Here is a 70,925-nt window from a genome sequence, read left to right as displayed (position 1 = left end):
TTCAACAATGCATTAGGCATTGACGCTATTTATAATCTCAAACTTAGAAAAACATAACCTAATTCAACAACTACCAAATTAAATGCAAAATTTTCATTGCCCTCCATTATGTCAAAACAACGTATGTAAATGCATTTTATTTTCAGTCTTTTCTGATTCTCTTCTTTTTTCCAATACTTACACTGTACAATCTGTTCCTTAGATACATTGACAGATAGTTAGTTCATTGGTAGAATCTTTTTTTGAATTTATAAAAAGGAAAACCAAAAAATCATTTGAAAAATTCAAATGAGAGCGCAATGAGAAATGATCCAAAAAAATGTGTAGTGTAAAGACAGATTCAGAAATTGATTGATTTAAAGTGACAAGAGAAAATTGCACGAAATGTTGAAAGTATGAAGAAGAAGATTATGTGTAAAGCAAGAATCGGTATGGGAAAAAGAGAAAAACGAGTTAAAAGCAATACAGCGAGAATTACCTAAGGATGACGTTTTAAATAAATAAAGACGTTTTAGAAAAATAGAGAAAAAGGCTAATATGCTCTAAAGGAAAGAAAATTCAGAAAATTTAAAAACATAATTAGTGATTGGATTACCTAAAGAAGAAAGTTGGAAAGAATATAGAAAACGTGGAGGGAGAAAAGGCAAAATATAATATGAATTAAACTGGGCAAGAGACGAAAAATATATAAAATGAAAGCAAGGCTGGAGGATGAAGATTAAATGAAGATGAAAATGAAAATGATAAATCTGAACTAAAGGACATGATGAAAACGGTAAAAAAGATAAATAGGTATGTATTAAAGAAAGGACGATTAGAGTAAAAACAAATATAAAAACAAAAATATGAAAGAAGAGACATAAAACAAAACAAAACATAATATTTAAGGACGTAGATTGAGGGAGGCATATGACAGAAATCTGTAATAAGGAACGCAGAATAATGCAATATGTGATAAGAAAATGTGAAAAACTGAAAATGAAATAAAAGTGTAGATGCGAAAAGTGCAAAACAAGTGAGAACTTGGAAAGGAATTGACAGAGATGAAATGCTACAGAAATAATTTTGTAAACTGTTTGGTGTAAAAGAAAAATGAAATATTGATAAAGAAAAAATGTTACTTTGTGTAAAATGCATTTATGTTGTTTTGGCATAATAGGAGGCCATGGAAATTTTGCATTTAATATGGTAGTAAAGCTGTCTGTTGAATTTGGTTATGTTTTTTTAAGTTTGAGGTTATAAATAGCATCAATGTCTAGTGCATTGTTGTCAGTTTTACTATTGTGTAATAGAAGAATACTCAGATATCGCGGGAAATTCAGACATGTTACGTTCATTTTGATAGGTCCGCATGTCAAGCGGAAATCAGACAGTGTGTCCAACGTTAAAAAATAAATCATGGCCTCCCATTATGCCGAAACAACGTGAACGGTGTTTACACTCCAGAATGTTTTTATCCAATATTTTATCAGTTTCCTGTTTTCTCCATGAGCGACATAATATTCTGTTTTATAAAAGACCACAACTAGAACACATTTACCTTAGAAATATTATTGATGACTTTGTTTATGTTATTGGGATGAAGAGACTGTAGGACTGTTGAGAAAATGAATCGTAAAATAATCCTGGGTGGTTGCGGTTTTACGAAAGCAATTTTATTTAATTTGTTTTGTGATTGTTTACAAACAGCGAACCAGTAGCGAGGCAATATTATAACAAACTACATTAGATATAGTGTGCAGTACGCCGTGATCTACATGCTACAGACAAAGCGACATGGTCGCGAGCTTACGAAGAAATAATAATCTAAAAAAAAAATATCGTTAAGACAGCAGATCCAACATTTACTAATAATAAGCAAAATTTGTGAATTTCAGATTTCTTTCATCTTTTTTTTGTCTTATCCTAAGGTAATTTTGGTAAAATAGTTATTTTCTGGTAGCTATCAGCCCGAGTTTGAAGCACGAGGCGTTAGCCGAGTGATGCAAAACAGGCCGAATACCTGAAAACTGACAACGCACGAATATTGAATAACGTTTTTCGTATTCTTTTGGGCAAAGTCTTAAAAATAATTATTTATCGCTTTGTAGATTTTGGCAAGTGCTTTTCTTTCTAATTTGTCTGTTAGTTATTTATTACGCGTGCTGGGCGCAATTATGATTTATTTCTTTTATAGTGTTTGGACGTAATTATGTAGAAAATAACATGTTTTCCTGCTCCAGACGCTCTGAAAATTGCCACGTAACGAGTGCAAATTTCTAAATACGACATAAATAATCGATGTCCGACAATTTGTGGTCTCGGCCGGTATACATAATAAATTTCACGCGTAACAACTGTCTGCCAACACGAAGATACCCATCTAACTCCTGATAAATTCGTATTTATGCCATGCATCAACGTCGCGTTCTGTTCGCGCTTGATCCGCGAAAGCTCGCTTTTCATATTTAATCCATCCATCAGTTTTCCACCACTGTGGTCTGGTCTGTCCACCTGTTCGGGCATTTTTCCCGGGGACCACCCCGGACCCGACCCGACCTCTCCGAACCCGAAAACACAAATCCTCCATGGAATTAGAAACTTAATGACGCGTATTATTACCCGTGGCCCTATCAATCCGTGTTCTAACGGTCGCCCTGCAAAATTCCAATTTTGGACGGTGGCCATAAAATGTTTCCACAAGCACCGCCAGACTCGACGACATCGAAGCGGCGTGGAGCGCCCATCCACTTAGCGGGACGTGCCAGAACGGGGAACAGATGTCGGGGTGGGCCCTACGAGGGGATGCGATTAGATAAATCGTGGGTTACAAATGTTGGACGTGTTAACAAGTACGTGCGTGTGTGGTTGCGATAGCGAGGACCGAGGTCATGATGCGCAACAACCATTCAATTTTTTAACTCATTAAAGCTAATTATCGAGATAAGGAGTGAGTTATGGGGTCAAAGCGGCGCATCCGCCGGTAATTGCAACCAAACATGCACCCCGACCTCAGGCCTTATCGGAGGCCTGATTTCGGTTCGGGTTACGGGTCGATAAGGCCGATAAGAGAGATTTCAGTCGGGTTTTATCGAAGAAATGTGTCGTCCGAGTCGCGTTCGCCACAAAAATCCGATCGCGTAATTCCAATAATCGTAAAATTACCGTGGTGGCGCCAATTTATCGTTTGGAAACAATACCAGCAGAAATGAGCTGCAACGACACTTTATTGCGTTATCAAATGTTCCCGTGACTCTAACATTTCTGCAACACAATAGACAGATAATTCATTCCTCGTCAAAAATTCTACACCGAACAGGGGTCGCACAAGAAATCATTAAAGTGCAAACGAGAAATTTCCGATTATCTCGAGGTATTACCGGCCGACAATTCGTACCGGTTAATTTGGAACGACGGTTAATTGGATTCGAATAATTGGAATTTTACTGTGGGCTATTAATTGAAATTTCTTAATGCAACACTTAATTTATGACGCATTTGCCCCAAGAAGAACTAAAGTGTTCGCGTGTAATTCGCTATTTTCAAAATTACAGGTTTTACAACAAAGCAAAGATTGGGTCGGGTCGGATACGCAACGGTTGAAAATGCAGCGGAGGAAGCAAATTGGAAAAGTGAAAAGAATTCTTATCGGGATGTGGTTAATGGTAATGATAATAATGTATAGCAACAGTAGGTATGCTAAAAGTAAGATTTTTGGTGTTCATCAACTGATTACTGATTAGCTGCGATAAAACGAATACCTATAAAGAACGAAAATTCGACTGAAAAGTGCGAACAAAACGTCAATGTCAGATGTGACAGTTATTAACGAATTAAAATTAGGCATCAGTCACAAAAAAGCGGTACAATAATGTTTTTTTCCAAAGCTGGTTTGAGCCGACAAACATTTATAGATACCCTGTAGTAGTAATACAGGGTTATTATAAATGATTGTAGTCCAAGAGTAGGCGGAAAAACTGAATGTAAAATTTATGGTTGCCGCTCCATCAAAATGATGTGAATAAGTAAATTAGGAGTAAATTAGATGCAAAACAACTCAATATTTTTGGATTCAATCGTTAATTTAAAAAAAAAAATCCTCATCACCGCACTTTTCACCTAAAAGTGACAGTGACAGCGACAAAAATTGACAGTTCACATGAAAGCGGCAGAAATGTTTGCCGCTTTCATGTGAACTGTCAATTTTTGTCGCTGTCACTGTCGTTTTTAGGTGAAAAGTGCGGTGATGAAGATTTTATTTCAATTTCATAACATGGGCATGGCCTGCTTCGACTACAATCATTGTATATTCTGATGTTTGAATTTTAAAATATCTAAAAGCATTATATCTGGAAATTTTGCAGATTTAAATAGAAATGACATAATTGTTTCTGTAAACACATTCTTATGGTTTGGAAAAAATTAATTGTGCAAAGGTCCAGTTTGATAAGTTAATTGTTAAATGAAGATTAGATGTAGATCTTACATAACAAATTATTATTTTCATTTTGAAAATTTTTAAAATGAAAATTACATTGATTTAAATTTAAAAATGTATTTTTCGAAGACAGGTGTAAGATGAGAAATTTTATATAATATAAGGTACAAATGCAATTGGCAGGTAAGTGATAATTTTTTGTCGGTTATTTATTACTTTTTCACTATAAAAAATGTTTTTAGAATTTGCGTCTCTAATACGTCTATTATTGTATTCAATTTGGAGTCGTTTATGGCTGTCTATTAAAGCACTGGTAGTTTAATAGATCTATAAGAAAATTTTTATCAATATTTCAGTGTATTATTGTCATTTACACCAAAAAACTTCCAATATTAAACTCGACTTTTTATCATCTGTTGCAGATGTAGTTGCATCCGTTACCTTGAATTACCAATTACATAATACAAAATTCCCTAGAATTTGAAAATATAATTTTTTTATTTATAAATTAAAAAAACGGTGCAAATTCGAAAAAATAACATAAAAAACTTGTTTTATAAGAGCATTGGCGCACTCGTCCCATAGAAAACTCCCCTACGGCTCGCTTTCTACACTTGGGACCAAATCCACCCTTATAAAACTCGTTCTTTAATATACTATAAACTATGTACAAATAATAATTTCAAATTTTTTTAACCAATTCTGATGGAAATGAAGTGCGCAGATCTGATGAACATATTTTTCCAAATGCGGAATATCGAATTTTATTTGCCACCACAGTACTCAACAGTACACAGTTGTAATTTAATTTATGAAGGTCGTTACTTAAAAAATTAATTGTTCAAATGTCCAGTGTGTCCAAGATAAAGTTAAAGCTTTAATGGAGATTAAATGTGTACATAGATGTGATAAACATCTTTGATAAATTTTTCTAATTATAATTTCCGCCTCTTTAGAATGATAACTAAGTTTTATGGCAAGTTTGTTGCATGCTCGTGAAGATTTCCACTTCTAATTAAATTTTTGAATAAACATTTACAAAATATTTAGATTCTAAAAGATTTTTTTAATGTGCTTCTGAACAGCTGAATAAAATATAAAATTTTATTTTTAGCAATAATAGAATATACATATATTTTTAGCAAAGTATGTTTTGAATGGGTTTTGTAAATTGTATGAAAACAGATTCTTATGATTTGGAAAAAATTAATAATTGTGCAAAGGTCCAGTTTGTTAAAAGGAGATTAGGTATAGGTATAGATCTTATGAACATCTTTAATAACTTTTTGTTATTTCAATTTCCTCCTATTTGGATGACACAACTATTTTATTGTTCTTTTTCTATTTTTAAGCAAAATGTCAAAATATGACAATTCATTAGAAACCGAAAAACTTATCTTTATTTTCATTTTGAAAATGAAAATTACCTTGATTCAAAAATGAGTTTTTCGAAATTACTCTTTTCGTAAACAGACGTAAGATAAGGAAATTTATTTAGGTACCAATTATTTAATATTTAAAATTTTAAAAATGAAAAAAAAAATTTTTATAAAATTTGAAATTATTATTGTTTCAGACTGAAACAAATTTTAAATAATTTTGAAAATATTAATTAGGTAAGCGATAATTTTGTCGGTCACTGCTTTTTCACGATAAAAACTGTTAAGTTTTTTCGGCCTTTACGGAAATGAAGTTAAGCAACTGTTTTTCAGTTTCTAACAAAATCAAATACAATGAAAAATGTAAAGAAAAATAACTTTGTCACGGGAGTAAATACAGAAATAGGACGACGAAGCAGTTGTTTACAAAAATGTACAAAATTAGAAATTTTAGGGATATTATACAGGGAATTTTGAGACACCCTGTATGTATGAGAAAGTTTATGGATTTCTAGTATTTGGGTGAGAAACCAAAAGATATTTGTCTAACTAGTTCTTTACATCAACTTGCACCGCAAAATCTGACACAGTGTTAATGAAACTAAAATTCTAATTTTGTTTCTGCAAAAGATTGGAAAAGAAATTAAACTCTCTTGAAATATTCGAGTTCAATTTTTCATATGCCTAGAAAGAAGATTATCAATATCATTTTGAACAATCTGTAGATTTCATCATCATCAATGTGTCTCAGTATCTCACATTGAAAAAAAAGGTAGAAGACTAGTGGTCCAATGACGGAGCCTTGAGGAACACCAGAGCTCGCACGGTAGCTAACAAATGAAAAACAATTATGTGCAACGTACTGAGAACGATTCTTAAGATAAAGAAGAAAGAAAGAAATTGAGCAAATTATTACCGAAACCGAAGCGTTCAAGCTTGTTTAAGATGATGGAGTGGTCAAAGCGGTCAAATGCCTCAGTAGAATCGGTGCAGATTACATCTACTTGGGATAGTCTTTCGTGCACAACAAAATGCAAAAAATGCAGCAAATTGGTAACAGTAGATTATCTACGATCAAGGAGAGATAGAATTTCTAAAAGTAGCACAGAGATAATTATGCAGCAAGTATCGCACAGTTGCATCAAATAGTAACTCTTTTTATAACAACAGTAGGAAGTTTAGATGATTTTTTTTTTCGTTTTTGCGTTGAGATTTTGTATAGGTATTATATGAGCGTGTTTTTTGTGGAATTGTAGGAATGGCACGTTGTAAAAATGGCGTTCATTACGATGGAGGGGGGAAGCGAATAATATTCAATTATCCGGATCATTAGGCGGGTTAATCGACATCCCGTCGTATTTCGGAATTATTATTATATTTAGGATTTAGAGTCTCGGCTGCGGAACGGTCGCGTTTATCTAATAATCGATTCTAAAATTAGTTTAGGCCGCCATAAATCCCGCCATTCAACAGTTTATAAAATACAAAGTGTGTTTTGTCATATTTACAAATATCGTAATCAAAGCTCGCGTGCTCTGCACTCGAATCCGTGCTGTATAAAGTGTAAAAAGCTCTCGTTCCATCGTCGACGCATCTCGCCCTCTCTCTCCTTTCGTTCAGGAATAAGAAGTCGGATCCCGACGGCTCACCCACTGTTTATGAAGGGAAATTGAAGCACTTTGTGCTAAGTGGAAAACGCTCTATAATAATCCCACTAAATTTATCTTTAGCACAGCATTCGATGAGGAGTTAATTTAAATTTTGTTTAGAAAAGTCCTCATGAATTTTAATCGACTTGTGTTTATTCCACCATTTATTTTAATTAATTCGCCCCGCTCGACCCCCAAAACGCGCACACACTATTTGCTCGTTACGGGGGGGCAGGTGGCGCCCCAAAAACGCAAATTAAACGGCCCTCACTTGCAATTTAAGCGCCAAATTAAAACGGCCAACATAAATCATCTGGAAAAAATAAAACGATCCATTTGACTTAAATCAAACTTAATGGTTGACTTAATCAGAGGGCGAGAAAAAAATCGTCGCAATTAATTAAACGATTGTTTTTGCGGGACTAATTAAAACCATTTGCATAAATCAATGGAGATTTATTGGATTGCATAAATCAGCGACTCGCAATAAGCTTAACTGGGGCTCCGGGGCTCCGGGAATTGCTCAAGAGGGCTCGCGGGTCAAGGCTCGCTCGTGGTTTCCGGTCGTGCTCAGGTTGTTTTTGATTTTTTCCGAAAAGCGCCAATCTTGGAAATTTTTCTCGCGCTGTGGTGGATCGGATTCTTTTGAGTTTTTTCCGGAGGAGGAGCTTTAAGTTATGAGCCATCGGCTTAGAGAGATTAAGGTCATCACTCCGTTTGACCATCGAATAAAAATAGAAAAATGTTGCATAATGAAGAGTGTGAAAGCTCTAAGAATCGTCAATTGATATTAATGAGAGGGATCCACAAATTGAAAAGGATAAATCGACACGGTTAACACGTCATCGGTGGCTCTTAATCTTGCTGGTTCTTATTTAATTATTTTCCCGAAGCTCATAATGCCGATGATGAGGGAATTAATCAAAATTTTTGGTGGTCGGGGTTCTAGGAAAAAAAAACAAAGTAATGACGATATTAATATTTTCTCAACAAATTTTCCTAAGCGTAAAAAATGGTCCAAATTAAAATTAATCAATGCTTAAAACAAATATTGTGAGAAAAATGGAAGGACCCAAAACAGAGCTCTGAGGCACGCTTGTGTTTGCATTTTAGAAATAAATTAACGGTGTGACTGTTTTTCTTGGCCGAAGAAACAAGAAACAAATATTGTTTCCCAGTGACAATATGATTTGGAAAATGTTAAATAGAAGAGGTCCAAGAAAGGATCCTTGCGGAACACCGAAGGTTACCAGAAAATCAAAAGACTTAATAGAAGTAAAAACTCAACATCTTCTTTTGGAGCTTCTTGGAACAAAGGGCGAAAGATTCCTATCACCTGTTAAAGCTCGATGGTGCTTTTTATTATTACAATTCGTTACATCATATTTAAAGCGGGCAAAACAAATTGTAGACAGTTTTTGTTAAAGGTCAGTAAAATTCCTTGACCTTAAATAAATGAGTAAAAAGTTGTGCGGAAAAAATTGTCAGGAACCTTTACTAGATAAATTAGAACTTTTAAAATCGAAGACAAATAAATGTAATTGCTTGAGAGGTGAAGTGGGTGGAAAATACGTGGGGAGAAAAAAAAAAGTAACATCTTAATGGAAGCAAGATTATTAAGTAAAGCTTTCGAATTAATTTATTCAAGAGAATATTTTTAAATGCAAATAAAACGCCACCACCTTTTAAGACACTTAAAGCTGTAAATATACGATCACATCTGCAGATGTTGTAATTGCTGGTTAGAATAAATTCAGATTTACTACCGATATTAGTCCCAGTATCACAAATTATATCACAACAATTCTGCGGTGACGTGAAAAATTATTGCTTTTGTTTTTCTGAGGATGCAGACAGAAAGTTGTTATTGGTGGTTATTTATGGATTTTTTTTGATAATTAAGGAGTACATTAGAGACGGGAACAAATAAAATCAAAATGGATAAAAAAATATTGGAATTAGTCCCAAATTAGGAAACAATTACGCATCGATAAATCGACTGGTCCTTATCTCGTTAACAACCGAAAGGTCCGTCATTAAACTGCCTGACTGCCGTGATAAGTTGATTTATCTGTCTCTGACAGGATCTCAAAGCCCAATTTATTAGTCCCGCAGAAATAACGACTCAAGTGTCGCAACCGGACATTTCGCGTCTGGTCGCTTATCACGAAATTAAAAGAATTCCATGGGAGATCCATCACACCCCAGATTTCGGCGCGTTTCCCCAAAAAACGTCGACAACATCTGGCCCTCCGCCCACTCGCTCCGGCGATAAATAACTCGGAACGCGTTAAAACCGAAAAAATCAACAGCCCCGATAATGAGATAATTTTTGGCGGTCGAAAATTTAATCCGTCGTCGGCATCTTAAGTGCTCTATTTCGGGCAGACGAGGGGGCTCGCAAAAACCCAGCCGGTCTGAAAGCTATGATTTTATTGGCAGTCCTGGGAGGACAATACTGCGAACAGTTCAACACCGCAAAGTACGCTTTCAGCTTTTTAAAATGGCCCCCTTAGCCCCAAATGACGATCGATCTAGTGCTAAATCTGCGAAATTGCGATGGGCTTTGGAGACCGAAGGTTTACGACCGGGCGAGACCTGAATAATATCGCCCTGACAGGGAGGGGTTTCGGGGGCGATTTTTTCTTCTATGGGAGGGAGTTGACCTTTCGGGCGCTATCGATTGATTTCTGTATGATGCAACGAAAATAATGTGTTACGTTTGAGTGTAATTTATTAATTACCCCAATTAAGATAGTGGTGTTTTGTAAACAAAAAGTTGGGAAACAAGTCAAAGTCAATTTGTTTCTATTCTAAACGCGATAACGAGACGAAGACCAACATTTATTTGTTATAATTAATTTTGTCACTCAGATTAACTGGGTTAAATATTTAGAAGAGCGTGACCCGGAACCGGTCGGCAAAGTTTTTCGTCTGAGAGCTTTTGCAACAACACTGTTGTTTGGGACTATTAAAAAGAAATTAATCATAATTAGATTTGTCGTTATTATTACAAGATAAATATAGTGCGAAGTGAATAATTAAATTTCAAGTTTTCAAAATAACTCGTCGGTGTTTCGAAATCACTTAATAATTTGATCTTTCTAGTGTTTAGAGTTGACCACTTGACAAGAATTAGTGCTGAGGTCAAGTTCTTGCAAAAGTATGGACAGATGACACGGGAAGATAATATAATCTTCGTTTTTTCACGTGATGACAGTGTATAAAAAATTGTTATACCTACTGTAAAAATAGTGTATTATGTTGTCAGGAGCAAAAATGAAGTTTTATAGCTAAACTCAAGAGCATAACTATAACACCACCCCCGATTTTCCAGATTTTTTCCCTAAACCTTTAGTTAAGATAATATGGCTCTAGAGACTCATAAAAGAATCAAAAAGAATAATAATCAGCAAGTGTAGTGCCAGTTGTAAACAATTTGTGTGATTTATTGCCGAAAAACTGAAAATTCAAATGTGCATAACTATAGCACCACGCAATTTTAAATAACATGTCAATTTTTTTTACAAAACGTTCTTTTAAGTCAGTAATGGTGGGTTGCCCCCCCCCCCATTTTTCCTAATTAGCTCAAAGATTCTAGAGTTCACGCTGTCTACCAAATTGTTATGTGTTTCAGGCTCTAAATTGGTCCAACCATTTAGAGCAATTTTGAGTTCATTTATGGTTTCGTAGTGTTTGTTATCCTGATACAGTCGACGAACCAAGGTGCCCCAAAGGTTTTTAATTGGGTTCATGTCCGGGGAACAGGAGGACTACTCTAATAAATCGATATTTTGAACTTCGAACGACCTGATCGACCTTCTGCTGACGTGTTTCTGGCCGTTATCTTGTTGGAATAGCAATTGTTGATTGTTGTTGATGTTTAAAAAGGTATCAAATCTTCTTCGAGAACGTCAGGATATTCCCTGCTATTCATTTGTGTTGACAGGTAAGCTAGCGTTAGAACCTCTGTTTTGGTGAACGCTCCCCACACCTTTAGAGTGCCACTACCAAAGTTTCGTTTGGAAAAGTATTGCGGTTCTTTTCTCAAATCTCTCCAATAGCAATTAAATCCGTCTGGCCCATCTAATTTAAACATTTTTTCATCAGGAAAAATTATCTGAAAAGAATATGCTTCAAAAAAACTTAAATTTTTTGAAAATTCTTAGGTTGAATTCTCCTAGTGGCAGTTCATGTTCTGATGGACAAATTCCAACCTAGCGGTTTTGTGTCTAAAAAGGAGTTTTGGAAATTATTTAATTTTTGACGTACGATATGTTCATTTTTACTCAAAATCCTTCTTATTGTCCATCGTGAGACATTCGCTCCACATTCTTGGGCAACTTTTCAAACTGTTGCTTGCTGTGACAATTATTCTTCTCACAGTCCTAGGCGAAACCGCTTTTCCTTGGGCTGCCCTTTTTGTTTGTGCCATATTTAGCAGAGTTGCTTAAATAATTTGACACAACTTTGCGGAATCGTTCAATTAATTCTTAGAGAGATTTCGCCGTTCATTTTGAAAAACCAAAATTTTACCGTTTTCCAACTCAGAAAAATAACAACCACGAGGCATTTTGAACTTGACTCTAACGAATTAATGACTATTGTTGATAACAATTTATCGATTGTTTATGTTAGATAGTCGTGGCATGGCCCGGGCCACAGTCATCTTTCATTTTATTTACTTTTGTTATTTAAAATTGCGTGGTGCTATAGTTATGCACATTTGAATTTTCAGTTTTTCTGCAATAAATCACACAATTTGTTCACTACTGGCACTACACTTGCTGATTATTATTCTTTTTGATTGTTTTATGATTCCCTAAAGCCATATTATCTTAACTAAAGGTTTAGGGAAAAAATCTGGAAAATCGGGGGTGGTGCTATAGTTATGCTCTTGAGTGTAGTTTACTTTATCTGCCGCTCGTCACCGGAGATAATAACTTTATCTGCTCGTCAGATGCAATGGCAGTGAAGTAACACTATAGCATTATTAATTGAATAAAATAATTATTTATGCAAATCAAGTCTGATGGAAATGAAGTGCGCAGATCTGATGAACGTATTTTTTACAAATGCAGAATATCAAATTTTATTTGCCACCACAGTACTCAACATTATACAGTTGTAATTTAATTTATGAAGGTCGTTACTTAAAAAATTAATTGTTCAAATGTCCACTGTGTCCAAGATAAGTTAAAGCTTTAATGGAGATTAAATGTGTACATAGATGTGATAAACATCTTTGATAAATTTTTCTAATTATAATTTCCGCCTCTTTAGAATGATAACTAAGTTTTATGGTAATTTTGTTGCATGCTCGTGAAGATTTCCACTTCTAATTAAATTTTTGAATAAACATTCACAAAATATTTAGATTCTAAAAGATTCTTTCAATAATGGGCTTGTGAACAGCTGCATAAAATATAAAATTTTATTTTCAATGATAATAAAAAATATATTTTTAGCAAAGTATGTTTTCAACTGGTCTTTTAAATTGTACAGAAATGTCCAAAAAATAAAAATCCCCAAATCAAATAAGTGAAATATGGTTTGTTGTGTCGGTTGTGAACGCACCACGGATTACAGATCATAGATTAGCTGTTACAAGCTAACCTCACTTTGTGCGTTGTTTATGTTTTTTCAGTGCACACTGACGAGTGGTGCGTTCACAATCGACTCTTCAGGACCAACTTGGAGGTGAAGTTTAAAAAACACTCGATATTTGGTAGAAGTGAAGTGGGCAGATCTCATGAACACTGTAAATATTTTTCAAAATTTTCTACAATCACAATTTACTTTTATCTGTGCAATAACAATTATATTTTATTGCTTGTGGGCATTTATTTTATTGTTTTTTATTACGTGATAATTTTTTAATGTTACAATTAATTTATTCGTTTATTTTTATTTTCACTCGATACATTTTTTAAGTAACTTTTTTAACTGTAATTTCTGAAGCAACCAGCAAGTTGCAAGTTTCCTTGACATTTTTTTAAATGTTTCCTTACAACACAGAGCCATAGTGTGATAGGTCAGAATGTCTTCGACAAAGAGGAAATAAATGGTGATTAGAAAGTGAAATTTGCATAAGGAAAGAAAATGTTGTCTAAATTATGATCTTAAGAGTGCGACTTCACAGCCGAATGGTCATAGAGCACAGAGCATTTTGTTCTCGATAAGAAGTAAATAAAGAGTAGATTTTAAAATTCCAGTGACATGAATATGTAAATATGAAAATAAAATTTGATGCAGGGGCCAGATTGTCGACGTTTCTTCCGTGCCAACAGATTTTTACATACGAAAATAATTTAATCAATTTTATACAACACGAAGCGATTCTCCGAGGCGCGTTTTCTCCTCCCGCCGCTGACAGACCCGAAAATAATCCAATTCACCGTCGAAGTCACCGCTTTACGAGCAGACCTGAACCAACAGAATTTCCATGGACGGTTTTATGAATTGGCGTAAATTACGGCGTCGTCTCTCACATTATGTCCAATATTCGGTCGGGAAATAAAATTGTCTCTTAAATTTCCGCTCCGGCCGGGCGGACATAACCATCCCGTTTTATGGCGTCCACTAAAACATCAAGTAATTAGATGAGGAGGAAATTACCATAAAGCCACGCATTTACATGCATTATAATTCATAACGAGTTTATCAAGGCGATCGTTTGACACCAGATTTTCGTGAAAAAATCGTAAATCGACGGGCGTCTTTGTGAGGCAACGCCGTACAAATTACGACCCAAATCAAACGAAACGCCATTAACTACCAGATAAATTTATATTTCACAAGCGATTAATTTCGGAGCGTACAATGCTCGCTATAATGGCAGCGCATTATCCACTCTATTATATGGTAAGGGCTGCATTGTGTCACTAAGTTGCCTATAATTGTTAACAACAGATGACTCTTCACGCACCGTTGGACACGTCCGTCCGTCTGCCCCTGCCTTCCACGATCCGATTTCAGCCCGTCGAGGGCGAGAACGCCACCGCCGGCCAGCTCCGCCGCCTCTCGCCCCGCTGAAACCCGACGTGGTACGGTGCGAGGTATCCGTTTCGAGGCGCTTTTTCATCCCTTACCTCGGAGAGCTTTCACGATGCTTTTACAGCGCTTTCCGGGCTGAGGCGACGGTTCTCACGGCGGCCGGCCCTGGAATCTCATCGTGGGGCTATTAAAGCGAGCTTTCTGGTTTGTATTTTAAAATTAAGTGCGTTTAAATTATGTTTTCGCTGTATTCCCTAACAAATGTCTTTATTTGGGGTTATAATACCTGAAAACGATCGTTATCTGTACGGGTTTCGGGCGGTTCGGACACGTCCGATGTCAGGTATGTCGTTGCGGGGGACAATGAGCAGCTAATTTTCAAAAGGTGCCCTAGACGTGTCGATATTGTGCTAATTTACGCTCGGATTAATCCGTAAACATGCACAGTTTGCCTTGTTCGGTGGTGGAATTTAAAAAGCAATTTGGGTAAGTGGCCTCGGCCACGAACTCGATCCTTTTCTAGTTTTGCCTCTCGTCAATTCTTCCTTGTTTTTGGAAGAAATCACCAACACTTCCAGTTTCCAGTAAACATTTTCACTGCCAAGTACGTGATATCATGATAGAGATTAATTAATTAGACATTAACTGGTGGCAGAGATTAATTAATTTACGATTATGTAATTACTTACTGATTCATTAATCTCCACTAATAATGTTACTCGTTGTGTAATTTAATAGATAAGGAGAAAAATGAAAGTAATTAAATTTAATTTTCTTTTTATTTGTTGTACCACCTGATAAACTGGAACACCAACGGACATCGGATTTTTTTATCTCGTTTTGATCATCCTGAATCACTTAGATTGCTTTTGATATGATTCTATCGGGTGTTCGTTTAAATTTCTCTTCAAAGTTGGCGTTGAAGAGTCGATTGTGAACGCACCATTCGTCAGTGTACAGAGTAAAAACACAAACAACGCAAAAAGTGAGGTTAGATACAATTTTGATGTTTCTTCTGTTCCAGATGGTATTTGGCATTTGCAGCCACGAGAAGAGCGGATGAATCGAGAATCAAAGCTGAGGAATTCCGTGGCCTGTGACGAAACCCCAAAAGCCCAAATTATCAACAATTTATTTATAACATCGGAACAAAGCGCCCAACTCCGTCCATATATCCATAACGTATAATTAGAGAATCCGCTCGAAAATTACACGGTGCCAGTGGTCCAGTGATAAATGATATTTAGTTTGGACCCATTAAGTAAAATTCGTTGCGATCCACGCGTTATCCCACCACCGAATTGTGTACAAAGCACAATTACATTTCCATTCAACCGAACATTAACCACAAAGCCATCGTCGTGATACACAAACATCACGGTACTGCACGTCGTCCATTACATATGAACACCCCAAGGACCTCGCCGGGGGCGAAAATCGCCCAAAAGCTCTGCCGCCATAGGGGCGCGTATGGGGCGACGAGCGACACGACAAAAGAACGCTCGCCAACAATACCCCCGACGATTGACAGCCCTAAACTCATTACTGTAACAAAAGACTGTCATTGCCTGCATAAAAACCTCATTAAATTCGGGCACCCTCGTTATGACTTAATAACACGCCACGGCAGGACGGACGTCCACCGGGAAATCCGAAATTAAACGGTCGACTTTCGAAATTTCGGCGGGGAAAACGCGCGCGGACCGCGGACAGAACTGGCGGCCGTCGGGATTTTCGCACCGAGCGAGATTAATCTCCGGTGAGTAATGAGGCTCATAAATTATGGTATTATACGAAAAATGTTGCCACGAAATGCACAGTTAGCGTAATTAAATGACTAGATGTTGTTTGTAAAGTATCTATCGGGATTTAATTAACAGGCGTGTAATAAAGATGTTCGAACGAGTAAAACAAGTCGGTAATTTGCATCAGAATTTTACATTCGGAACTGGAATGCGCTCTTCCTGTTGATTGAAGAAAACTGCAACTTTGCCGATTACGGCCGTAAATTATGGAAATGTGGTCGGGTCTGACAGATCTCGCCATAATATTTATTATTTATTGTACACCGATAAATTTTCGTCCATTTTGCCCACTGGCCGGCTCGCTGCCGCTTTCCCCGGACTTAGAAAACGCTAATTCCTTAATTTATAAGTGTTACATATTTATAACGACCTGAGAGCATTAAAACGTCACCTGTCTTTACTAATCTTCACGCTTTTTTCATTTTTGTCGGTGCGACCAAAACTTCACAAATTTCATCCTTGCAGACTCTCCTAAACAAATGATAAACAAAAACTTATTGCAAAACAATACGCAACGCTTGAAAAATGAAACTCAAAACGTGTTTTTTTCACAACATGTATTGTCCTGAATTTAAATTTATATTTTAACTAATTTATTCCAACACTTATTTATTTCTCTGTTGTCGACACCTTTTGGCGAGTAGTTCAACTACAAGCTTCAGCGCGACGATTTATCGCCTTAAGTTATAAATACAATTCTTTTTTTATTTTTGAACTGATTTCTAATTAGTTTCTTTGGTCCCCTGTGTATATTTTGCAGACCGTCGACATTAGTAGATTTCTCTTGTTTTGCGAAGAGTAGAAGGCTGTGACAGATGCCTGCCTGTGAGAAAGCGCCCCCTGGTGGTCGTTGCATTTTAAAAATTGGTCAATAACTTTTGCATATAAATGTCGAAATAACCGCGACTTGATATGATGTCAAGCATAGTAATCTCGGTATTTAGATAATTCACAAAATAATAGCCTGGTAAATTTTCCAAATCTGTTGGCAAATATTTGAGGTTATGATTTTTAATTTTTTAGGTTATGCTCAGAAGAATGGCTGAAGTGGACGTGAAACAAGGTTTAAGGGCGGTTCTGGCTAAAATCGAGCAAGCCAGCTCGAAACGGTCGCAAGTAAGTGTGGCAGACATCGACGACATTTTCGGACGGTGTTTTTGCAGGAATTGCAATGTATCATTCCAAGACTTGTAGCTGTGACTAAGACCAAACCTGTGGAGCTGATTGTAGAGGCGTACGACGCCGGTCAGAGACACTTTGGGGAGAACTACGTACAAGAACTGGAAGAGAAAGCGCAGAATTCTGTAATTTTAGAAAAGTGTAAAGATATCAAATGGCACTTTATCGGTCACTTGCAAACCAACAAAATCAACAAAGTGTTGGCTTTGCCCAACATTTACATGGTCGAGACCGTGGACACGCAAAAATTGGCCACGAATTTAAATAAAAACTGGCCGAAATTTGGCCCCCCCGATTCCAAGTTGAACATTATGATACAAGTGAATACCAGTGGAGAGGAAGAAAAGAATGGAATTTTACCGAGTGACGTTGTAAATTTAACCAAATACGTTCTGACCGATTGTCCCAATTTGCACTTGGATGGACTGATGACCATAGGGAGATTTGGGTATAACGTCGAGGATGGTCCAAATCCTGACTTTATTTGTTTGAAAAGTTGCCGCGACGAGGTCTGTCAAGCGTTGGGGCTCGATTGGAAAAAGTTCAATTTGTCAATGGGGATGTCTGACGATTTTGAGCACGCCGTGAGTGCTTGGAACGCATATGTTAAGATTAATTGCAAAGCTTGGTTTCAGATTGAGATGGGGAGTACAAATGTCCGAGTGGGATCTTCCATTTTTGGAGCGCGGCCAAAGAAAGATTGATAATAGAGATAAGTAAATCAAGGTTAAATAAAAGTTATTATTATTTTGTTAATTCACTGTATATTCACCTTCACCATGTCATTTACTTTCCTAATGCGCTGTAGACGGAAGTGGCTAAAGTGCCGACAAAGAGATTATACCAATGTGACAGGTCTCGCAGATACTTAAAGAAAACTAATAAAAGAGCGACTCTGTTGACGAAAAAATGAGAATATGAAAAACAGTTTAGTTTAGTGGAAAGATCGGGACAAAATATCGATCACCCGAAAAAATGACCTGCTTTGATGATTACGAAATTATAAAGTCACCGAAATTAGGTCAAATAATGACCTCTCTTAGTCATTCAACTAGGTAATTTCAGCCTGAGACTGTTTTTGAATCCGACCTTGAAAACGATCTAATTCCGGGAAGATGTTTCACAACAGAAAGACATTTTTAAACCACAGAACAAGCGAATACCATAAATAATTTATTGCTCTTTTTAGCGTAAGGTGATAGTACCTACTTTATATCTGCAGAAATTAAATATCAATGAATCAGAAATGAACTGTGCTCCCATTCTCAAAATACACGCCGACATTCCTTTTTTTCTAATTTTAGAACACACTTCCATTACACTTTAGCTAATCTCCGCAAAACAAGGCATAACACGTGACTTAACATTGCCGTAAAGGAGTAACGCCCCAAGTCTTTTTTCTAATTGAAAAAGTCTTTCCATGAGCAAGAAATTTGAATCAAAGCTATTGGTCGTGTTAGGACTGTGTAATTGAGCGCTTATTAAAGTTTTTGACGCATATTGGGTAAAGGAGTAACGCCCCAAATACTTTTTCTAATTGAAAAAGTCTTTTCAGGAGTAAAAAATTCTATTGGTCGTGTTAAGATTGTGTAATGGGGCGCTTATTAAAGTTTTTGATGTATATTGGGCGGGGCCTGGCGCTAAAAACTCGAGCAGCATTATTTTTGGATTTTTGGAAAGTGCGGGCAACTAGGGTGAAACCACCCTTTACGGGGTTGCCATACCGCCGCAAAATCGACAATGGTCCACCTGAATTCCGCTATAGTATTTCAGAGTCAATCTGAATTCTATTCTGAGCAGTCTCTATATATGGCTCGCGCCACATTACGTACGCCTGGCGTCGCTGCCGAACTTATTTAAGTGAGCGTCGCCGTCGCCGTCCCCCAGTCGCGGGCGTTCATTGGAGTAGACACTTACGACACAATGGTAAGTATTCGTGGTTGTGGTGATTGCATTTCCGCCCCATTTCCCGAATCCTGCACAGTGCCAGTGTCTGTGATCCCAGTGATGCGATTGTTGGAGAGAAACAGTGAATTTCCGGGCGCGGAAAAGCCCCTCGGGGCTATTTCCGGCCGGCGGACTATATTTGGTGCGGTGTTAAATTGGGTGTGCTGTCTTTTTCCAGGCGGACAAAGAAAAGAAGGTTAAGAAGAAGAAGAAGGAAGAAGCGCCAGCGGAAGCTGCACCCGCCCCGGCTCCAGCCGCCGAATCCAGAACCTCTTCCAAGGGCTCTTCGAAGAAGGCCAAGCGCTCTGGTTCCAATGTCTTCTCCATGTTCTCCCAGTCTCAAGTAGCTGAGTTCAAGGAAGGCTTCCAACTGATGGACAACGACAAGGACGGCATCATCAGCAAGTCCGATCTTAGGGCGACCTTCGACGCCGTGGGCAAACTCTCCAACGAGAAGGAGCTCGACGAGATGGTCAACGAGGCCTCTGGACCGATCAACTTCACCCAACTGTTGAGCTTGTTCGGCAACCGCATGCAAGACTCCGGCGGCACCGATGACGACGAAGTCGTCGTCGCTGCTTTCCGGTCGTTCGACGAGAACGGCACCATCGACAGCGAAAGGTAGGTACGCTTCCGGACACGGTTTCGTCGACTGATCGCGTTTTTGCAGGTTCAGACACGCTCTCATGACCTGGGGCGACAAGTTCTCCGCCAAGGAGGTCGACGACGCCTTCGACGCGATGGAGATCGACGACAAGGGCAGGATCGACACCAACTCCCTCATCCAACTTCTCACCGCCGCCCCAGAGGATGAAGGCGAAGGAGAAGCCGCCTAAATCTCTCATTCTCTACTCATCACACTCATCTCGTCATAACTGCAGTTATCTCATCACTTAAGAGTCACCGAGGATGATATGGCCTTCCATCTGTCACACTGAGCTCACTACAAAGATGTTATTGCCATTTTGTACAAGTCGTACGTCATTTTTTTCTTGTGTCATTTCCGGCCGCTTCGACACCACGCGGCCACCAATAAATCATTAATTTTATATTACTTTGGGTTTCATTTATTTGTCGCATTTTCTGTCAAATCTTATTGTCACTTTGTTCAAATAAAACATTCGCTGAAACAAATGACACTATGATTTCCCTTCAGGACGAGTCAGCGCCCCACCGACCATCACATTCTATCACTACTTAAGTGGTAGTAACAGATGACCCAATTAGCTTAAGTCATATTTAATTAGAAATCTGTCAAGAGTCGATGTTCAGACCGCGGTCCGCAACGGTCGCAAACACAGATGGAATTAAAACTGGACACGCTCGTTTCATTTTTATTTAACTAAATAACGGTGTTCTACTCGATTTGGGCCAATTCATATTATCTGCACAGATGCTCATCACGGCCCAATAGCCGAATATAAAGCCCCGAAAGAGGCCCAAATGTGTACAAATGACCACAAAATATTTGTAAGATTGCCACCCCAATTCAGGTAGGCTGGAACATCAGGTCCGTACCGTTTCCTTTGTCCCAGTCGGTCCAGTTTTTTTCCTCACCTTCTCTTAGCGCAAAACGAGCGAAAGTGTCGCAAGGTTCCCACTCAATCCGGTCCTGTCCCACGACGACTCTCCTTCTTTGTCTAACAGACAGGTAAGTATTCATTCAACGTCCACAGGTAAGAACCGTTGGTAGTAAGTATGGCCTACTATGTGATTAGTCAGTTCCCGCTTTCTATTCATCGAGGATATCGAATTTACTTCCATTTGTGCGCCGCATTCAGCAGTTTCGTACCATCTGGACGCGTACGAACTCGCAAAATGTGACTGTTTCGTGATGAGCGCAGAAATGATCACGATCAAGTGTCTTGTGATTTGGTTCCTTCTCGGTAAGCGCACTCACTTGTCCGCGGGTTTTCCCAATTAATGTCACAATCGCAGGAACCGCGGCTGAATCTCTGGAGCTGAAGAGCTACATCTCCGACCAAGGCCTGCACGGTACCATTTCGTTCAAAAAAATCGGGAGCGAGATCCGGATCGTGACGGATCTGAACGCGACTCTAGAGTACCCGAATCAGGTGTGGTCGTGGGCTGTGGTGGAGTTCCCGGTGGACTACTCGGAGTTGGAGGGGCGGTGCGCCAGACTCGGCAAGAGTTTGGTCAACCTGGACGACGTCTACGGGTACTTGGTACTACCGGACAACAGTACTTCGGAGTTTTCCACGACGGAGTTGAGCGTAAACGGGGATGCGGGTATTTACGGCAAGTCCCTCCTCTTGAGGGACCTCGAGAGCAATCGGAGAATCTGCGCCACCATCACCATGGTGGACAAAACCCAAGAGAAAATCGCGGTGGCGCGGTTTAACTCTCCTGTCGCGGGAAACGTCTATTTTCGGTGGTTCTCAACAAAAGACAATCACAACGATATGTTGATAACCACTGATTTGTACCAAGTTGCCAACAAAGAAAACAACAGCAGGACTCTCTCGTTGACCGAGCATTCGTGGAAGATCTACGTCACGGACATCTTGGACGCGGACAAGGACCGCAACGACTGCAACATCCTCCAGTTGGTCTTCGACCCCGACAACACCGGCAAAGGCAAAGCTCTGGGTGACGTCGACTCCAGACTCGGCAAGGTCAAGATCTCGACGGACCGCACCCAAAACAGATACAAAACTTTGTACAGGGACGAACAATTGATTTTGCTCCCGAGTGACTTGACCGGACCGCAGCGCCGCCTCTACTTGGTGATTTTCGAGCGCAAGCACGAAGACGCCTTCCTGGCGTGCGCCAAGATCAGATACGACCATCCTGTCAACGCCAAGTGAGTAGGTACTTAAATTGAGGCGTTTTGAATCGTCGCGATTGGGTCTGCGCAGGGTGATCATCCAATCCGGCGGGATCCAGGGGGACGTCACGCTGACCCAATACAGCAGATTCGAGCCCACCTTTCTTAACTTCAACCTGACCACAGCGAGAGGGGACCTGGAGACGCGCCTGGTGTACAGCTCGTCGGTGGCGGGGTACAAGATCCACGAGCTGCCGATCAAGCCGGCCAAGACTGTGGGACAAAACGAGAACTCGTGCCTCACCACGAAGTTCGTCTACAATCCGGGGAGGAGCGACCCGAATCGTGTCCCCCCAAACGGTGGGTGTGGAAGCTTTGGAGATGAAAATCTAGTGGGGTGTTGCAGGTTTGGGCACGCAGAACCAGTACCTTGTGGGGGATCTGTCCGGGAAGCTCTTGGGGCGCAACAACGCGACGGTTCTAGTGGAAGGGGGGCAAGAATTGAGCGGTCTCTATTGGGACACTTTCCTCCCGCTCCAAGGCCCCAACTCGGTGGTCCACAGGTCTCTGGTCATCTACAAGAACACTCAGTACCCCAAGTCGGGGGTTCTGTCCGAGCCTTGGATCTGCGGCGGGATCAGTCTTTACGAGTCAAACTTCCTCCACCAGAAGCCCATCTTCACGGCACAAATCATCTTCAGGTACCCCACAGTGGGGCGCATGCTGATGAGACAAGTCAAGGACGAGCCTTGGGGCGACACTAGCGTGTTGGTGGAGTACTTGGTGCACGCGGACGGCGCCGCTCTCAACAACTCGGCCAACCATCGGTGGGCCATCCACGACCAGCCCCCAGGAAAAGACTTCTACAGCTGGAAGGAGCGCTGTTTGAGCGCCGGCGCCATCTACAACCCCTACTCGATCGATTTCACCACATCAGAAGTGTGCAGCGTCGACTCGATCGGTCTGTGCAGAGTGGGCGACTTGTCGACCAGACTCGGTGCTATTGAAATCTCCGGGAGGATAGTCGACAGCGACAAGATCTCGCGGAAGATGTGGACCGACACGTTTTTACCCTTGACTGGCCACCACAGCGTCTTGGGCAAGTCGCTGGTGTTGTACGACGACTTTGGCCCCAAAGCTAGAGGAGAGCGGTTGGCGTGTTCCATGTAAATCTGGCATCTTATGATTGTTGCGTTCTGATTGGTCGGTTCTAGAATCGGGGGAGTCTACAGGCGCAAAGCTGTGGCGAAGGAGTGGTTCCCCAACGGCAAGCCAATCACGGTCAAGGGAAAAATTGAATTCTACCAGCAGACCGAGTACGATGTGACCAACGTGGAGGTGGATCTGCAAGGACTGGTGGACAACAGTGGCTACCATGTGCATATCGTAAGTGCGACAGAAGAGACAATCGTGGAGAGCTACCGCTTCGGTTTGATTTAGACACCCGTCGAGGAAAACTTGGAGTTTCCGTGCGAGGAGTCGACCCTGTACGACCACTGGAATCCGCTGAACGTGGACCCGGCGTCCTCCCCCAGGACGTACCATGGTACCCCCGATCAGTACGAAATGGGAGACTTGAGCGGCAAATTTGGAAATCTAGACAACCAAACACTGTACAAAGTCTACTACAACGACACCATGCTCCCGTTGTTCGGCCCCAGAAGCATCCTGGGACGCTCCATCATCATCCACAAGACGGTAAATGATCCGGGGGTGTCTGGAAATCTTGTAATTTTTAAATTTAGGACAAGATGCGGTGGGCGTGTTCGACCATCGAGAGAGGGTACAGTCCGTCAGAAGCCAGAGAGCTGAGAGCGATCGCATCTTTCCACCACCCAGACGGTTACGCTTATGGTTACCTAAAAATGGTAAAAACCCCCGAGCGCTGTCACGCGCGATTCAAACACTTTTTTGCAGAAACAATTGGTTTACAACGATGGCAGCAAAAGCGACACCACCATCGAGGTGAAGTTGAGATATCCGGGTAAAAACGATCGCAATGTGGTATGTGGTGCGGTCGTTTTGGTATTATTTGGCCTCACTGTGTATTTTCCAGACCAGAGACCACGATTGGGCCATTTATGTTAATCCAGTGGGGGTCGACGCCGCTGTCAAGACACAAAACACTCGATGTGTCGCGGGGGGCTACATCTGGAACCCGTTTTTCACCCAACTGGCCGACCCTCTTAATGTATTTCTTTCAAAACGATTTTTTCTCGTTAACGACAGTTGAATTACTAGGGGGACTTGTATCGACAAGAGTGCGGCCCTGAGAACCCTCTCAGGTGTCACGTGGGCGACCTCTCGGCGCGACTCGGCACCATCGACATAGGACTCCGCCGCAAAGTCTTCACCGATTCGAACTTCCCGCTCGAAGGTGACGTCACAGCGATTGGCCGCTCCATCGTGATCTTGAGTCCGAATAGAAGACCCGAACGATACGCGTGTGCCAACATCGAGCCGGACTACGACATAATCAAGTATGCCAATATCGAAAAACCCCCGAGATTCGTGGTGTAAGTGTTTCACAAGGTACGGTTGGCAACACTGATGAGATTGACATTTCAGGGCGCAGTTTATCGAGGATATTCGCGAGATTTTGGGAGTTCCCGACTGGTTCTTGACTGTGGACACGCGAAAAACTAAAACCTTGCACAGTAATGCTTGCGTGCAGTTGTTGCTACATTTCAAGGGGCCCTTGGCTGGGCGCTTGGAGAAAGATTTCAGTCGATTGTTAGCATCGGGGCGTTTAGAGGCCCCAACTCTCTACGTTCCAGGATACATCAACACCAAACGCAAGTCGAAGGTTTCGTACAGACAGTGCAGCGTTACGGACCCCAACGAGAAAAAAAGTAGTAGAGATGGCGATTTTGGTTTGTGGAGTTGGTAGTAATTATGACGTTTCAGGTAAGAAGAGGACGGGATTTTTCTTTGGTTACAGTGGAGGCAACTTGACCAAATTTACCAAGAGTCTGATATTACTCGTAGTTTCTAGGTATTTATTTTTTTAAGTGCATTTTTGTCAAATAGATATTATTGTTCCTAATAAATAAAGTAATATATTATCGATTCTGTGAAATGATGGTCTACAAATTGTGACCAAAGTTTCTCAACACAGAACACATGCCACCAACATCACAATTTACGTCACAAATAAACATGGCGACTCATTTGAATTCTGTTTGGGGGGAAAATGAAAAGTTTGGTGACACTTTTTTAATGCTTCACTACTGAGTGGGACTGTTCAGAATAAATTGATACGGAAATCTATAATCCATAATTTTTATAATTAAAATTTATCATGGTGGTCAGATGAAAATTTTGTTTTATTTTTTACACTTGCCTAGTACAATTACGTCATTTCTGTTGGTATTGGTGGTTAGCAGCATTGAATTGACAGTTGGCAACCGTGCTGTTTGTTGACAGCTTGACAGACGCAGCTGAATTTGTGGCGTCTGATTGTTTTCGTTTTCGAGTGATTTGTGCAAATAATTCGCGATGTACGAACAAGACGAAGGTGAGTAGCGGAAATCAGCACTCCTCGAATGCGAAATAACAATTCGTCCCGCCTCAGATCAATTCGACGATGAAGACTCCGAAGAGATCAGTTCCGAACTGTGGCAAGAGGCCTGTTGGATCGTGATCAACGCGTATTTCGACGAAAAGGGCCTCGTCCGACAACAACTCGACAGTTTCGACGAGTTTATTCAGATGTCGGTCCAGCGTATCGTCGAGGACTCGCCGCAAATAGATTTGCAAGCTGAGGCGCAACACACGAGTGGCGAATTAGAAAATCCGTCTCATTACTTGTTAAAATTCGAACAAATCTATTTATCCAAGCCGACTCATTGGGAGAAAGACGGCGCCCCGTCGCCTATGATGCCAAATGAGGCGCGGTTAAGAAACCTAACCTATTCTGCGCCTCTGTATGTAGATATAACGAAAACGATACTGAAAGACGGTGAAGACCCGATCGAGACTCAACATCAGAAGACTTTTATCGGCAAAATCCCGATTATGCTGCGGTCTACTTATTGTCTCCTGAGCGGTTTGACCGATCGTGACTTGACGGAATTGAACGAATGTCCTCTTGATCCCGGCGGCTACTTTATAATAAACGGCTCGGAAAAGGTGTTGATCGCGCAAGAGAAAATGGCGACTAACACCGTGTACGTGTTCTCGATGAAAGACGGCAAATACGCCTTCAAATCAGAGATCAGATCGTGTCTGGAACACAGTTCTAGACCCACGTCAACCCTGTGGGTCAACATGATGGCGCGAGGGGGCCAAGCGATCAAGAAAGCCGCGATCGGCCAAAGAATAATCGCGATCCTACCCTACATCAAGCAAGAAATCCCCATCATGATCGTCTTCAGAGCGCTGGGTTTCGTCGCAGATCGCGACATCCTCGAGCACATCATTTACGACTTCGAGGACCCCGAGATGATGGAGATGGTGAAACCGTCGCTCGACGAAGCTTTCGTCATCCAGGAGCAAAACATCGCTTTGAATTTTATCGGCGCCAGAGGCGCCAGACCCGGTGTCACGAAAGAGAAGCGTATAAAGTACGCGCGCGAGATCCTGCAGAAGGAGATGTTGCCGCACGTGGGGGTCTCGGACTTTTGCGAGACGAAAAAAGCGTACTTCTTGGGGTACATGGTGCACCGCCTGCTGTTGGCGGCTTTGGGCCGTCGAGAACTCGACGATCGGGATCACTACGGCAACAAGCGACTGGATTTGGCCGGGCCCTTGCTCGCGTTCCTCTTCAGGGGGCTGTTCAAGAACTTGATGAAAGAGGTGCGCATGTACGCCCAGAAGTTCATTGACAGGGGCAAAGACTTCAATCTGGATCTGGCCATCAAGACCAAACTGATCACCGACGGGTTGCGCTACTCGCTGGCCACGGGGAACTGGGGCGACCAGAAGAAGGCCCACCAGGCTAGAGCCGGAGTGTCGCAAGTCTTGAACAGGCTGACTTTCGCCTCGACTTTGTCGCACTTGAGGCGAGTCAACTCGCCGATCGGTCGCGACGGGAAACTGGCGAAGCCCCGACAGTTGCACAACACTCTGTGGGGGATGATATGTCCGGCGGAGACACCGGAGGGCGCTGCCGTCGGCCTGGTGAAGAATCTCGCCCTGATGGCGTACATTTCGGTAGGATCGCAACCGTCCCCCATTTTGGAGTTCTTGGAAGAGTGGTCGATGGAGAACTTGGAGGAAATAGCGCCGTCAGCGATCGCCAACGCGACCAAAATCTTCGTGAACGGCTGTTGGGTGGGGATTCACAGAGACCCGGAACAGCTGATGGCGACTCTGAGGAAGTTGAGGCGTCAGATGGACATCATAGTGTCCGAGGTGTCGATGATTCGCGACATCAGAGACCGAGAGATCAGGATTTACACGGACGCCGGGCGCATCTGTCGCCCGTTGTTGATCGTCGAGCATGGGACTCTGCTGTTGAAGAAGCGCCACATAGACATGCTGAAGGAGAGGGAGTACAACAACTACGGTTGGCAGGTCTTGGTGGCGTCGGGAGTCGTCGAATACATCGACACTCTCGAAGAGGAGACCGTCATGATTGCGATGTCGCCGGACGATTTGAGACAAGAGAAGGAGTACGCGTATTGTACGACGTACACGCACTGCGAGATCCACCCCGCGATGATTTTGGGGGTGTGCGCGTCGATCATCCCCTTCCCGGATCACAACCAGAGCCCTAGGAACACCTATCAAGTACCTATCACGCTTTTGATTTTCCATTTGTTCTGATTGTTTTGTTTAGAGCGCTATGGGTAAACAAGCTATGGGGGTCTACATCACAAACTTCCACGTCCGGATGGACACTCTGGCGCACGTCTTGTACTACCCCCACAAACCTCTGGTCACCACCAGGTCGATGGAGTACCTCAGGTTTAGAGAGTTGCCAGCGGGGATCAACAGTATTGTCGCTATTGCGTGTTACACCGGGTACAACCAAGAAGATTCCGTTATTCTGAACGCCTCCGCCGTCGAGAGAGGTTTCTTCAGGTCTGTTCATATTCCTCCAAGTAGAATTAATTCATTATTTTTATAAAAGAAAGAATAATTCTCTCTTTTGACATTTACGATTTGACAGACGTTGACGGAAACAAAAGCAAGCATCAAGCTACTTGATTACAAATTATTTTGTACGCATTTTGGTACTTTCTGCCTTATGTGGTTGGCAGCTTTGACGTAAATTTGACGCAGTGACAAAGAATCAATTTTTGTGTGTTTGAAACTTATTGAAATTCGATTTACACGCTTCAATCAGGTATCGGTGCTTTTTACATAAAGAATCATCGTGTTTGCATGATCTTTTTTGATATTTTGACAGCGGATATTTTCAATTAGATTTTTCTCCAAAATAACACAAATTTCGAAAGTTTACGTTAGGAAGTGGACGGATTGTTACGACCCCAGGTGTACCTCCGGTTTTGAACGTCTTTGCTTGCAGATCTGTGTTCTACCGTTCATACAAAGATGCCGAGTCTAAACGCATTGGAGATCAGGAGGAACAGTTCGAAAAACCCACTCGCCAGACGTGTCAAGGCATGCGCAACGCCCTCTACGACAAGCTGGACGACGACGGTATCATATCACCTGGAATTCGTGTGTCTGGTGACGACGTAGTCATCGGAAAAACTATGACCCTGCCCGAGAACGACGACGAGGTCAGCAGAACTAATTTCAATATCGAAATTCCATCAAGTGTCGTGTTTCTAAATGTTTTTAGTTGGACGGCACCACCAAACGCTTCACCAAGAGGGACGCCTCGACATTCCTCCGCAACAGCGAGACCGGAGTCGTCGACCAAGTGATGCTGACCCTCAACTCTGAAGGTTACAAATTCTGCAAGATTCGAGTGCGTTCGGTGCGCATCCCCCAAATAGGAGACAAATTCGCGTCGAGACACGGACAGAAAGGAACGTGTGGAATCCAGTACCGGCAAGAAGTAAGAAAGAGCGACTCGAGTCTGGTTGTTGAGTACGTTTTTGTCACTTTTTTGCTTGTAGGACATGATTTTCACGTGCGAGGGCCTCACCCCCGACATAATCATCAACCCGCACGCCATCCCCTCCCGTATGACAATCGGTCACTTGATCGAGTGCATCCAGGGGAAGGTATCAGCGAACAAGGGTGAGATCGGCGACGCCACCCCATTCAACGACGCCGTCAACGTGCAGAAGATCTCGACGCTGCTGCAGGAGTACGGGTATCAGTTGAGAGGCAACGAGGTGATGTACAACGGACACACAGGTAGGAAAATAAACGCGCAGATCTTCCTGGGGCCGACGTACTACCAAAGGTTGAAGCACATGGTCGACGACAAGATCCACTCGAGGGCCAGAGGGCCGGTGCAGATCTTGGTGAGGCAGCCCATGGAGGGCAGAGCCAGAGACGGCGGTTTGCGTTTCGGGGAGATGGAACGCGACTGTCAGATCTCGCACGGGGCGGCGCAGTTCCTGAGGGAACGCCTGTTCGAGGTCTCCGATCAGTACAGGATACACGTGTGCAACTTCTGCGGCTTGATAGCCATAGCGAACATGCGCAACAACACCTTCGAGTGCAAGGGGTGCAAAAATAAGACGCAGATCTCGCAGGTTAGGCTGCCGTACGCGGCCAAGCTGCTGTTCCAGGAGCTGATGTCGATGAACATCGCTCCGAGGCTGATGGTTCTGTAGGTTTAACTGTGAATAAATATATATTTTTTAAATGTTTATTGGGTCACTCTGTACCTAACCATCCAAACCTAACGCCTAGTGCCCTGAAGTAGGTTTAACTCCGAACAAATATTTTCTTAAAACTGTTTATTGGGCCACCATATACATAATACACAGAAAACCTAAATCTAACGCCTAGTTTTGGAAATGACAGTCGACTGGGTCTGTTTGTTGCCAGAGAGGACAACGAACGGCGACTGCGTCTCCTTCTGTTTGGCTTGCAGCATGTTTAACGTCCCCAGCGGCGTATCCGTCGAACTCATCTTCTTCATCAGTTGCTCCTGCAAGCTCTTCTTTATCCTCTTCTCGATCTTGTTCTTCCCGGGTCCCTTGCCGTGAAACTTGTGCGACAGATACCGGAACGCCTCTTTGGAGTTCAAAATGTGTCCGTCGTCGTCGATGTACTCCAGCTTGACGTTCGGCTTGAACCCGTCCCTCTCCTTGAACTCCATTATGGGACCCGTGTAGCGCTCCCTCCTGTTCGCCCGGTCCCCTTCGTCCCCGTACGTTTTGTCCTCGATCGAGTAGTGCTTGGCTTGGAGGTGCGCCAGACGCGAATTTGACGGTCTCTTGTTCTGCTCCTTGTCCAGGTAGCCCTTGCTCATGGCGAGCTTCAAGGCGGCTCCCATCCCGGTGCTCACGTCGGGCTCCTCGTCCAGGATCTGGACCTCCTGGGGGACGATCTGCGCCACTTCGTGCGTCTCGTTGGGGTCGACCGAGTTCCAACCGGTCTTCTCCTCTTCTTCGACCTCATCCACCTCCGCTTCGTCTTTGATGTCTTTTTCGTAGTCGATCAGCTCTTCCGTTTCTTCGCGGTTGCCGGACTTGCCGTACGTCGGGATGTCGCCCAGAGTCCGGCAAAACTCCGCGGTGGCGTTCAGGATTATGTTGCCGTTGTCGAGGCCCTCGTCTGGGTCGGATTTGACCGGCGTCGCTTTCACTATCTCGGCGATCAAATTCTCCTTCTGTTTGATTTTGCGAGCTTTGTGCAGCGCCTTCTCGAGAATTTCGTCTTTGTCGTCTTCCAGTTTCATGTCGGTGGGGATGTCCACATCTGGAAAACTCCACGTTAGCTGAAATATTTTCACCTTGCCAAGTCTTACCAGGTACGTCGTCGATGTTCATATCATCCAGTTCTGCTTTCTTCGGCCGTCGCGATCCCACTTCTTCTATTCCTTTGTTGTTGACCTGTTGCTCCAACTCGTCAGCTGTCAGCTTCCCTTTGGTCCTCATCTTGCGCACCTTCTTCTTCGGTTTTTTGAACTTGAGCAGCTCCTCCTCGTTGTAATACTCTGACGCCAGTCGCAAATCCTTCTGTTCGATTGTTTCGATCCTCTTCTTGGCCAACTTCTCTTTGATTGACTGCACCAGAGCTTGCTTCCTCTCAATCGCGTTATCATAACCGATTCTGAAGCCATCTTTTTTTGCGCCGTCTATGGTCTCGTCGTACTGCGCTAGCAACGATTTCTCTTTAGGATTGCCGAGCTCGTCAAACTCCTGATCTTCATAAGCGTTGTACACAATTTTCTTCTTCTTATTCTCCAGATTCTGCAATTACGAAATTATTTTTTTTTAATAAAAATTACCCAAAACAACCTTTCTGTATTTTTCATCATCCACCATGTTAACATTGATCAAGACATCGTCAGGATTTTCATCTAGCACTCCCTTATCTTTCAAGGTCAAAACAACGTCCCTCTCGTCGGCAAAACTGTCAACATCGTGCTCAACTTGCAATCCTTTCAAGTTCTTCTCCCCATACTGCTGCCGCCGCTTTTCCCGCTTCTCGTTCTCCACAAATTCGCTGACCCCAAACTGCTCATCCAACTCCTCCAACATTTTGGCCCTTTTTTCCGCCTCCTTCTTGGCCATGTTGTTCTTCCTGTTCTTGTCCACCCACGCCTCCACATTGTCGTCGCTGTCGCTGTCCGCCAATAATTTCACCTTCCCCAATTTCTGCTCCAATTGTCGCTTTTCCTTTGTTTGAGTGATTCTGCTTCTCAATTTCTCTCTCTCAGCCTTCTCAGCCCAATTTTCTGCAGGTTTGTGATAAAACTCGCCCCAGTCGTCTTTTTTCTTGCCGTCGTCGCGCTTCTTGTCCGATTTATCACCCACTTCTAGCGGTTTTAGACCGAGTTTGGCTCTCAATTTGTTTGTTTCATCAACAGACAAACTGTCTGCTGACTGACCTGAACCTGAGGGCTCAGGGTCATCGGTGATCTCAATTACATCAGAACCTGAAGCAACTTGCATTAGACCAAAAAAGGGGACCGCGATTAATATTTACCGTCGCTCTCGTAGTCTGGTTTCTTGTCTCGTTTCTTGTCTCTGTGGTGTTTCTTGTGGCGGTGACGTTTTTCTTTCGGGGGCTCATGTTCCTCGGTATAACTAGGACTACGGTGGCGCCGTTTGCGACACTCTTTTTCTTTATATTTTTTACTACTAGAACCCATTTTTTCTTAAAAACTTTAAGGAAATACCTACCGTGGATAATCACAAAATACGTCAAACAACGTTTATGATCTTCGTTGCCAACATAACAACTCCAAAGTTACCAGACATTTTAAAAACATAACCTCAATTCTTGACAGTAGTACAAAAACGAAATGACCACTTTAATTAAGCAATTACAGTCGATGTACGACCTAGAACTGTATTCCAACGTAGTCCGAGTGGTAATTACATAATTTTGAAGTTTTTGCAATTGCGAAATTCATGTTTTTAGTGCGACTTGGCTCTCACATCAGCCGAACAAAAACCAGAATGTCTGTTGCCCCTGCACAAGTTTCAATTGGTCCTCTTGTACGGGGACTCTCTCTACAAGACGCAACAATACTTGCAGGCGGAAAGTTTGTACCGACAGGCGCTGCAGATGCGCAAGAATCTCTTAAAAAACAAAAGTACCTCCAACAAACTTCCAGAGGACCAAAATGAGTTGATCAGTGATGTTGTGATCAGATTTAAAATCTACAGGTGTTGTATCGCTTTGAGGGAGGTGAAGGCGGCCATGGAGATGCTGCAGTCGATCCCCGCGCGTTCGCGCACCCCCAAAATAAACATGGCGCTTGCCAACTTGTACAAAGATGGCGGAATGGAGCGGTCGGCGATAACTTGTTACAAAGAGGTGTTGCGCGAGTGTCCTATGGCTCTGGAAGCGGTCGAGAGTTTGTTGAAATTGGGTATTAAAGGCGTAGAGGTGAATTCGTTGGTGGTGGAGGTCACCTCTGACTCGAGCTGGTTGAATCTGTGGTTCAAAGCGCAAGCGCAGTTGTACTCTCGCGACTTCTCCAACGCGATTCAGACCTACAAGAGCATGGACACTCACGGCCTCCTCAAAGACAACACTTCGCTTCTGGTTAACTTGGGGTATTGCCATCACTACTTGTGCGAGGACGACGACGCCATCGCGGTGTTGCAACGCGCCATGCGCCTCGATCAAAATTTGATTTTCGGCAGAGACCTCCTCTCGACGCTGTTGGCGAGCTCGGGGAAGTCCGACCACGTGCAGCACCTCGAGAACTTGACTCCCACGTTTGATATGAGCTCCTGGAGCAGCGAACACTGGGTGGTCCTAGGAAACTACATGCTCGCCACCAAGAAGTACGAGCGAGCGGCGTACTTCGGCCAGCAGGCGCTGTTCCTCTCGCACTCGAAGAACGTCGAGGCGCTGCTGCTGAAAGCGCGCACCCTGCTGGAGCTGAGCAAGTACCAAGACGCCGCCCACCATTGCACCGAGGCCATCCAGATCTGCCCCTTCCGCTACGACCTTCACCAGTGCTTGGTCGAGTGCTACGTCAAGCTGAATCGGCTGAGGGAGGCTGACTCCATGGCGCAGAACGCCTGCAAACAGCTCAACTACAGTCCGCAGTCTTTGACTTTGCACGCCTCGGTGCTGCTGAAAGACCCGATGACCTCGGGGAAGACCGTGAGGAAGCTGTTGGAAAAGGCCGTCGGCAGCGACAAGAACATTTCCACCAACGCCATCTGCATGCTGGTCGAGTATTTGGAGCAAGAGCAGCAGTATGAACAGGCGCGCCAACTACTTACGAGGTTCATCGACCACAACCCGTCCTCGCGCTTGCACCAGCTCCTGGGGGACTGTTACGTTAACTTGCAGAAGGACGACGAGGCATTCCACCACTACAACGTAGCCTTGCGTCTGGACCCCAACAATCAGAGAGCCACAGAGGGGTTGAACAGTATAGGGCGCAACCTGTCGCTCAGCAAACGCGACAGTTATTACACCTGCGTGGGGGAGACGTCGTACACCTCGCCTGGGACGAGCGAGGCCGACGAGGAGATCTTCCCCCAAAACGACACCGACCCCTGGCCCGCCAACAACAGTTTCTAATCAAACACCGGCTTAAGCAGACAATATATTTCCAATAATATTAATTTGTATCGTGTCAACAATTTCATAAAAATATTCGTGAATCAAGTACACCGTTCCACTATGGTTTCATTTTTAAAATCGGAAAATAAATCCGGGCCTGAATTCTTTTCTTTTGGCCTAAAATTACAAGGGTACACTTCTCGCTACGCTTAAACACAATTTTTTAATAAAATGCAAAGTTTTCACCGTATTCCGTGTCATCGAGTCGTTTATGTATGGGAAATTTACCTGGATTTTTCCGTTTTAGAGCAATTCGCAAAAAACCAAAAAATCCATATTTTTGGCTCTCACAGCAAAAAATGGGCTCAATGGGCGGAACTTTTACTATACCTGAATTCAACTCATCCTATACAATAACTGACAGCAATTTGGTTCGAATCGGCGACAAAAAATTTTTGGAAAATAAACCATGTACCCCCCTTCTATCTAATTTTCACTTCGGAAAATCATTTAAACGCCCATAGCTCCTTTATTAAGCAATATATGGCAATGAATTTTGCACCGTTGGATTGCTCTTGTCAAGGCCCTTCTTTTGAGCCGAAAAAAATTTACCTGGATTTTTCCGTTTTAGAGAAATTCGCAAAAAACCAAAAAATCCATATTTTTGGCTCCCACAGCAAAAAATGGGTTCAATGGGCGGAACTTTTACTATACCTGAATTCAACTCATCCTATACAATAACTGACAGCAATTTGGTTCGAATCAGCGACAAAAAATTTTTGGACAAAACCATGTACCCCCCCCTTCTATCTAATTTTCACTTAGGAAAATCATTTAAACGCCCATAGCTCCTTTATTAAGCAATATATGGCAATGAATTTTGCACCGTTGGATTGCTCTTGTCAAGGCCCTTCTTTTGAGCCGAAAAAAATGTACCTGGATTTTTCCGTTTTAGAGAAATTCGCAAAAAAACAAAAAATCCATATTTTTGGCTCCCACAGCAAAAAATGGGTTCAATGGGCGGAACTCTTACTATACCTGAATTCAACTCATCCTATACAATAACTGACAGCAATTTGGTTCGAATCGGCGACAAAAAATTTTTGGAAAATAAACCATGTACCCCCCCCTTCTATTTAATTTTCACTTCGGAAAATCATTTAAACGCCCATAGCTCCTTTATTAAGCAATATATGGCAATGAATTTTGCACCGTTGGATTGCTCTTGTCAAGGCCCTTCTTTTGCGCCGAAAAAAATTTACCTGGATTTTTCCGTTTTAGAGAAATTCGCAAAAAACCAAAAAATCCATATTTTTGGCTTCCACAGCAAAAAATGGGTTCAATGGGCGGAACTTTTACTATACCTGAATTCAACTCATCCTATACAATAACTGACAGCAATTTGGTTCGAATCGGCGACAAAAAATTTTTGGACAAAACCATGTACCCCCCCCCTTCTATCTAATTTTCACTTAGGAAAATCATTTAAACGCCCATAGCTCCTTTATTAAGCAATATATGGCAATGAATTTTGCACCGTTGGATTGCTCTTGTCAAGGCCCTTCTTTTGAGCCGAAAAAAATTTACCTGGATTTTTCCGTTTTAGAGAAATTCGCAAAAAACCAAAAAATCCATATTTTTGGCTCCCACAGCAAAAAATGGGTTCAATGGGCGGAACTTTTACTATACCTGAATTCAACTCATCCTATACAATAACTGACAGCAATTTGGTTCGAATCGGCGACAAAAAATTTTTGGACAAAACCATGTACCCCCCCCCCCCTTCTATCTAATTTTCACTTAGGAAAATCATTTAAACGCCCATAGCTCCTTTATTAAGCAATATATGGCAATGAATTTTGCACCGTTGGATTGCTCTTGTCAAGGCCCTTCTTTTGAGCCGAAAAAAATTTACCTGGATTTTTCCGTTTTAGAGAAATTCGCAAAAAACCAAAAAATCCATATTTTTGGCTCCCACAGCAAAAAATGGGTTCAATGGGCGGAACTTTTACTATACCTGAATTCAACTCATCCTATACAATAACTGACAGCAATTTGGTTCGAATCGGCGACAAAAAATTTTTGGACAAAACCATGTACCCCCCCCTTCTATCTAATTTTCACTTAGGAAAATCATTTAAACGCCCATAGCTCCTTTATTAAGCAATATATGGCAATGAATTTTGCACCGTTGGATTGCTCTTGTCAAGACCCTTCTTTTGAGCCGAAAAAAATTTACCTGGATTTTTCCGTTTTAGAGAAATTCGCAAAAAACCAAAAAATCCATATTTTTGGCTCCCACAGCAAAAAATGGGTTCAATGGGCGGAACTTTTACTATACCTGAATTCAACTCATCCTATACAATAACTGACAGCAATTTGGTTCGAATCGGCGACAAAAAATTTTTGGACAAAACCATGTACCCCCCCCTTCTATCTAATTTTCACTTAGGAAAATCATTTAAACGCCCATAGCTCCTTTATTAAGCAATATATGGCAATGAATTTTGCACCGTTGGATTGCTCTTGTCAAGGCCCTTCTTTTGAGCCGAAAAAAATTTACCTGGATTTTTCCGTTTTAGAGAAATTCGCAAAAAACCAAAAAATCCATATTTTTGGCTCCCACAGCAAAAAATGGGTTCAATGGGCGGAACTTTTACTATACCTGAATTCAACTCATCCTATACAATAACTGACAGCAATTTGGTTCGAATCGGCGACAAAAAATTTTTGGACAAAACCATGTACCCCCCCCTTCTATCTAATTTTCACTTAGGAAAATCATTTAAACGCCCATAGCTCCTTTATTAAGCAATATATGGCAATGAATTTTGCACCGTTGGATTGCTCTTGTCAAGGCCCTTCTTTTGAGCCGAAAAAAATTTACCTGGATTTTTCCGTTTTAGAGAAATTCGCAAAAAACCAAAAAATCCATATTTTTGGCTCCCACAGCAAAAAATGGGTTCAATGGGCGGAACTTTTACTATACCTGAATTCAACTCATCCTATACAATAACTGACAGCAATTTGGTTCGAATCGGCGACAAAAAATTTTTGGACAAAACCATGTACCCCCCCCTTCTATCTAATTTTCACTTAGGAAAATCATTTAAACGCCCATAGCTCCTTTATTAAGCAATATATGGCAATGAATTTTGCACCGTTGGATTGCTCTTGTCAAGGCCCTTCTTTTGAGCCGAAAAAAATTTACCTGGATTTTTCCGTTTTAGAGAAATTCGCAAAAAAACAAAAAATCCATATTTTTGGCTCCCACAGCAAAAAATGGGTTCAATGGGCGGAACTTTTACTATACCTGAATTCAACTCATCCTATACAATAACTGACAGCAATTTGGTTCGAATCGGCGACAAAAAATTTTTGGACAAAACCATGTACCCCCCCCCTTCTATCTAATTTTCACTTAGGAAAATCATTTAAACGCCCATAGCTCCTTTATTAAGCAATATATGGCAATGAATTTTGCACCGTTGGATTGCTCTTGTCAAGGCCCTTTTTTTGAGCCGAAAAAAATTTACCTGGATTTTTCCGTTTTAGAGAAATTCGCAAAAAACCAAAAAATCCATATTTTTGGCTCCCACAGCAAAAAATGGGTTCAATGGGCGGAACTTTTACTATACCTGAATTCAACTCATCCTATACAATAACTGACAGCAATTTGGTTCGAATCGGCGACAAAAAATTTTTGGACAAAACCATGTACCCCCCCCCCTTCTATCTAATTTTCACTTAGGAAAATCATTTAAACGCCCATAGCTCCTTTATTAAGCAATATATGGCAATGAATTTTGCACCGTTGGATTGCTCTTGTCAAGGCCCTTCTTTTGAGCCGAAAAAAATTTACCTGGATTTTTCCGTTTTAGAGAAATTCGCAAAAAACCAAAAAATCCATATTTTTGGCTCCCACAGCAAAAAATGGGTTCAATGGGCGGAACTTTTACTATACCTGAATTCAACTCATCCTATACAATAACTGACAGCAATTTGGTTCGAATCGGCGACAAAAAATTTTTGGACAAAACCATGTACCCCCCCCTTCTATCTAATTTTCACTTAGGAAAATCATTTAAACGCCCATAGCTCCTTTATTAAGCAATATATGGCAATGAATTTTGCACCGTTGGATTGCTCTTGTCAAGACCCTTCTTTTGAGCCGAAAAAAATTTACCTGGATTTTTCCGTTTTAGAGAAATTCGCAAAAAACCAAAAAATCCATATTTTTGGCTCCCACAGCAAAAAATGGGTTCAATGGGCGGAACTTTTACTATACCTGAATTCAACTCATCCTATACAATAACTGACAGCAATTTGGTTCGAATCGGCGACAAAAAATTTTTGGACAAAACCATGTACCCCCCCCTTCTATCTAATTTTCACTTAGGAAAATCATTTAAACGCCCATAGCTCCTTTATTAAGCAATATATGGCAATGAATTTTGCACCGTTGGATTGCTCTTGTCAAGGCCCTTCTTTTGAGCCGAAAAAAATTTACCTGGATTTTTCCGTTTTAGAGAAATTCGCAAAAAACCAAAAAATCCATATTTTTGGCTCCCACAGCAAAAAATGGGTTCAATGGGCGGAACTTTTACTATACCTGAATTCAACTCATCCTATACAATAACTGACAGCAATTTGGTTCGAATCGGCGACAAAAAATTTTTGGACAAAACCATGTACCCCCCCCTTCTATCTAATTTTCACTTAGGAAAATCATTTAAACGCCCATAGCTCCTTTATTAAGCAATATATGGCAATGAATTTTGCACCGTTGGATTGCTCTTGTCAAGGCCCTTCTTTTGAGCCGAAAAAAATTTACCTGGATTTTTCCGTTTTAGAGAAATTCGCAAAAAACCAAAAAATCCATATTTTTGGCTCCCACAGCAAAAAATGGGTTCAATGGGCGGAACTTTTACTATACCTGAATTCAACTCATCCTATACAATAACTGACAGCAATTTGGTTCGAATCGGCGACAAAAAATTTTTGGACAAAACCATGTACCCCCCCCTTCTATCTAATTTTCACTTAGGAAAATCATTTAAACGCCCATAGCTCCTTTATTAAGCAATATATGGCAATGAATTTTGCACCGTTGGATTGCTCTTGTCAAGGCCCTTCTTTTGAGCCGAAAAAAATTTACCTGGATTTTTCCGTTTTAGAGAAATTCGCAAAAAACCAAAAAATCCATATTTTTGGCTCCCACAGCAAAAAATGGGTTCAATGGGCGGAACTTTTACTATACCTGAATTCAACTCATCCTATACAATAACTGACAGCAATTTGGTTCGAATCGGCGACAAAAAATTTTTGGACAAAACCATGTACCCCCCCCTTCTATCTAATTTTCACTTAGGAAAATCATTTAAACGCCCATAGCTCCTTTATTAAGCAATATATGGCAATGAATTTTGCACCGTTGGATTGCTCTTGTCAAGGCCCTTCTTTTGAGCCGAAAAAAATTTACCTGGATTTTTCCGTTTTAGAGAAATTCGCAAAAAACCAAAAAATCCATATTTTTGGCTCCCACAGCAAAAAATGGGTTCAATGGGCGGAACTTTTACTATACCTGAATTCAACTCATCCTATACAATAACTGACAGCAATTTGGTTCGAATCGGCGACAAAAAATTTTTGGACAAAACCATGTACCCCCCCCTTCTATCTAATTTTCACTTAGGAAAATCATTTAAACGCCCATAGCTCCTTTATTAAGCAATATATGGCAATGAATTTTGCACCGTTGGATTGCTCTTGTCAAGGCCCTTCTTTTGAGCCGAAAAAAATTTACCTGGATTTTTCCGTTTTAGAGAAATTCGCAAAAAACCAAAAAATCCATATTTTTGGCTCCCACAGCAAAAAATGGGTTCAATGGACGGAACTTTTACTATACCTGAATTCAACTCATCCTATACAATAACTGACAGCAATTTGGTTCGAATCGGCGACAAAAAATTTTTGGACAAAACCATGTACCCCCCCCTTCTATCTAATTTTCACTTAGGAAAATCATTTAAACGCCCATAGCTCCTTTATTAAGCAATATATGGCAATGAATTTTGCACCGTTGGATTGCTCTTGTCAAGGCCCTTCTTTTGAGCCGAAAAAAATTTACCTGGATTTTTCCGTTTTAGAGAAATTCGCAAAAAACCAAAAAATCCATATTTTTGGCTCCCACAGCAAAAAATGGGTTCAATGGGCGGAACTTTTACTATACCTGAATTCAACTCATCCTATACAATAACTGACAGCAATTTGGTTCGAATCGGCGACAAAAAATTTTTGGACAAAACCATGTACCCCCCCCTTCTATCTAATTTTCACTTAGGAAAATCATTTAAACGCCCATAGCTCCTTTATTAAGCAATATATGGCAATGAATTTTGCACCGTTGGATTGCTCTTGTCAAGGCCCTTCTTTTGAGCCGAAAAAAATTTACCTGGATTTTTCCGTTTTAGAGAAATTCGCAAAAAACCAAAAAATCCATATTTTTGGCTCCCACAGCAAAAAATGGGTTCAATGGGCGGAACTTTTACTATACCTGAATTCAACTCATCCTATACAATAACTGACAGCAATTTGGTTCGAATCGGCGACAAAAAATTTTTGGACAAAACCATGTACCCCCCCCCTTCTATCTAATTTTCACTTAGGAAAATCATTTAAACGCCCATAGCTCCTTTATTAAGCAATATATGGCAATGAATTTTGCACCGTTGGATTGCTCTTGTCAAGGCCCTTCTTTTGAGCCGAAAAAAATTTACCTGGATTTTTCCGTTTTAGAGAAATTCGCAAAAAACCAAAAAATCCATATTTTTGGCTCCCACAGCAAAAAATGGGTTCAATGGGCGGAACTTTTACTATACCTGAATTCAACTCATCCTATACAATAACTGACAGCAATTTGGTTCGAATCGGCGACAAAAAATTTTTGGACAAAACCATGTACCCCCCCCTTCTATCTAATTTTCACTTAGGAAAATCATTTAAACGCCCATAGCTCCTTTATTAAGCAATATATGGCAATGAATTTTGCACCGTTGGATTGCTCTTGTCAAGGCCCTTCTTTTGAGCCGAAAAAAATTTACCTGGATTTTTCCGTTTTAGAGAAATTCGCAAAAAACCAAAAAATCCATATTTTTGGCTCCCACAGCAAAAAATGGGTTCAATGGGCGGAACTTTTACTATACCTGAATTCAACTCATCCTATACAATAACTGACAGCAATTTGGTTCGAATCGGCGACAAAAAATTTTTGGACAAAACCATGTACCCCCCCTTCTATCTAATTTTCACTTAGGAAAATCATTTAAACGCCCATAGCTCCTTTATTAAGCAATATATGGCAATGAATTTTGCACCGTTGGATTGCTCTTGTCAAGGCCCTTCTTTTGAGCCGAAAAAAATTTACCGGGATTTTTCCGTTTTAGAGAAATTCGCAAAAAACCAAAAAATCCATATTTTTGGCTCCCACAGCAAAAAATGGGTTCAATGGGCGGAACTTTTACTATACCTGAATTCAACTCATCCTATACAATAACTGACAGCAATTTGGTTCGAATCGGCGACAAAAAATTTTTGGACAAAACCATGTACCCCCCCCTTCTATCTAATTTTCACTTAGGAAAATCATTTAAACGCCCATAGCTCCTTTATTAAGCAATATATGGCAATGAATTTTGCACCGTTGGATTGCTCTTGTCAAGGCCCTTCTTTTGAGCCGAAAAAAATTTACCTGGATTTTTCCGTTTTAGAGAAATTCGCAAAAAACCAAAAAATCCATATTTTTGGCTCCCACAGCAGAAAATGGGTTCAATGGGCGGAACTTTTACTATGCCTGAATTCAACTCATCCTATACAATAACTGACAGCAATTTGGTTCGAATCGGCGACAAAAAATTTTTGGACAAAACCATGTACCCCCCCCCTTCTATCTAATTTTCACTTAGGAAAATCATTTAAACGCCCATAGCTTTTTTATTAAGCAATATATGGCAATGAATTTTGCACCGTTGGATTGCTCTTGTCAAGGCCCTTCTTTTGAGCCGAAAAAAATTTACCAAAAAATCCATATTTTTGGCTCCCACAGCAAAAAATGGGTTCAATGGGCGGAACTTTTACTATACCTGAATTCAACTCATCCTATACAATAACTGACAGCAATTTGGTTCGAATCGGCGACAAAAAATTTTTGGACAAAACCATGTACCCCCCCCTTCTATCTAATTTTCACTTAGGAAAATCATTTAAACGCCCATAGCTCCTTTATTAAGCAATATATGGCAATGAATTTTGCACCGTTGGATTGCTCTTGTCAAGGCCCTTCTTTTGAGCCGAAAAAAATTTACCTGGATTTTTCCGTTTTAGAGAAATTCGCAAAAAACCAAAAAATCCATATTTTTGGCTCCCACAGCAAAAAATGGGTTCAATGGGCGGAACTTTTACTATACCTGAATTCAACTCATCCTATACAATAACTGACAGCAATTTGGTTCGAATCGGCGACAAAAAATTTTTGGACAAAACCATGTACCCCCCCCCCTTCTATCTAATTTTCACTTAGGAAAATCATTTAAACGCCCATAGCTCCTTTATTAAGCAATATATGGCAATGAATTTTGCACCGTTGGATTGCTCTTGTCAAGACCCTTCTTTTGAGCCGAAAAAAATTTACCTGGATTTTTCCGTTAAAGAGAAATTCGCAAAAAACCAAAAAATCCATATTTTTGGCTCCCACAGCAAAAAATGGGTTCAATGGGCGGAACTTTTACTATACCTGAATTCAACTCATCCTATACAATAACTGACAGCAATTTGGTTCGAATCGGCGACAAAAAATTTTTGGACAAAACCATGTACCCCCCCCTTCTATCTAATTTTCACTTAGGAAAATCATTTAAACGCCCATAGCTCCTTTATTAAGCAATATATGGCAATGAATTTTGCACCGTTGGATTGCTCTTGTCAAGGCCCTTCTTTTGAGCCGAAAAAAATTTACCTGGATTTTTCCGTTTTAGAGAAATTCGCAAAAAAACAAAAAATCCATATTTTTGGCTCCCACAGCAAAAAATGGGTTCAATGGGCGGAACTTTTACTATACCTGAATTCAACTCATCCTATACAATAACTGACAGCAATTTGGTTCGAATCGGCGACAAAAAATTTTTGGACAAAACCATGTACCCCCCCCCTTCTATCTAATTTTCACTTAGGAAAATCATTTAAACGCCCATAGCTCCTTTATTAAGCAATATATGGCAATGAATTTTGCACCGTTGGATTGCTCTTGTCAAGACCCTTCTTTTGAGCCGAAAAAAATTTACCTGGATTTTTCCGTTTTAGAGAAATTCGCAAAAAACCAAAAAATCCATATTTTTGGCTCCCACAGCAAAAAATGGGTTCAATGGGCGGAACTTTTACTATACCTGAATTCAACTCATCCTATACAATAACTGACAGCAATTTGGTTCGAATCGGCGACAAAAAATTTTTGGACAAAACCATGTACCCCCCCCTTCTATCTAATTTTCACTTAGGAAAATCATTTAAACGCCCATAGCTCCTTTATTAAGCAATATATGGCAATGAATTTTGCACCGTTGGATTGCTCTTGTCAAGGCCCTTCTTTTGAGCCGAAAAAAATTTACCTGGATTTTTCCGTTTTAGAGAAATTCGCAAAAAAACAAAAAATCCATATTTTTGGCTCCCACAGCAAAAAATGGGTTCAATGGGCGGAACTTTTACTATACCTGAATTCAACTCATCCTATACAATAACTGACAGCAATTTGGTTCGAATCGGCGACAAAAAATTTTTGGACAAAACCATGTACCCCCCCCCTTCTATCTAATTTTCACTTAGGAAAATCATTTAAACGCCCATAGCTCCTTTATTAAGCAATATATGGCAATGAATTTTGCACCGTTGGATTGCTCTTGTCAAGACCCTTCTTTTGAGCCGAAAAAAATTTACCTGGATTTTTCCGTTTTAGAGAAATTCGCAAAAAACCAAAAAATCCATATTTTTGGCTCCCACAGCAAAAAATGGGTTCAATGGGCGGAACTTTTACTATACCTGAATTCAACTCATCCTATACAATAACTGACAGCAATTTGGTTCGAATCGGCGACAAAAAATTTTTGGACAAAACCATGTACCCCCCCCCTTCTATCTAATTTTCACTTAGGAAAATCATTTAAACGCCCATAGCTCCTTTATTAAGCAATATATGGCAATGAATTTTGCACCGTTGGATTGCTCTTGTCAAGGCCCTTCTTTTGAGCCGAAAAAAATTTACCTGGATTTTTCCGTTTTAGAGAAATTCGCAAAAAACCAAAAAATCCATATTTTTGGCTCCCACAGCAAAAAATGGGTTCAATGGGCGGAACTTTTACTATACCTGAATTCAACTCATCCTATACAATAACTGACAGCAATTTGGTTCGAATCGGCGACAAAAAATTTTTGGACAAAACCATGTGCCCCCCCCCTTCTATCTAATTTTCACTTAGGAAAATCATTTAAACGCCCATAGCTCCTTTATTAAGCAATATATGGCAATGAATTTTGCACCGTTGGATTGCTCTTGTCAAGGCCCTTCTTTTGAGCCGAAAAAAATTTACCTGGATTTTTCCGTTTTAGAGAAATTCGCAAAAAACCAAAAAATCCATATTTTTGGCTCCCACAGCAAAAAATGGGTTCAATGGGCGGAACTTTTACTATACCTGAATTCAACTCATCCTATACAATAACTGACAGCAATTTGGTTCGAATCGGCGACAAAAAATTTTTGGACAAAACCATGTACCCCCCCCTTCTATCTAATTTTCACTTAGGAAAATCATTTAAACGCCCATAGCTCCTTTATTAAGCAATATATGGCAATGAATTTTGCACCGTTGGATTGCTCTTGTCAAGACCCTTCTTTTGAGCCGAAAAAAATTTACCTGGATTTTTCCGTTTTAGAGAAATTCGCAAAAAACCAAAAAATCCATATTTTTGGCTCCCACAGCAAAAAATGGGTTCAATGGGCGGAACTTTTACTATACCTGAATTCAACTCATCCTATACAATAACTGACAGCAATTTGGTTCGAATCGGCGACAAAAAATTTTTGGACAAAACCATGTACCCCCCCCTTCTATCTAATTTTCACTTAGCAAAATCATTTAAACGCCCATAGCTCCTTTATTAAGCAATATATGGCAATGAATTTTGCACCGTTGGATTGCTCTTGTCAAGGCCCTTCTTTTGAGCCGAAAAAAATTTACCTGGATTTTTCCGTTTTAGAGAAATTCGCAAAAAACCAAAAAATCCATATTTTTGGCTCCCACAGCAAAAAATGGGTTCAATGGGCGGAACTTTTACTATACCTGAATTCAACTCATCCTATACAATAACTGACAGCAATTTGGTTCGAATCGGCGACAAAAAATTTTTGGACAAAACCATGTACCCCCCCCTTCTATCTAATTTTCACTTAGGAAAATCATTTAAACGCCCATAGCTCCTTTATTAAGCAATATATGGCAATGAATTTTGCACCGTTGGATTGCTCTTGTCAAGGCCCTTCTTTTGAGCCGAAAAAAATTTACCTGGATTTTTCCGTTTTAGAGAAATTCGCAAAAAACCAAAAAATCCATATTTTTGGCTCCCACAGCAAAAAATGGGTTCAATGGGCGGAACTTTTACTATACCTGAATTCAACTCATCCTATACAATAACTGACAGCAATTTGGTTCGAATCGGCGACAAAAAATTTTTGGACAAAACCATGTACCCCCCCCTTCTATCTAATTTTCACTTAGGAAAATCATTTAAACGCCCATAGCTCCTTTATTAAGCAATATATGGCAATGAATTTTGCACCGTTGGATTGCTCTTGTCAAGGCCCTTCTTTTGAGCCGAAAAAAATTTACCTGGATTTTTCCGTTTTAGAGAAATTCGCAAAAAACCAAAAAATCCATATTTTTGGCTCCCACAGCAAAAAATGGGTTCAATGGGCGGAACTTTTACTATACCTGAATTCAACTCATCCTATACAATAACTGACAGCAATTTGGTTCGAATCGGCGACAAAAAATTTTTGGACAAAACCATGTACCCCCCCCTTCTATCTAATTTTCACTTAGGAAAAAAATTTCAATTAGGAAAATCATTTAAACGCCCATAGCTCCTTTATTAAGCAATATATGGCAATGAATTTTGCACCGTTGGATTGCTCTTGTCAAGGCCCTTCTTTTGAGCCGAAAAAAATTTACCTGGATTTTTCCGTTTTAGAGAAATTCGCAAAAAACCAAAAAATCCATATTTTTGGCTCCCACAGCAAAAAATGGGTTCAATGGGCGGAACTTTTACTATACCTGAATTCAACTCATCCTATACAATAACTGACAGCAATTTGGTTCGAATCGGCGACAAAAAATTTTTGGACAAAACCATGTACCCCCCCCTTCTATCTAATTTTCACTTAGGAAAATCATTTAAACGCCCATAGCTCCTTTATTAAGCAATATATGGCAATGAATTTTGCACCGTTGGATTGCTCTTGTCAAGGCCCTTCTTTTGAGCCGAAAAAAATTTACCTGGATTTTTCCGTTTTAGAGAAATTCGCAAAAAACCAAAAAATCCATATTTTTGGCTCCCACAGCAAAAAATGGGTTCAATGGGCGGAACTTTTACTATACCTGAATTCAACTCATCCTATACAATAACTGACAGCAATTTGGTTCGAATCGGCGACAAAAAATTTTTGGACAAAACCATGTACCCCCCCCTTCTATCTAATTTTCACTTAGGAAAAAAATTTCAATTAGGAAAATCATTTAAACGCCCATAGCTCCTTTATTAAGCAATATATGGCAATGAATTTTGCACCGTTGGATTGCTCTTGTCAAGGCCCTTCTTTTGAGCCGAAAAAAATTTACCTGGATTTTTCCGTTTTAGAGAAATTCGCAAAAAACCAAAAAATCCATATTTTTGGCTCCCACAGCAAAAAATGGGTTCAATGGGCGGAACTTTTACTATACCTGAATTCAACTCATCCTATACAATAACTGACAGCAATTTGGTTCGAATCGGCGACAAAAAATTTTTGGACAAAACCATGTACCCCCCCCTTCTATCTAATTTTCACTTAGGAAAATCATTTAAACGCCCATAGCTCCTTTATTAAGCAATATATGGCAATGAATTTTGCACCGTTGGATTGCTCTTGTCAAGGCCCTTCTTTTGAGCCGAAAAAAATTTACCTGGATTTTTCCGTTTTAGAGAAATTCGCAAAAAACCAAAAAATCCATATTTTTGGCTCCCACAGCAAAAAATGGGTTCAATGGGCGGAACTTTTACTATACCTGAATTCAACTCATCCTATACAATAACTGACAGCAATTTGGTTCGAATCGGCGACAAAAAATTTTTGGACAAAACCATGTACCCCCCCCTTCTATCTAATTTTCACTTAGGAAAAAAATTTCAATTAGGAAAATCATTTAAACGCCCATAGCTCCTTTATTAAGCAATATATGGCAATGAATTTTGCACCGTTGGATTGCTCTTGTCAAGGCCCTTCTTTTGAGCCGAAAAAAATTTACCTGGATTTTTCCGTTTTAGAGAAATTCGCAAAAAACCAAAAAATCCATATTTTTGGCTCCCACAGCAAAAAATGGGTTCAATGGGCGGAACTTTTACTATACCTGAATTCAACTCATCCTATACAATAACTGACAGCAATTTGGTTCGAATCGGCGACAAAAAATTTTTGGACAAAACCATGTACCCCCCCCTTCTATCTAATTTTCACTTAGGAAAATCATTTAAACGCCCATAGCTCCTTTATTAAGCAATATATGGCAATGAATTTTGCACCGTTGGATTGCTCTTGTCAAGACCCTTCTTTTGAGCCGAAAAAAATTTACCTGGATTTTTCCGTTTTAGAGAAATTCGCAAAAAACCAAAAAATCCATATTTTTGGCTCCCACAGCAAAAAATGGGTTCAATGGGCGGAACCTTACTATACCTGAATTCAACTCATCCTATACAATAACTGACAGCAATTTGGTTCGAATCGGCGACAAAAAATTTTTGGACAAAACCATGTACCCCCCCCTTCTATCTAATTTTCACTTAGGAAAATCATTTAAACGCCCATAGCTCCTTTATTAAGCAATATATGGCAATGAATTTTGCACCGTTGGATTGCTCTTGTCAAGACCCTTCTTTTGAGCCGAAAAAAATTTACCTGGATTTTTCCGTTTTAGAGAAATTCGCAAAATACCAAAAAATCCATATTTTTGGCTCCCACAGCAAAAAATGGGTTCAATGGGCGGAACTTTTACTATACCTGAATTCAACTCATCCTATACAATAACTGACAGCAATTTGGTTCGAATCGGCGACAAAAAATTTTTGGACAAAACCATGTACCCCCCCTTCTATCTAATTTTCACTTAGGAAAATCATTTAAACGCCCATAGCTCCTTTATTAAGCAATATATGGCAATGAATTTTGCACCGTTGGATTGCTCTTGTCAAGGCCCTTCTTTTGAGCCGAAAAAAATTTACCTGGATTTTTCCGTTTTAGAGAAATTCGCAAAAAACCAAAAAATCCATATTTTTGGCTCCCACAGCAAAAAATGGGTTCAATGGGCGGAACTTTTACTATACCTGAATTCAACTCATCCTATACAATAACTGACAGCAATTTGGTTCGAATCGGCGACAAAAAATTTTTGGACAAAACCATGTACCCCCCCCTTCTATCTAATTTTCACTTAGCAAAATCATTTAAACGCCCATAGCTCCTTTATTAAGCAATATATGGCAATGAATTTTGCACCGTTGGATTGCTCTTGTCAAGGCCCTTCTTTTGAGCCGAAAAAAATTTACCTGGATTTTTCCGTTTTAGAGAAATTCGCAAAAAACCAAAAAATCCATATTTTTGGCTCCCACAGCAAAAAATGGGTTCAATGGGCGGAACTTTTACTATACCTGAATTCAACTCATCCTATACAATAACTGACAGCAATTTGGTTCGAATCGGCGACAAAAAATTTTTGGACAAAACCATGTACCCCCCCCTTCTATCTAATTTTCACTTAGGAAAATCATTTAAACGCCCATAGCTCCTTTATTAAGCAATATATGGCAATGAATTTTGCACCGTTGGATTGCTCTTGTCAAGGCCCTTCTTTTGAGCCGAAAAAAATTTACCTGGATTTTTCCGTTTTAGAGAAATTCGCAAAAAACCAAAAAATCCATATTTTTGGCTCCCACAGCAAAAAATGGGTTCAATGGGCGGAACTTTTACTATACCTGAATTCAACTCATCCTATACAATAACTGACAGCAATTTGGTTCGAATCGGCGACAAAAAATTTTTGGACAAAACCATGTACCCCCCCCTTCTATCTAATTTTCACTTAGGAAAATCATTTAAACGCCCATAGCTCCTTTATTAAGCAATATATGGCAATGAATTTTGCACCGTTGGATTGCTCTTGTCAAGGCCCTTCTTTTGAGCCGAAAAAAATTTACCTGGATTTTTCCGTTTTAGAGAAATTCGCAAAAAACCAAAAAATCCATATTTTTGGCTCCCACAGCAAAAAATGGGTTCAATGGGCGGAACTTTTACTATACCTGAATTCAACTCATCCTATACAATAACTGACAGCAATTTGGTTCGAATCGGCGACAAAAAATTTTTGGACAAAACCATGTACCCCCCCCTTCTATCTAATTTTCACTTAGGAAAAAAATTTCAATTAGGAAAATCATTTAAACGCCCATAGCTCCTTTATTAAGCAATATATGGCAATGAATTTTGCACCGTTGGATTGCTCTTGTCAAGGCCCTTCTTTTGAGCCGAAAAAAATTTACCTGGATTTTTCCGTTTTAGAGAAATTCGCAAAAAACCAAAAAATCCATATTTTTGGCTCCCACAGCAAAAAATGGGTTCAATGGGCGGAACTTTTACTATACCTGAATTCAACTCATCCTATACAATAACTGACAGCAATTTGGTTCGAATCGGCGACAAAAAATTTTTGGACAAAACCATGTACCCCCCCCTTCTATCTAATTTTCACTTAGGAAAATCATTTAAACGCCCATAGCTCCTTTATTAAGCAATATATGGCAATGAATTTTGCACCGTTGGATTGCTCTTGTCAAGGCCCTTCTTTTGAGCCGAAAAAAATTTACCTGGATTTTTCCGTTTTAGAGAAATTCGCAAAAAACCAAAAAATCCATATTTTTGGCTCCCACAGCAAAAAATGGGTTCAATGGGCGGAACTTTTACTATACCTGAATTCAACTCATCCTATACAATAACTGACAGCAATTTGGTTCGAATCGGCGACAAAAAATTTTTGGACAAAACCATGTACCCCCCCCTTCTATCTAATTTTCACTTAGGAAAAAAATTTCAATTAGGAAAATCATTTAAACGCCCATAGCTCCTTTATTAAGCAATATATGGCAATGAATTTTGCACCGTTGGATTGCTCTTGTCAAGGCCCTTCTTTTGAGCCGAAAAAAATTTACCTGGATTTTTCCGTTTTAGAGAAATTCGCAAAAAACCAAAAAATCCATATTTTTGGCTCCCACAGCAAAAAATGGGTTCAATGGGCGGAACTTTTACTATACCTGAATTCAACTCATCCTATACAATAACTGACAGCAATTTGGTTCGAATCGGCGACAAAAAATTTTTGGACAAAACCATGTACCCCCCCCTTCTATCTAATTTTCACTTAGGAAAATCATTTAAACGCCCATAGCTCCTTTATTAAGCAATATATGGCAATGAATTTTGCACCGTTGGATTGCTCTTGTCAAGGCCCTTCTTTTGAGCCGAAAAAAATTTACCTGGATTTTTCCGTTTTAGAGAAATTCGCAAAAAACCAAAAAATCCATATTTTTGGCTCCCACAGCAAAAAATGGGTTCAATGGGCGGAACTTTTACTATACCTGAATTCAACTCATCCTATACAATAACTGACAGCAATTTGGTTCGAATCGGCGACAAAAAATTTTTGGACAAAACCATGTACCCCCCCCTTCTATCTAATTTTCACTTAGGAAAATCATTTAAACGCCCATAGCTCCTTTATTAAGCAATATATGGCAATGAATTTTGCACCGTTGGATTGCTCTTGTCAAGACCCTTCTTTTGAGCCGAAAAAAATTTACCTGGATTTTTCCGTTTTAGAGAAATTCGCAAAAAACCAAAAAATCCATATTTTTGGCTCCCACAGCAAAAAATGGGTTCAATGGGCGGAACCTTACTATACCTGAATTCAACTCATCCTATACAATAACTGACAGCAATTTGGTTCGAATCGGCGACAAAAAATTTTTGGACAAAACCATGTACCCCCCCCTTCTATCTAATTTTCACTTAGGAAAATCATTTAAACGCCCATAGCTCCTTTATTAAGCAATATATGGCAATGAATTTTGCACCGTTGGATTGCTCTTGTCAAGACCCTTCTTTTGAGCCGAAAAAAATTTACCTGGATTTTTCCGTTTTAGAGAAATTCGCAAAATACCAAAAAATCCATATTTTTGGCTCCCACAGCAAAAAATGGGTTCAATGGGCGGAACTTTTACTATACCTGAATTCAACTCATCCTATACAATAACTGACAGCAATTTGGTTCGAATCGGCGACAAAAAATTTTTGGACAAAACCATGTACCCCCCCTTCTATCTAATTTTCACTTAGGAAAATCATTTAAACGCCCATAGCTCCTTTATTAAGCAATATATGGCAATGAATTTTGCACCGTTGGATTGCTCTTGTCAAGGCCCTTCTTTTGAGCCGAAAAAAATTTACCTGGATTTTTCCGTTTTAGAGAAATTCGCAAAAAACCAAAAAATCCATATTTTTGGCTCCCACAGCAAAAAATGGGTTCAATGGGCGGAACTTTTACTATACCTGAATTCAACTCATCCTATACAATAACTGACAGCAATTTGGTTCGAATCGGCGACAAAAATTTTTTGGACAAAACCATGTACCCCCCCCTTCTATCTAATTTTCACTTAGGAAAATCATTTAAACGCCCATAGCTCCTTTATTAAGCAATATATGGCAATGAATTTTGCACCGTTGGATTGCTCTTGTCAAGACCCTTCTTTTGAGCCGAAAAAAATTTACCTGGATTTTTCCGTTTTAGAGAAATTCGCAAAAAACCAAAAAATCCATATTTTTGGCTCCCACAGCAAAAAATGGGTTCAATGGGCGGAACTTTTACTATACCTGAATTCAACTCATCCTATACAATAACTGACAGCAATTTGGTTCGAATCGGCGACAAAAAATTTTTGGACAAAACCATGTACCCCCCCCTTCTATCTAATTTTCACTTAGGAAAATCATTTAAACGCCCATAGCTCCTTTATTAAGCAATATATGGCAATGAATTTTGCACCGTTGGATTGCTCTTGTCAAGACCCTTCTTTTGAGCCGAAAAAAATTTACCTGGATTTTTCCGTTTTAGAGAAATTCGCAAAAAACCAAAAAATCCATATTTTTGGCTCCCACAGCAAAAAATGGGTTCAATGGGCGGAACTTTTACTATACCTGAATTCAACTCATCCTATACAATAACTGACAGCAATTTGGTTCGAATCGGCGACAAAAAATTTTTGGACAAAACCATGTACCCCCCCCTTCTATCTAATTTTCACTTAGGAAAAAAATTTCAATTAGGAAAATCATTTAAACGCCCATAGCTCCTTTATTAAGCAATATATGGCAATGAATTTTGCACCGTTGGATTGCTCTTGTCAAGGCCCTTCTTTTGAGCCGAAAAAAATTTACCTGGATTTTTCCGTTTTAGAGAAATTCGCAAAAAACCAAAAAATCCATATTTTTGGCTCCCACAGCAAAAAATGGGTTCAATGGGCGGAACTTTTACTATACCTGAATTCAACTCATCCTATACAATAACTGACAGCAATTTGGTTCGAATCGGCGACAAAAAATTTTTGGACAAAACCATGTACCCCCCCCTTCTATCTAATTTTCACTTAGGAAAATCATTTAAACGCCCATAGCTCCTTTATTAAGCAATATATGGCAATGAATTTTGCACCGTTGGATTGCTCTTGTCAAGACCCTTCTTTTGAGCCGAAAAAAATTTACCTGGATTTTTCCGTTTTAGAGAAATTCGCAAAAAACCAAAAAATCCATATTTTTGGCTCCCACAGCAAAAAATGGGTTCAATGGGCGGAACCTTACTATACCTGAATTCAACTCATCCTATACAATAACTGACAGCAATTTGGTTCGAATCGGCGACAAAAAATTTTTGGACAAAACCATGTACCCCCCCCTTCTATCTAATTTTCACTTAGGAAAATCATTTAAACGCCCATAGCTCCTTTATTAAGCAATATATGGCAATGAATTTTGCACCGTTGGATTGCTCTTGTCAAGACCCTTCTTTTGAGCCGAAAAAAATTTACCTGGATTTTTCCGTTTTAGAGAAATTCGCAAAATACCAAAAAATCCATATTTTTGGCTCCCACAGCAAAAAATGGGTTCAATGGGCGGAACTTTTACTATACCTGAATTCAACTCATCCTATACAATAACTGACAGCAATTTGGTTCGAATCGGCGACAAAAAATTTTTGGACAAAACCATGTACCCCCCCTTCTATCTAATTTTCACTTAGGAAAATCATTTAAACGCCCATAGCTCCTTTATTAAGCAATATATGGCAATGAATTTTGCACCGTTGGATTGCTCTTGTCAAGGCCCTTCTTTTGAGCCGAAAAAAATTTACCTGGATTTTTCCGTTTTAGAGAAATTCGCAAAAAACCAAAAAATCCATATTTTTGGCTCCCACAGCAAAAAATGGGTTCAATGGGCGGAACTTTTACTATACCTGAATTCAACTCATCCTATACAATAACTGACAGCAATTTGGTTCGAATCGGCGACAAAAAATTTTTGGACAAAACCATGTACCCCCCCCTTCTATCTAATTTTCACTTAGCAAAATCATTTAAACGCCCATAGCTCCTTTATTAAGCAATATATGGCAATGAATTTTGCACCGTTGGATTGCTCTTGTCAAGGCCCTTCTTTTGAGCCGAAAAAAATTTACCTGGATTTTTCCGTTTTAGAGAAATTCGCAAAAAACCAAAAAATCCATATTTTTGGCTCCCACAGCAAAAAATGGGTTCAATGGGCGGAACTTTTACTATACCTGAATTCAACTCATCCTATACAATAACTGACAGCAATTTGGTTCGAATCGGCGACAAAAAATTTTTGGACAAAACCATGTACCCCCCCCTTCTATCTAATTTTCACTTAGGAAAATCATTTAAACGCCCATAGCTCCTTTATTAAGCAATATATGGCAATGAATTTTGCACCGTTGGATTGCTCTTGTCAAGGCCCTTCTTTTGAGCCGAAAAAAATTTACCTGGATTTTTCCGTTTTAGAGAAATTCGCAAAAAACCAAAAAATCCATATTTTTGGCTCCCACAGCAAAAAATGGGTTCAATGGGCGGAACTTTTACTATACCTGAATTCAACTCATCCTATACAATAACTGACAGCAATTTGGTTCGAATCGGCGACAAAAAATTTTTGGACAAAACCATGTACCCCCCCCTTCTATCTAATTTTCACTTAGGAAAATCATTTAAACGCCCATAGCTCCTTTATTAAGCAATATATGGCAATGAATTTTGCACCGTTGGATTGCTCTTGTCAAGGCCCTTCTTTTGAGCCGAAAAAAATTTACCTGGATTTTTCCGTTTTAGAGAAATTCGCAAAAAACCAAAAAATCCATATTTTTGGCTCCCACAGCAAAAAATGGGTTCAATGGGCGGAACTTTTACTATACCTGAATTCAACTCATCCTATACAATAACTGACAGCAATTTGGTTCGAATCGGCGACAAAAAATTTTTGGACAAAACCATGTACCCCCCCCTTCTATCTAATTTTCACTTAGGAAAAAAATTTCAATTAGGAAAATCATTTAAACGCCCATAGCTCCTTTATTAAGCAATATATGGCAATGAATTTTGCACCGTTGGATTGCTCTTGTCAAGGCCCTTCTTTTGAGCCGAAAAAAATTTACCTGGATTTTTCCGTTTTAGAGAAATTCGCAAAAAACCAAAAAATCCATATTTTTGGCTCCCACAGCAAAAAATGGGTTCAATGGGCGGAACTTTTACTATACCTGAATTCAACTCATCCTATACAATAACTGACAGCAATTTGGTTCGAATCGGCGACAAAAAATTTTTGGACAAAACCATGTACCCCCCCCTTCTATCTAATTTTCACTTAGGAAAATCATTTAAACGCCCATAGCTCCTTTATTAAGCAATATATGGCAATGAATTTTGCACCGTTGGATTGCTCTTGTCAAGGCCCTTCTTTTGAGCCGAAAAAAATTTACCTGGATTTTTCCGTTTTAGAGAAATTCGCAAAAAACCAAAAAATCCATATTTTTGGCTCCCACAGCAAAAAATGGGTTCAATGGGCGGAACTTTTACTATACCTGAATTCAACTCATCCTATACAATAACTGACAGCAATTTGGTTCGAATCGGCGACAAAAAATTTTTGGACAAAACCATGTACCCCCCCCTTCTATCTAATTTTCACTTAGGAAAAAAATTTCAATTAGGAAAATCATTTAAACGCCCATAGCTCCTTTATTAAGCAATATATGGCAATGAATTTTGCACCGTTGGATTGCTCTTGTCAAGGCCCTTCTTTTGAGCCGAAAAAAATTTACCTGGATTTTTCCGTTTTAGAGAAATTCGCAAAAAACCAAAAAATCCATATTTTTGGCTCCCACAGCAAAAAATGGGTTCAATGGGCGGAACTTTTACTATACCTGAATTCAACTCATCCTATACAATAACTGACAGCAATTTGGTTCGAATCGGCGACAAAAAATTTTTGGACAAAACCATGTACCCCCCCCTTCTATCTAATTTTCACTTAGGAAAATCATTTAAACGCCCATAGCTCCTTTATTAAGCAATATATGGCAATGAATTTTGCACCGTTGGATTGCTCTTGTCAAGGCCCTTCTTTTGAGCCGAAAAAAATTTACCTGGATTTTTCCGTTTTAGAGAAATTCGCAAAAAACCAAAAAATCCATATTTTTGGCTCCCACAGCAAAAAATGGGTTCAATGGGCGGAACTTTTACTATACCTGAATTCAACTCATCCTATACAATAACTGACAGCAATTTGGTTCGAATCGGCGACAAAAAATTTTTGGACAAAACCATGTACCCCCCCCTTCTATCTAATTTTCACTTAGGAAAATCATTTAAACGCCCATAGCTCCTTTATTAAGCAATATATGGCAATGAATTTTGCACCGTTGGATTGCTCTTGTCAAGACCCTTCTTTTGAGCCGAAAAAAATTTACCTGGATTTTTCCGTTTTAGAGAAATTCGCAAAAAACCAAAAAATCCATATTTTTGGCTCCCACAGCAAAAAATGGGTTCAATGGGCGGAACCTTACTATACCTGAATTCAACTCATCCTATACAATAACTGACAGCAATTTGGTTCGAATCGGCGACAAAAAATTTTTGGACAAAACCATGTACCCCCCCCTTCTATCTAATTTTCACTTAGGAAAATCATTTAAACGCCCATAGCTCCTTTATTAAGCAATATATGGCAATGAATTTTGCACCGTTGGATTGCTCTTGTCAAGACCCTTCTTTTGAGCCGAAAAAAATTTACCTGGATTTTTCCGTTTTAGAGAAATTCGCAAAATACCAAAAAATCCATATTTTTGGCTCCCACAGCAAAAAATGGGTTCAATGGGCGGAACTTTTACTATACCTGAATTCAACTCATCCTATACAATAACTGACAGCAATTTGGTTCGAATCGGCGACAAAAAATTTTTGGACAAAACCATGTACCCCCCCTTCTATCTAATTTTCACTTAGGAAAATCATTTAAACGCCCATAGCTCCTTTATTAAGCAATATATGGCAATGAATTTTGCACCGTTGGATTGCTCTTGTCAAGGCCCTTCTTTTGAGCCGAAAAAAATTTACCTGGATTTTTCCGTTTTAGAGAAATTCGCAAAAAACCAAAAAATCCATATTTTTGGCTCCCACAGCAAAAAATGGGTTCAATGGGCGGAACTTTTACTATACCTGAATTCAACTCATCCTATACAATAACTGACAGCAATTTGGTTCGAATCGGCGACAAAAATTTTTTGGACAAAACCATGTACCCCCCCCTTCTATCTAATTTTCACTTAGGAAAATCATTTAAACGCCCATAGCTCCTTTATTAAGCAATATATGGCAATGAATTTTGCACCGTTGGATTGCTCTTGTCAAGACCCTTCTTTTGAGCCGAAAAAAATTTACCTGGATTTTTCCGTTTTAGAGAAATTCGCAAAAAACCAAAAAATCCATATTTTTGGCTCCCACAGCAAAAAATGGGTTCAATGGGCGGAACTTTTACTATACCTGAATTCAACTCATCCTATACAATAACTGACAGCAATTTGGTTCGAATCGGCGACAAAAAATTTTTGGACAAAACCATGTACCCCCCCCTTCTATCTAATTTTCACTTAGGAAAATCATTTAAACGCCCATAGCTCCTTTATTAAGCAATATATGGCAATGAATTTTGCACCGTTGGATTGCTCTTGTCAAGACCCTTCTTTTGAGCCGAAAAAAATTTACCTGGATTTTTCCGTTTTAGAGAAATTCGCAAAAAACCAAAAAATCCATATTTTTGGCTCCCACAGCAAAAAATGGGTTCAATGGGCGGAACCTTACTATACCTGAATTCAACTCATCCTATACAATAACTGACAGCAATTTGGTTCGAATCGGCGACAAAAAATTTTTGGACAAAACCATGTACCCCCCCCTTCTATCTAATTTTCACTTAGGAAAATCATTTAAACGCCCATAGCTCCTTTATTAAGCAATATATGGCAATGAATTTTGCACCGTTGGATTGCTCTTGTCAAGACCCTTCTTTTGAGCCGAAAAAAATTTACCTGGATTTTTCCGTTTTAGAGAAATTCGCAAAATACCAAAAAATCCATATTTTTGGCTCCCACAGCAAAAAATGGGTTCAATGGGCGGAACTTTTACTATACCTGAATTCAACTCATCCTATACAATAACTGACAGCAATTTGGTTCGAATCGGCGACAAAAAATTTTTGGACAAAACCATGTACCCCCCCTTCTATCTAATTTTCACTTAGGAAAATCATTTAAACGCCCATAGCTCCTTTATTAAGCAATATATGGCAATGAATTTTGCACCGTTGGATTGCTCTTGTCAAGGCCCTTCTTTTGAGCCGAAAAAAATTTACCTGGATTTTTCCGTTTTAGAGAAATTCGCAAAAAACCAAAAAATCCATATTTTTGGCTCCCACAGCAAAAAATGGGTTCAATGGGCGGAACTTTTACTATACCTGAATTCAACTCATCCTATACAATAACTGACAGCAATTTGGTTCGAATCGGCGACAAAAATTTTTTGGACAAAACCATGTACCCCCCCCTTCTATCTAATTTTCACTTAGGAAAATCATTTAAACGCCCATAGCTCCTTTATTAAGCAATATATGGCAATGAATTTTGCACCGTTGGATTGCTCTTGTCAAGACCCTTCTTTTGAGCCGAAAAAAATTTACCTGGATTTTTCCGTTTTAGAGAAATTCGCAAAAAACCAAAAAATCCATATTTTTGGCTCCCACAGCAAAAAATGGGTTCAATGGGCGGAACTTTTACTATACCTGAATTCAACTCATCCTATACAATAACTGACAGCAATTTGGTTCGAATCGGCGACAAAAAATTTTTGGACAAAACCATGTACCCCCCCCTTCTATCTAATTTTCACTTAGGAAAATCATTTAAACGCCCATAGCTCCTTTATTAAGCAATATATGGCAATGAATGTTGCACCGTTGGATTGCTCTTGTCAAGGCCCTTCTTTTGAGCCGAAAAAAATTTACCTGGATTTTTCCGTTTTAGAGAAATTCGCAAAAAACCAAAAAATCCATATTTTTGGCTCCCACAGCAAAAAATGGGTTCAATGGGCGGAACTTTTACTATACCTGAATTCAACTCATCCTATACAATAACTGACAGCAATTTGGTTCGAATCGGCGACAAAAAATTTTTGGACAAAACCATGTACCCTTCTATCTAATTTTCACTTAGGAAAATCATTTAAACGCCCATAGCTCCTTTATTAAGCAATATATGGCAATGAATTTTGCACCGTTGGATTGCTCTTGTCAAGGCCCTTCTTTTGAGCCGAAAAAAATTTACCTGGATTTTTCCGTTTTAGAGAAATTCGCAAAAAACCAAAAAATCCATATTTTTGGCTCCCACAGCAAAAAATGGGTTCAATGGGCGGAACTTTTACTATACCTGAATTCAACTCATCCTATACAATAACTGACAGCAATTTGGTTCGAATCGGCGACAAAAAATTTTTGGACAAAACCATGTACCCCCCCCTTCTATCTAATTTTCACTTAGGAAAATCATTTAAACGCCCATAGCTCCTTTATTAAGCAATATATGGCAATGAATTTTGCACCGTTGGATTGCTCTTGTCAAGGCCCTTCTTTTGAGCCGAAAAAAATTTACCTGGATTTTTCCGTTTTAGAGAAATTCGCAAAAAACCAAAAAATCCATATTTTTGGCTCCCACAGCAAAAAATGGGTTCAATGGGCGGAACTTTTACTATACCTGAATTCAACTCATCCTATACAATAACTGACAGCAATTTGGTTCGAATCGGCGACAAAAAATTTTTGGACAAAACCATGTACCCCCCCTTCTATCTAATTTTCACTTAGGAAAATCATTTAAACGCCCATAGCTCCTTTATTAAGCAATATATGGCAATGAATTTTGCACCGTTGGATTGCTCTTGTCAAGGCCCTTCTTTTGAGCCGAAAAAAATTTACCTGGATTTTTCCGTTTTAGAGAAATTCGCAAAAAACCAAAAAATCCATATTTTTGGCTCCCACAGCAAAAAATGGGTTCAATGGGCGGAACTTTTACTATACCTGAATTCAACTCATCCTATACAATAACTGACAGCAATTTGGTTCGAATCGGCGACAAAAAATTTTTGGACAAAACCATGTACCCCCCCTTCTATCTAATTTTCACTTAGGAAAATCATTTAAACGCCCATAGCTCCTTTATTAAGCAATATATGGCAATGAATTTTGCACCGTTGGATTGCTCTTGTCAAGGCCCTTCTTTTGAGCCGAAAAAAATTTACCTGGATTTTTCCGTTTTAGAGAAATTCGCAAAAAACCAAAAAATCCATATTTTTGGCTCCCACAGCAAAAAATGGGTTCAATGGGCGGAACTTTTACTATACCTGAATTCAACTCATCCTATACAATAACTGACAGCAATTTGGTTCGAATCGGCGACAAAAAATTTTTGGACAAAACCATGTACCCCCCCTTCTATCTAATTTTCACTTAGGAAAATCATTTAAACGCCCATAGCTCCTTTATTAAGCAATATATGGCAATGAATTTTGCACCGTTGGATTGCTCTTGTCAAGGCCCTTCTTTTGAGCCGAAAAAAATTTACCTGGATTTTTCCGTTTTAGAGAAATTCGCAAAAAAACAAAAAATCCATATTTTTGGCTCCCACAGCAAAAAATGGGTTCAATGGGCGGAACTTTTACTATACCTGAATTCAACTCATCCTATACAATAACTGACAGCAATTTGGTTCGAATCGGCGACAAAAAATTTTTGGACAAAACCATGTACCCCCCCCTTCTATCTAATTTTCACTTAGGAAAATCATTTAAACGCCCATAGCTCCTTTATTAAGCAATATATGGCAATGAATTTTGCACCGTTGGATTGCTCTTGTCAAGACCCTTCTTTTGAGCCGAAAAAAATTTACCTGGATTTTTCCGTTTTAGAGAAATTCGCAAAATACCAAAAAATCCATATTTTTGGCTCCCACAGCAAAAAATGGGTTCAATGGGCGGAACTTTTACTATACCTGAATTCAACTCATCCTATACAATAACTGACAGCAATTTGGTTCGAATCGGCGACAAAAAATTTTTGGACAAAACCATGTACCCCCCCTTCTATCTAATTTTCACTTAGGAAAATCATTTAAACGCCCATAGCTCCTTTATTAAGCAATATATGGCAATGAATTTTGCACCGTTGGATTGCTCTTGTCAAGGCCCTTCTTTTGAGCCGAAAAAAATTTACCTGGATTTTTCCGTTTTAGAGAAATTCGCAAAAAACCAAAAAATCCATATTTTTGGCTCCCACAGCAAAAAATGGGTTCAATGGGCGGAACTTTTACTATACCTGAATTCAACTCATCCTATACAATAACTGACAGCAATTTGGTTCGAATCGGCGACAAAAAATTTTTGGACAAAACCATGTACCCCCCCTTCTATCTAATTTTCACTTAGGAAAATCATTTAAACGCCCATAGCTCCTTTATTAAGCAATATATGGCAATGAATTTTGCACCGTTGGATTGCTCTTGTCAAGGCCCTTCTTTTGAGCCGAAAAAAATTTACCTGGATTTTTCCGTTTTAGAGAAATTCGCAAAAAAACAAAAAATCCATATTTTTGGCTCCCACAGCAAAAAATGGGTTCAATGGGCGGAACTTTTACTATACCTGAATTCAACTCATCCTATACAATAACTGACAGCAATTTGGTTCGAATCGGCGACAAAAAATTTTTGGACAAAACCATGTACCCCCCCCTTCTATCTAATTTTCACTTAGGAAAATCATTTAAACGCCCATAGCTCCTTTATTAAGCAATATATGGCAATGAATTTTGCACCGTTGGATTGCTCTTGTCAAGACCCTTCTTTTGAGCCGAAAAAAATTTACCTGGATTTTTCCGTTTTAGAGAAATTCGCAAAATACCAAAAAATCCATATTTTTGGCTCCCACAGCAAAAAATGGGTTCAATGGGCGGAACTTTTACTATACCTGAATTCAACTCATCCTATACAATAACTGACAGCAATTTGGTTCGAATCGGCGACAAAAATTTTTTGGACAAAACCATGTACCCCCCCCTTCTATCTAATTTTCACTTAGGAAAAAAATTTCAATTAGGAAAATCATTTAAACGCCCATAGCTCCTTTATTAAGCAATATATGGCAATGAATTTTGCACCGTTGGATTGCTCTTGTCAAGGCCCTTCTTTTGAGCCGAAAAAAATTTACCTGGATTTTTCCGTTTTAGAGAAATTCGCAAAAAACCAAAAAATCCATATTTTTGGCTCCCACAGCAAAAAATGGGTTCAATGGGCGGAACTTTTACTATACCTGAATTCAACTCATCCTATACAATAACTGACAGCAATTTGGTTCGAATCGGCGACAAAAAATTTTTGGACAAAACCATGTACCCCCCCTTCTATCTAATTTTCACTTAGGAAAATCATTTAAACGCCCATAGCTCCTTTATTAAGCAATATATGGCAATGAATTTTGCACCGTTGGATTGCTCTTGTCAAGACCCTTCTTTTGAGCCGAAAAAAATTTACCTGGATTTTTCCGTTTTAGAGAAATTCGCAAAATACCAAAAAATCCATATTTTTGGCTCCCACAGCAAAAAATGGGTTCAATGGGCGGAACTTTTACTATACCTGAATTCAACTCATCCTATACAATAACTGACAGCAATTTGGTTCGAATCGGCGACAAAAAATTTTTGGACAAAACCATGTACCCCCCCTTCTATCTAATTTTCACTTAGGAAAATCACTTAACCGCCCATAGCTCCTTTATTAAGCAATATATGGCAATGAATTTTGCACCGTTGGATTGCTCTTGTCAAGGCCCTTCTTTTGAGCCGAAAAAAATTTACCTGGATTTTTCCGTTTTAGAGAAATTCGCAAAAAACCAAAAAATCCATATTTTTGGCTCCCACAGCAAAAAATGGGTTCAATGGGCGGAACTTTTACTATACCTGAATTCAACTCATCCTATACAATAACTGACAGCAATTTGGTTCGAATCGGCGACAAAAAATTTTTGGACAAAACCATGTACCCCCCCCTTCTATCTAATTTTCACTTAGGAAAATCATTTAAACGCCCATAGCTCCTTTATTAAGCAATATATGGCAATGAATTTTGCACCGTTGGATTGCTCTTGTCAAGACCCTTCTTTTGAGCCGAAAAAAATTTACCTGGATTTTTCCGTTTTAGAGAAATTCGCAAAAAACCAAAAAATCCATATTTTTGGCTCCCACAGCAAAAAATGGGTTCAATGGGCGGAACCTTACTATACCTGAATTCAACTCATCCTATACAATAACTGACAGCAATTTGGTTCGAATCGGCGACAAAAAATTTTTGGACAAAACCATGTACCCCCCCTTCTATCTAATTTTCACTTAGGAAAATCATTTAAACGCCCATAGCTCCTTTATTAAGCAATATATGGCAATGAATTTTGCACCGTTGGATTGCTCTTGTCAAGGCCCTTCTTTTGAGCCGAAAAAAATTTACCTGGATTTTTCCGTTTTAGAGAAATTCGCAAAAAACCAAAAAATCCATATTTTTGGCTCCCACAGCAAAAAATGGGTTCAATGGGCGGAACTTTTACTATACCTGAATTCAACTCATCCTATACAATAACTGACAGCAATTTGGTTCGAATCGGCGACAAAAAATTTTTGGACAAAACCATGTACCCCCCCTTCTATCTAATTTTCACTTAGGAAAATCATTTAAACGCCCATAGCTCCTTTATTAAGCAATATATGGCAATGAATTTTGCACCGTTGGATTGCTCTTGTCAAGGCCCTTCTTTTGAGCCGAAAAAAATTTACCTGGATTTTTCCGTTTTAGAGAAATTCGCAAAAAAACAAAAAATCCATATTTTTGGCTCCCACAGCAAAAAATGGGTTCAATGGGCGGAACTTTTACTATACCTGAATTCAACTCATCCTATACAATAACTGACAGCAATTTGGTTCGAATCGGCGACAAAAAATTTTTGGACAAAACCATGTACCCCCCCTTCTATCTAATTTTCACTTAGGAAAATCATTTAAACGCCCATAGCTCCTTTATTAAGCAATATATGGCAATGAATTTTGCACCGTTGGATTGCTCTTGTCAAGGCCCTTCTTTTGAGCCGAAAAAAATTTACCTGGATTTTTCCGTTTTAGAGAAATTCGCAAAAAACCAAAAAATCCATATTTTTGGCTCCCACAGCAAAAAATGGGTTCAATGGGCGGAACTTTTACTATACCTGAATTCAACTCATCCTATACAATAACTGACAGCAATTTGGTTCGAATCGGCGACAAAAAATTTTTGGACAAAACCATGTACCCCCCCCTTCTATCTAATTTTCACTTAGGAAAATCATTTAAACGCCCATAGCTCCTTTATTAAGCAATATATGGCAATGAATTTTGCACCGTTGGATTGCTCTTGTCAAGGCCCTTCTTTTGAGCCGAAAAAAATTTACCTGGATTTTTCCGTTTTAGAGAAATTCGCAAAAAACCAAAAAATCCATATTTTTGGCTCCCACAGCAAAAAATGGGTTCAATGGGCGGAACTTTTACTATACCTGAATTCAACTCATCCTATACAATAACTGACAGCAATTTGGTTCGAATCGGCGACAAAAAATTTTTGGACAAAACCATGTACCCCCCCTTCTATCTAATTTTCACTTAGGAAAATCATTTAAACGCCCATAGCTCCTTTATTAAGCAATATATGGCAATGAATTTTGCACCGTTGGATTGCTCTTGTCAAGGCCCTTCTTTTGAGCCGAAAAAAATTTACCTGGATTTTTCCGTTTTAGAGAAATTCGCAAAAAACCAAAAAATCCATATTTTTGGCTCCCACAGCAAAAAATGGGTTCAATGGGCGGAACTTTTACTATACCTGAATTCAACTCATCCTATACAATAACTGACAGCAATTTGGTTCGAATCGGCGACAAAAAATTTTTGGACAAAACCATGTACCCCCCCTTCTATCTAATTTTCACTTAGGAAAATCATTTAAACGCCCATAGCTCCTTTATTAAGCAATATATGGCAATGAATTTTGCACCGTTGGATTGCTCTTGTCAAGGCCCTTTTTTTGAGCCAAAAAAAATTTACCTGGATTTTTCCGTTTTAGAGAAATTCGCAAAAAACCAAAAAATCCATATTTTTGGCTCCCACAGCAAAAAATGGGTTCAATGGGCGGAACTTTTACTATACCTGAATTCAACTCATCCTATACAATAACTGACAGCAATTTGGTTCGAATCGGCGACAAAAAATTTTTGGACAAAACCATGTACCCCCCCCTTCTATCTAATTTTCACTTAGGAAAATCATTTAAACGCCCATAGCTCCTTTATTAAGCAATATATGGCAATGAATTTTGCACCGTTGGATTGCTCTTGTCAAGACCCTTCTTTTGAGCCGAAAAAAATTTACCTGGATTTTTCCGTTTTAGAGAAATTCGCAAAAAACCAAAAAATCCATATTTTTGGCTCCCACAGCAAAAAATGGGTTCAATGGGCGGAACTTTTACTATACCTGAATTCAACTCATCCTATACAATAACTGACAGCAATTTGGTTCGAATCGGCGACAAAAAATTTTTGGACAAAACCATGTACCCCCCCCTTCTATCTAATTTTCACTTAGGAAAATCATTTAAACGCCCATAGCTCCTTTATTAAGCAATATATGGCAATGAATTTTGCACCGTTGGATTGCTCTTGTCAAGGCCCTTCTTTTGAGCCGAAAAAAATTTACCTGGATTTTTCCGTTTTAGAGAAATTCGCAAAAAACCAAAAAATCCATATTTTTGGCTCCCACAGCAAAAAATGGGTTCAATGGGCGGAACTTTTACTATACCTGAATTCAACTCATCCTATACAATAACTGACAGCAATTTGGTTCGAATCGGCGACAAAAAATTTTTGGACAAAACCATGTACCCCCCCCTTCTATCTAATTTTCACTTAGGAAAATCATTTAAACGCCCATAGCTCCTTTATTAAGCAATATATGGCAATGAATTTTGCACCGTTGGATTGCTCTTGTCAAGGCCCTTCTTTTGAGCCGAAAAAAATTTACCTGGATTTTTCCGTTTTAGAGAAATTCGCAAAAAACCAAAAAATCCATATTTTTGGCTCCCACAGCAAAAAATGGGTTCAATGGGCGGAACTTTTACTATACCTGAATTCAACTCATCCTATACAATAACTGACAGCAATTTGGTTCGAATCGGCGACAAAAAATTTTTGGACAAAACCATGTACTATCGGCGCCATCGAAATGTGAACGCCAAATTTTCCTAGTGTGTGTTGTAGCATCAATCATAGGCGTGCGTTAATGTGTCAGATTTGTGACAATTTTCACAAACATAATTTGTCAACAGATTTAATTTATTTTTAAACAATATACATGCCACGACACTTGACCGATATGGGAAAAGCGAGGGCTGTTGCCAAACTCGAGGAAAATTGTAAAATTGTAATAGAAAGTTATAGGTAATATGTAGAAATCTTTTCTTAACTTTCATACATATAGTACGCCACTGAACAAAGTTTTATTTAATGTAGAACAAAACAGAAGACGTTTCTATGGCACCAGAAATTCGTTCACATTTCGTTGGCGCCGATAGTACCCCCCCCTTCTATCTAATTTTCACTTAGGAAAATCATTTAAACGCCCATAGCTCCTTTATTAAGCAATATATGGCAATGAATTTTGCACCGTTGGATTGCTCTTGTCAAGGCCCTTCTTTTGAACCGAAAAAAATTTACCTGGATTTTTCCGTTTTAGAGAAATTCGCAAAAAACCAAAAAATCCATATTTTTGGCTCCCACAGCAAAAAATGGGTTCAATGGGCGGAACTTTTACTATACCTGAATTCAACTCATCCTATACAATAACTGACAGCAATTTGGTTCGAATCGGCGACAAAAAATTTTTGGACAAAACCATGTACCCCCCCCTTCTATCTAATTTTCACTTAGGAAAATCATTTAAACGCCCATAGCTCCTTTATTAAGCAATATATGGCAATGAATTTTGCACCGTTGGATTGCTCTTGTCAAGGCCCTTCTTTTGAGCCGAAAAAAATTTACCTGGATTTTTCCGTTTTAGAGAAATTCGCAAAAAACCAAAAAATCCATATTTTTGGCTCCCACAGCAAAAAATGGGTTCAATGGACGGAACTTTTACTATACCTGAATTCAACTCATCCTATACAATAACTGACAGCAATTTGGTTCGAATCGGCGACAAAAAATTTTTGGACAAAACCATGTACCCCCCCCTTCTATCTAATTTTCACTTAGGAAAATCATTTAAACGCCCATAGCTCCTTTATTAAGCAATATATGGCAATGAATTTTGCACCGTTGGATTGCTCTTGTCAAGGCCCTTCTTTTGAGCCGAAAAAAATTTACCTGGATTTTTCCGTTTTAGAGAAATTCGCAAAAAACCAAAAAATCCATATTTTTGGCTCCCACAGCAAAAAATGGGTTCAATGGGCGGAACTTTTACTATACCTGAATTCAACTCATCCTATACAATAACTGACAGCAATTTGGTTCGAATCGGCGACAAAAAATTTTTGGACAAAACCATGTACCCCCCCCTTCTATCTAATTTTCACTTAGGAAAATCATTTAAACGCCCATAGCTCCTTTATTAAGCAATATATGGCAATGAATTTTGCACCGTTGGATTGCTCTTGTCAAGGCCCTTCTTTTGAGCCGAAAAAAATTTACCTGGATTTTTCCGTTTTAGAGAAATTCGCAAAAAACCAAAAAATCCATATTTTTGGCTCCCACAGCAAAAAATGGGTTCAATGGGCGGAACTTTTACTATACCTGAATTCAACTCATCCTATACAATAACTGACAGCAATTTGGTTCGAATCGGCGACAAAAAATTTTTGGACAAAACCATGTACCCCCCCCTTCTATCTAATTTTCACTTAGGAAAATCATTTAAACGCCCATAGCTCCTTTATTAAGCAATATATGGCAATGAATTTTGCACCGTTGGATTGCTCTTGTCAAGGCCCTTCTTTTGAGCCGAAAAAAATTTACCTGGATTTTTCCGTTTTAGAGAAATTCGCAAAAAAACAAAAAATCCATATTTTTGGCTCCCACAGCAAAAAATGGGTTCAATGGGCGGAACTTTTACTATACCTGAATTCAACTCATCCTATACAATAACTGACAGCAATTTGGTTCGAATCGGCGACAAAAAATTTTTGGACAAAACCATGTACCCCCCCCCTTCTATCTAATTTTCACTTAGGAAAATCATTTAAACGCCCATAGCTCCTTTATTAAGCAATATATGGCAATGAATTTTGCACCGTTGGATTGCTCTTGTCAAGGCCCTTCTTTTGAGCCGAAAAAAATTTACCTGGATTTTTCCGTTTTAGAGAAATTCGCAAAAAACCAAAAAATCCATATTTTTGGCTCCCACAGCAAAAAATGGGTTCAATGGGCGGAACTTTTACTATACCTGAATTCAACTCATCCTATACAATAACTGACAGCAATTTGGTTCGAATCGGCGACAAAAAATTTTTGGACAAAACCATGTACCCCCCCCTTCTATCTAATTTTCACTTAGGAAAATCATTTAAACGCCCATAGCTCCTTTATTAAGCAATATATGGCAATGAATTTTGCACCGTTGGATTGCTCTTGTCAAGGCCCTTCTTTTGAGCCGAAAAAAATTTACCTGGATTTTTCCGTTTTAGAGAAATTCGCAAAAAACCAAAAAATCCATATTTTTGGCTCCCACAGCAAAAAATGGGTTCAATGGGCGGAACTTTTACTATACCTGAATTCAACTCATCCTATACAATAACTGACAGCAATTTGGTTCGAATCGGCGACAAAAAATTTTTGGACAAAACCATGTACCCCCCCTTCTATCTAATTTTCACTTAGGAAAATCATTTAAACGCCCATAGCTCCTTTATTAAGCAATATATGGCAATGAATTTTGCACCGTTGGATTGCTCTTGTCAAGGCCCTTCTTTTGAGCCGAAAAAAATTTACCGGGATTTTTCCGTTTTAGAGAAATTCGCAAAAAACCAAAAAATCCATATTTTTGGCTCCCACAGCAAAAAATGGGTTCAATGGGCGGAACTTTTACTATACCTGAATTCAACTCATCCTATACAATAACTGACAGCAATTTGGTTCGAATCGGCGACAAAAAATTTTTGGACAAAACCATGTACCCCCCCCTTCTATCTAATTTTCACTTAGGAAAATCATTTAAACGCCCATAGCTCCTTTATTAAGCAATATATGGCAATGAATTTTGCACCGTTGGATTGCTCTTGTCAAGGCCCTTCTTTTGAGCCGAAAAAAATTTACCTGGATTTTTCCGTTTTAGAGAAATTCGCAAAAAACCAAAAAATCCATATTTTTGGCTCCCACAGCAGAAAATGGGTTCAATGGGCGGAACTTTTACTATGCCTGAATTCAACTCATCCTATACAATAACTGACAGCAATTTGGTTCGAATCGGCGACAAAAAATTTTTGGACAAAACCATGTACCCCCCCCCTTCTATCTAATTTTCACTTAGGAAAATCATTTAAACGCCCATAGCTTTTTTATTAAGCAATATATGGCAATGAATTTTGCACCGTTGGATTGCTCTTGTCAAGGCCCTTCTTTTGAGCCGAAAAAAATTTACCAAAAAATCCATATTTTTGGCTCCCACAGCAAAAAATGGGTTCAATGGGCGGAACTTTTACTATACCTGAATTCAACTCATCCTATACAATAACTGACAGCAATTTGGTTCGAATCGGCGACAAAAAATTTTTGGACAAAACCATGTACCCCCCCCTTCTATCTAATTTTCACTTAGGAAAATCATTTAAACGCCCATAGCTCCTTTATTAAGCAATATATGGCAATGAATTTTGCACCGTTGGATTGCTCTTGTCAAGGCCCTTCTTTTGAGCCGAAAAAAATTTACCTGGATTTTTCCGTTTTAGAGAAATTCGCAAAAAACCAAAAAATCCATATTTTTGGCTCCCACAGCAAAAAATGGGTTCAATGGGCGGAACTTTTACTATACCTGAATTCAACTCATCCTATACAATAACTGACAGCAATTTGGTTCGAATCGGCGACAAAAAATTTTTGGACAAAACCATGTACCCCCCCCTTCTATCTAATTTTCACTTAGGAAAATCATTTAAACGCCCATAGCTCCTTTATTAAGCAATATATGGCAATGAATTTTGCACCGTTGGATTGCTCTTGTCAAGGCCCTTCTTTTGAGCCGAAAAAAATTTACCTGGATTTTTCCGTTTTAGAGAAATTCGCAAAAAACCAAAAAATCCATATTTTTGGCTCCCACAGCAAAAAATGGGTTCAATGGACGGAACTTTTACTATACCTGAATTCAACTCATCCTATACAATAACTGACAGCAATTTGGTTCGAATCGGCGACAAAAAATTTTTGGACAAAACCATGTACCCCCCCCTTCTATCTAATTTTCACTTAGGAAAAAAATTTCAATTAGGAAAATCATTTAAACGCCCATAGCTCCTTTATTAAGCAATATATGGCAATGAATTTTGCACCGTTGGATTGCTCTTGTCAAGG

General features: G+C 39.6%; 6 protein-coding genes across 6 annotated transcripts; 5 read left to right on the top strand and 1 right to left on the bottom strand.

The window, feature by feature from the left end:
- Nucleotides 1-17,055: 17,055 nt before the first annotated feature.
- LOC138126567 (pyridoxal phosphate homeostasis protein) lies at nucleotides 17,056-18,181 on the top strand. The gene is made up of 4 exons (XM_069042360.1): nucleotides 17,056-17,213; nucleotides 17,270-17,362; nucleotides 17,410-18,009; nucleotides 18,061-18,181. Exons 2-4 carry the CDS (start codon nucleotides 17,273-17,275, stop codon nucleotides 18,127-18,129), a joined length of 759 nt encoding a protein of 252 aa, XP_068898461.1. The 5' UTR covers nucleotides 17,056-17,213; nucleotides 17,270-17,272; the 3' UTR covers nucleotides 18,130-18,181.
- A 1,011-nt stretch (nucleotides 18,182-19,192) lies between these two features.
- On the top strand, nucleotides 19,193-20,426 carry Mlc2 (myosin light chain 2). The gene is made up of 3 exons (XM_069042361.1): nucleotides 19,193-19,351; nucleotides 19,551-19,993; nucleotides 20,043-20,426. Exons 1-3 carry the CDS (start codon nucleotides 19,349-19,351, stop codon nucleotides 20,206-20,208), a joined length of 612 nt encoding a protein of 203 aa, XP_068898462.1. The 5' UTR covers nucleotides 19,193-19,348; the 3' UTR covers nucleotides 20,209-20,426.
- Nucleotides 20,427-21,034: 608 nt separating this feature from the next.
- Rsod (Related to Sod) lies at nucleotides 21,035-25,229 on the top strand. Its single transcript, XM_069042353.1, has 12 exons — nucleotides 21,035-21,258; nucleotides 21,311-22,196; nucleotides 22,252-22,520; nucleotides 22,567-23,326; nucleotides 23,375-23,546; nucleotides 23,601-23,858; nucleotides 23,906-24,028; nucleotides 24,078-24,164; nucleotides 24,217-24,351; nucleotides 24,402-24,676; nucleotides 24,729-25,012; nucleotides 25,068-25,229. The coding sequence occupies exons 1-12, from the start codon at nucleotides 21,207-21,209 to the stop codon at nucleotides 25,169-25,171; spliced, it is 3,405 nt and encodes a 1,134-aa protein (XP_068898454.1). The 5' UTR covers nucleotides 21,035-21,206; the 3' UTR covers nucleotides 25,172-25,229.
- Nucleotides 25,230-25,543: 314 nt separating this feature from the next.
- On the top strand, nucleotides 25,544-29,899 carry Polr2B (RNA polymerase II subunit RpII140). Its single transcript, XM_069042352.1, has 6 exons — nucleotides 25,544-25,677; nucleotides 25,735-27,893; nucleotides 27,943-28,187; nucleotides 28,636-28,852; nucleotides 28,915-29,133; nucleotides 29,195-29,899. Exons 1-6 carry the CDS (start codon nucleotides 25,659-25,661, stop codon nucleotides 29,861-29,863), a joined length of 3,528 nt encoding a protein of 1,175 aa, XP_068898453.1. The 5' UTR covers nucleotides 25,544-25,658; the 3' UTR covers nucleotides 29,864-29,899.
- A 75-nt stretch (nucleotides 29,900-29,974) lies between these two features.
- On the bottom strand, nucleotides 29,975-32,355 carry LOC138126565 (U4/U6.U5 tri-snRNP-associated protein 1). Its single transcript, XM_069042357.1, has 4 exons — nucleotides 32,190-32,355; nucleotides 31,499-32,139; nucleotides 31,006-31,450; nucleotides 29,975-30,956 (listed from the first exon to the last, which is right to left on the bottom strand). Exons 1-4 carry the CDS (start codon nucleotides 32,353-32,355, stop codon nucleotides 30,031-30,033), a joined length of 2,178 nt encoding a protein of 725 aa, XP_068898458.1. The 3' UTR covers nucleotides 29,975-30,030.
- A 79-nt stretch (nucleotides 32,356-32,434) lies between these two features.
- Nucleotides 32,435-34,343, top strand: APC7 (anaphase-promoting complex subunit 7). The gene is made up of 2 exons (XM_069042359.1): nucleotides 32,435-32,577; nucleotides 32,628-34,343. The coding sequence occupies exons 1-2, from the start codon at nucleotides 32,509-32,511 to the stop codon at nucleotides 34,251-34,253; spliced, it is 1,695 nt and encodes a 564-aa protein (XP_068898460.1). The 5' UTR covers nucleotides 32,435-32,508; the 3' UTR covers nucleotides 34,254-34,343.
- The last annotated feature ends 36,582 nt before the right edge of the window (nucleotides 34,344-70,925 follow it).

This window comes from Tenebrio molitor, chromosome 3, assembly GCF_963966145.1.
Source record: "Tenebrio molitor chromosome 3, icTenMoli1.1, whole genome shotgun sequence".
NCBI classification, from domain to species: Eukaryota; Metazoa; Arthropoda; class Insecta; order Coleoptera; family Tenebrionidae; genus Tenebrio; species Tenebrio molitor.
Note: the sequence above shows the minus strand (reverse complement) of the source record. Positions and strands in the feature narration are given on the sequence as shown.

What these genes read in the sequence shown, in the direction of transcription:
- LOC138126567 (XM_069042360.1), top strand. Translation starts at nt 17,273, where the DNA reads ATGCTCAGAAGAATGGCTGAAGTGGACGTGAAACAAGGTTTAAGGGCG. An exon ending in CCAGCTCGAAACGGTCGCAA is followed by an intron (nt 17,363 to 17,409) that starts GTAAGTGTGGCA and finishes GTGTTTTTGCAG; the next exon opens with GAATTGCAATGTATCATTCC. An exon ending in CTGACGATTTTGAGCACGCC is followed by an intron (nt 18,010 to 18,060) that starts GTGAGTGCTTGG and finishes GCTTGGTTTCAG; the next exon opens with ATTGAGATGGGGAGTACAAA.
- Mlc2 (XM_069042361.1), top strand. An exon ending in GGCACCATCGACAGCGAAAG is followed by an intron (nt 19,994 to 20,042) that starts GTAGGTACGCTT and finishes GCGTTTTTGCAG; the next exon opens with GTTCAGACACGCTCTCATGA.
- Rsod (XM_069042353.1), top strand. Translation starts at nt 21,207, where the DNA reads ATGAGCGCAGAAATGATCACGATCAAGTGTCTTGTGATTTGGTTCCTT. An exon ending in GAATCGTGTCCCCCCAAACG is followed by an intron (nt 22,521 to 22,566) that starts GTGGGTGTGGAA and finishes GGGGTGTTGCAG; the next exon opens with GTTTGGGCACGCAGAACCAG. An exon ending in AACTGGCCGACCCTCTTAAT is followed by an intron (nt 24,352 to 24,401) that starts GTATTTCTTTCA and finishes TTGAATTACTAG; the next exon opens with GGGGACTTGTATCGACAAGA.
- Polr2B (XM_069042352.1), top strand. An exon ending in GTCGAGAGAGGTTTCTTCAG is followed by an intron (nt 28,188 to 28,635) that starts GTCTGTTCATAT and finishes CTTTGCTTGCAG; the next exon opens with ATCTGTGTTCTACCGTTCAT. An exon ending in GAATCCAGTACCGGCAAGAA is followed by an intron (nt 29,134 to 29,194) that starts GTAAGAAAGAGC and finishes TTTTGCTTGTAG; the next exon opens with GACATGATTTTCACGTGCGA.
- LOC138126565 (XM_069042357.1), bottom strand. Translation starts at nt 32,355, where the DNA reads ATGGGTTCTAGTAGTAAAAAATATAAAGAAAAAGAGTGTCGCAAACGG. An exon ending in ATGATGAAAAATACAGAAAG is followed by an intron (nt 31,451 to 31,498) that starts GTTGTTTTGGGT and finishes TCGTAATTGCAG; the next exon opens with AATCTGGAGAATAAGAAGAA. An exon ending in GAACATCGACGACGTACCTG is followed by an intron (nt 30,957 to 31,005) that starts GTAAGACTTGGC and finishes GGAGTTTTCCAG; the next exon opens with ATGTGGACATCCCCACCGAC.
- APC7 (XM_069042359.1), top strand. Translation starts at nt 32,509, where the DNA reads ATGACCACTTTAATTAAGCAATTACAGTCGATGTACGACCTAGAACTG. An exon ending in ATTCCAACGTAGTCCGAGTG is followed by an intron (nt 32,578 to 32,627) that starts GTAATTACATAA and finishes TCATGTTTTTAG; the next exon opens with TGCGACTTGGCTCTCACATC.